The 72,089-nt window shown below is 40.9% G+C and overlaps 2 protein-coding genes across 3 annotated transcripts in view; both read left to right on the top strand.

The window, feature by feature from the left end:
* The window catches only part of LOC310804132 (uncharacterized protein), a 9,801-nt gene extending 9,000 nt beyond the window's left edge, over positions 1 to 801 (top strand). For both annotated transcript variants that reach the window (XM_083669239.1, XM_083669238.1), the window contains exons 15-17: positions 1 to 32; positions 154 to 244; positions 352 to 801. The exon at positions 1 to 32 is cut by the window's left edge and continues 129 nt beyond it. In XM_083669239.1, coding sequence (XP_083525365.1) covers positions 1 to 32; positions 154 to 244; positions 352 to 434 — 206 coding nt within the window. In that variant the 3' untranslated portion in view covers positions 435 to 801. The remainder of the gene's footprint in view (positions 33 to 153; positions 245 to 351) is intronic.
* A 22,093-nt stretch (positions 802 to 22,894) lies between these two features.
* vipr1b (vasoactive intestinal peptide receptor 1b) lies at positions 22,895 to 67,077 on the top strand (the record flags this gene model as incomplete). Its single annotated transcript, XM_083665366.1, has 13 exons — positions 22,895 to 22,951; positions 31,886 to 31,976; positions 35,661 to 35,771; positions 50,216 to 50,316; positions 53,908 to 54,008; positions 56,604 to 56,736; positions 61,955 to 62,108; positions 62,260 to 62,320; positions 62,431 to 62,503; positions 64,445 to 64,536; positions 65,190 to 65,319; positions 65,881 to 65,922; positions 66,880 to 67,077. The coding sequence occupies 13 exons, from the start codon at positions 22,895 to 22,897 to the stop codon at positions 67,075 to 67,077; spliced, it is 1,344 nt and encodes a 447-aa protein (XP_083521492.1).
* Between the last annotated feature and the right edge of the window lie 5,012 nt (positions 67,078 to 72,089).

The following is a 72,089-nucleotide window of genomic DNA, read 5'->3' as shown; positions in this document are numbered from 1 at the left end:
AGCCTCTACAGGTGGATCACAGCGCAACATCTGTGAGTGTGCTATCCTACTCCTTATCGGACCTTTTGACTTCGATGATGTGTCAGGTTTACCATGTGATCATGATACACCCCCATAGCTTATCAGAGCTGGTTGCTGTTGATTGTATTTCAGGTTTATAATGTCCTAACGGGCTGTGTGAGTGTGACCATCGATGGCAAAACGTCACATTACAACCCTGGACAAACCTTCATGATCCCGTGTGGTAAGCAGCTTATCTTATACAACTCTCCATGAAGTAATGAAGTCTATAGTTCCTCAATAACTGCATGTTTTGTTCTGGTCCTCATTGTTTTTCTCCCCATACAACAGGACATGCATACGACATTCTCAACCGTACCCGAGAGCCTGCGGTTCTGTTCTTCACCAGGATGCTGTCAGAAAGCCCTAATTGAGGATGGCCCTTTTCAGACCCCCTCCCCCAATTAAATCCTCAAGGATTTGAATTTATTGACGAAAGAATATTTTCTACTTTGCAATGTATGTTTTTAATTGACTCAATCATTTGAGCACTGAAAGGACTTCATTTGACCTCTAGGGGGCATTATACCACAATTTACAAAGCAAGTTGTATCATTCTGGCGAATGGGAGTGCAACTCAATCTTGGCTGTCTAGCAGATGATGCATCAATGCTCCACTGAGGGTGTTAGGATACTCGATGTGATCATATTAACTGGTGGTGCTGATTCAGCACAATTGCATACAGCTGGATGTGTGACATTGTGGATGTTGAAATTCCCAATAAAGAAATGCACCTGAACTATAACATCATTTCTGTGTGTAAGAGTCATATTTCACACTTCCAAAGAATAGTACCATTGTTAGAATAGTTAAGGATAGTACCATTATCAAAACCTTCAAATGGGATGCCATGTACTTCACCATTACTTCATCGCTCCTCCATGAATGTTTGTTTCCTCATAGGGGACCATTGAGTTTTCAATATATAGACGGTTAATGTAGCAGCAGCTTTACTTAGTATAAATGTTACAACCTGTGAAATTCACTTAATCCTGCGTCAGTGTTTGTTAGTGACCTTACGTCACTTGGAGAGTGTGGTCCAGATTTTGCCTGGATACGTGCTTCTGTCCACTGTTTCCTAGTGGGGCCTTGTAATTGATAGTGCTTAAAGTGACCCCACTGTGCTATTATCAGTACGTCAAATAGACAAAACACACATTTGTATGTGAGTCCATTAGTCTAAACGACCATTATCTTGAGGCGGTGGTGGTTCAGTTCCCACACCCACACACACATCATCACTCTAGTGATCAAACATACTCAACACCTCTTGCTTGTCTGACTACTTGCCTTTCAGATTTTCATTCTGTGATTGTTTCTCCAAATGGAGGGAGTGTACAGTACATTCATATCTTTAAAATTACTCTGATATCTCTATTTTCCCTCCCATATTAACTACTTATGCTATGCATGTAGAGTAGTTGCAGGATTTGATTGTCTTTGTCACTAGAACAAATAAGGCCATCATGATAAGACTAGGCTTCATGAACACACACAACCCCACCCATATTGCAGAGATACTCTATTATTTATTCATCATCACTCAGGTTGTATAAAGCTAACTGTCAGATTCCACCAGACAAACCTCAGTGGAACAACAGTCCTGGATAAAATGTTGATGAAGGTGCGACACATGGTTTTGGATGTTACCTAACAAAGTCACCTCACTCAATAGCAGTGGCTGGCTTTAATGGCGAGCTGAGCTTATTATAGACACTTTGTCAATCAGTCTACATATAACTCACTAACAGCTGCAATGGAGGACAAGAGAGTATGGCTTCAGGGCAAGGTGGCTTTACAGGTTCTTCAATGGGAGAGACGCTGCCTCAACCCTCTTAGCAAACACTGGAGGGATCTCCCCACACTTCAATTATACAGCATGCTTTTAACATGCTCAATTATGCTGCTGTAGCACCAACATCTGTGTAGGGAGACAGTTCCAACCGCTGTGCAACATAGACATGTGTCTCCAGTCTGTTCTTATTACAGGAGAGAGCTGTGGTTCCACCAGAGGAGGCTGTTGGAGGTAGACATTGGAGGACGGGCTCAATGTAATACATGGAATGGACTCAGGAATGGTATCAAACATTCCTTATTCCATTCTATGCATTATGAGCCTGTCCTCTGATTTCTGCATCCGCTGCGGTCCACAGAGTAAGGGTTATGACAGTAACGGAAACACGGTATGCCTGTCACCTTGGCTGAGTCAACAGGCTATAAATGTGTGTGTTCTTAAACAAACACTCCTCAAGATAGGTGTAGTGGGTAGTTGGGGTCAAGGTGCTTATTATATTATATTGTTTATTATATAGCAGTTTCACCATGCAAGATTACGTCCCCATGTTTGTTTACTCAAATAGATGGGGAATCACTGTGGAGAAGTAATGTGACTGACTGGTGCTTTGGGAAAGGTTACACAGCATGTTAATCAGAGAAGCCTTTGTCTCCTCCTATCATCCACATACACTTGCATGCAAACATTCAGCACAGTCTCCTAATTGGCTAAAAAGATTCAGAAAAATAGCATTTAGTTAATTTCTTAAGTACTGCAAGGCCATGAATTCTAGTATCAATTAGAATTTATATAAATCTTAGACCTTATACTGTATCATATTATCACATCTGAAGACATCATTACTGTTGCAGCTCAGTTTTGGTATGTGAGCTTGTATGACTGTAATGAACACTAGCCATTTAATACAATCAAGGAAAAACATACTGCAGTACTGAGGGAAGATGACACACAGTGTAGCAAATACCTTGAATAACTAATATCTCTGTGGGAGACACACACAGACACACACACACAGACACACACACACACACACACACACACAAAACAACAACATACATACACTAACCAGAAGCAGATAGCAGGTTGCCTGGAGACCTGAGATCTCTTATCTCTTCTTATTGTCTGTATATGTACTCAGGGACATTGTCTCAGGCCCCTTTTCAGTTTGTTTATCCTTGATATTTCTTGTTATCTTTCATAGATTGCCAGCAGCGTCAAGGTTTAGTAGGTACTGTACAACAATACAAGCATATTAGTTTTGTTTTACTTATGTTATGAACTCCATTAGCCAGCTACCTGTTAACGCTACGCTCGTCTAGTCCAGGGTGCTACAGCTGCCTAGTACAGTAGGACGGTAAACTAGCCTACATGTATGTTTTGACTTGAGCCGTACCAGTATGTGGACCGTGTTGGATGTGTTGTGACCTGAGGAGGCAATTGGCTACAGGATCCAGGGCAAACTCCGGCGAGACTCTGCAGTCGGCCAGCCCAAACGGATGATGGTAGTTCACAGGGTGACAAATGATAATACATAACACACAAAAGAATCCCCAAAGAATATGTCCAATTTAAGATGAGAAAAGAAATGTAGATTTCCCTGACAGCTCCAGCCAACACAAATGCCCACTTCCTCAGGTGTGGAGTGTGAAATGTGATAATGTCTAAACTGTGCTCTACAGTATACCCATCTAGCATCTCCTAACACTTAATAGAGAACAAAACATACTGGATATCTGACCAATACAGATATCTAATGGATATTCAAAATCACCCCTATCTTTCTGAACCGTCTTCAATATCCTGGAAATGAAAAATCAGGTTTTCACTTACTCTTCTAACTACAAACACATTTAAAAACATACAAAGGAGGGGATGAATGGGCTGAGAGATGACTGTCTCCAACTTTTACTTGGTTGTCTAGAGGCAAAGTGCAAATGTACAGTGCCAAGCTTGGCTAAGGTGGCTTAAGTGGTGAGAGGGGGTCATAAACTCTGAGTGTGAATAATGTATACTCAAGTGTCTGCCACCCAGCAAACAAAATCACAGGTCCCACCAAAACACCATGCACATCTCATCCGTCTCTCCCTAGTATCTCCCTCTCTCTTTCCCTCAGTGTCTCTCAAACAGAAATGCTAGAAAGTTACCAGCATAAAAGACCACTCACTCATCTCATTTTCACATTTCCCAGAAGAGATTTATTCGTTTTTTTCTGAGTTTTTATTGATAATGCCAACTGTGACCTATCAAGGATTTATATGTAATAAAATCCTGATGTATGACTCTTGTTCCCTTGAACATCTAGTGACTCATCATGTGTGTTGCTGTCAGTTATTAGCAATAGGATAATCTATGCCCATCAGGACCTTGTCTTTGTCTGCTGCGATCTAATATTTAATAAACTGTAATCATAACACCGAGAGAGACAGGCACACACACACACACACACACACACACACACACACACACACACACACACAGTTATCAAAATAGAATAGGGTATACTAACACAGGATTATAGATATGGCGAGGTTCCTCTCATTCTTGGGCTTTAAAAACTATGAACTGAGGTAAGTGCATTTCAGAAGGTTTCAGTTATTACAGACTGGCTGAGACTCCTGGCAGTGACTTTGTTTATGCTACAGCTATTGTTGGCACCTAGGAGTCATAAATATTATTGAATCAAGTAAAACACATTTTCTAAGCAAGCATTCAGTAAATTTGCATAAATCTATAGTGTCTTGAGCATATAGTGTCTTGAAACATCTTATTTCTTGTTAGGGTTAGGGTTAGTCTAAACACTTGCTTGTCTTTCTGACTGACTTTTGGCACAGCCAGGGCACGAAGCAACACACAACCCCCTACGCCACCACTCAACAACACATGTACTCAGAGTTAAAGGGGAAGTTCCAGGTGAGTCAGGGAATGCTTTCACAAGCAACTATTTAGCACTGAGTTATGAGAGGTAATGTTGCAAGGAGGCCAAGGCTGATTGCTGTAATTACTGTACGCCTCAGTTCTATGAATACGCCCCTGGCATACAGTATGTATTTCCTGTAATTGTTGAAGTTAGCTACAAACTTTTTCTTTGGCCGTGTTTTAATTCTTCCAGCCACCAGTGTATATGAGTCATGAATAAGCCCATTAAAATCATATTAGCTTTACAATGAAGTTGCTCTTTTTTGTTTCCGTGTTTCCCCCCATGTATCAGCTGCAGCCAATCCCGCCATTTTCTTGATTAGAACAAATTGAAGAAAACACAGTATCTAAGTGTTATAGATTGTGTAGATCAGGCCTGATTGGTTGTGATTCACTAAGACAAGCTGATTTGTTGTACCTATTACATCAAGGGGACAGTGGAGCTTTTATTCAGCTGGAAGTGTAATATCCCTACTATACAAAACTAGTTGATAAATATAGACTATACTTTCATAAGTATTCAATAGAACCTTAAAAATGGAGAGAGGAGTGGAACTCTAGAACAGAGCTACGCACAATCTACAGGCTATAAAACAGCTGCTCTCCCCAGTACTAATTAGTTAGAACAGCCTAAACACTGCCCTTTAGAACAGCCTAAACACTGCCCTTTAGAACAGCCTAAACACTGCCCTTTAGAATAGCCTTAAAAAGCAGGTCATACACCAGTTATTAGTGAGGCAACACTCTTGGTAATTTCATTAATTGTGTGTAGATTAATTGGCTGGCGCTGTCATGGGGAATTATCATTTGCTAAAACAGAGTTTGAGGACACTTTTGTCTTTGGGACAAACAGTGACATTTTCAACAATAGGACACAAACTTTGAGGTGTTTGACTCTCAGGCTTTGTTGAAAAAGAGGGAATTCAACCAATACAATTATGAAATGTTGGTCATCTAGAGTAATCATAGTGGAACAAAGCCTAATAAAAACGTTAAAGGTCTCCTATATCTCTGGGCATTTAATTATAATTGCAAACAGCAATGGTTGAGGACAAACTTTTGTTTTTGTTTTGTTTTTGTCCAACCTGCCTGGTTCCATTTCATTGTGTATGTACTTTATATGCTCTTCCCTATTATCATAAACCTATTTTCAGTTATCCAGTGACAATAGAAATGAAATGTGCTTAATAAAATGTCGTAACAACCAATCAACATTGCTGATGATGTAATTTTGTTGATACTCAACCTGTGTAGGGTTACAATCCTTATTTGGCATTTGAGAACCAAGTCCTCTTCTAATCTACTATTTTGTTTTTCTTTTTGAAAAACTCAGCTTTCAACCATCAAACAGCCACTTACAGTGTCATGAAAGCAGCAGGATAAATGTCAGATTCAGAAAAGAAAATCCATAAGGCATAAACAAACCCCCCAAAACAATATTCAATTTTGGCTTATTTTTGTTCCCATTGTTAAGACGGAAGAGTTTATTTGAGATGTCATTCATCATTAGTAGGGAGTGGGCTGACATGCTACGGTGTTCTGTACCCTCACCAGCCTTTTTGTGATCAGCCCGTCAATCCCAGAACCCCTACTCCAGAACTCTCTCGCTCCGCTTGTCATCGACTTTGTACTTCAAATCAAAGCAGACAGAGTTGATTTGAGACAATCTCTCTGTTGTCTCATCCAAATGAGGGTAACTATACTGGGACCTTTTCTGAGTCGTGGAGCTCCAACTGTAGTTACAGACACTGAATGATTGATGCTATCTCTTTATTTAGAGTGTTTTATTATTATGTCCTTGACAGCTCTGTCAAACTTCCACATAATGTTCTCTTGTGTGAATTATCATGTAGAGTCCTCTTCTCTCTCTTGTTCCAAATGTTCAGACTAACCATTTCTAATTCAATGTATACTACCTTTTTTAAGGCATTAGAGTAGCTATTCCATATTTAATCTGATGTATTTATTTTGCTACCGCTACACCCAAAGAAAATGTCAACCATCTTCCTGGACATCTGAATAATCCCTGGGCTCCATCGCAACAATCGATTTCCCATAGTTGCCAACTACAATAGGTACCAGACTCTGATCCGCTTCACACATAATCCAAGTGGAAATGAACCCCTCCTGACCCTACCTCAGTTTCAGAAAAGTGAAATTGTTTGCATTTCCATATTTTCAAATGTCATTCTCCCAATCCCATTTTAAAGCTGTCATCATCTGACTCTTTATTCTACAATTGCTGTGACCACCTAGACAAACAGAGCTGATATTGGCAATCATCTGGCTTTCTCTATGCTGCTTCAGGGGCAATGGAAGTCAAAGGGTCACCATGACAGTACAAAGAGGAACTCTCTTTGCAATAAATGGTAGGCAAAATGAAAATGCAATGATAGAATGCAGAATGAACCAATGAATGACACACAGATGCACTGAGCCTCTTTCTAGGTTCAATGATTCTGTGAGATGAGTTGTGGCTGTTTTTTTTTGCTATTCTGCAACTGTACATTCTACGCAATTCAGTCTGTTGACTGCGAGAAAGAATGAAATAAACTCAAAAATGTATCTGTGCGAGCATAAGTCTAAGTATGTTGGTTGGTTATTTGTTATTTGTCATGCACAAACGTATTGGCTTGTTTCTGTCCATCTCAAGCTACAGTATAACCTGAGACAGAGTGAGGATGCATCAGGTAAGAGGTAAGAATGCCAACACATTCTCAGCTTGACACCTTGAGGCCTTGATAGGAAGAGAAAGTGAAGTTATAATTGACTGGGTGTCCTCCAGAGGCACTCAGAAGCCCTCATTTGGCCTGTCTGTCTGGTCTCTCTGTAGGGGTTTATCGGCCCAGACTCTGTCTGGTGGCACACAAAGCCTTACGTGTGCACAGTGCTGTCTGTGTGGCTCTACCAGCTACAGCACCTCAGGCTGCTCCCATTCATATGCATAGCAGAGCCCCCCCCCCCCCCCCCACACACACACACACACACAAACACACCTCTCTACTCCAGATAATTCCTTGAGTCAGGAGTTCAGTCTTCATAATGGATGCTCTGAGAAACTCTTATTACAGTGACTGACATGTTTTGTTAGTCATCCAGTAGGAGTGAGACTCCTCAAGATCCCTTCACCACCACCATTTATCTACATGTCATTAACTGCGCTGTGAAGTTCCCATGAGAACTTTTTAATTGTCATGTTAATCAAGGCAAGAGGAAGTCTCCGCCATGCTGATGAGAATATTCATGCATGTTTTGGAAGACATAAACTACAATTGTCACACCAAGTCTGCTAATGATCCTATTATACAATGTAACTATAATACTATGGAGTTATATTCCCAGTAACTCCTAGCCTCGAATTTGCCTGTAAATATTGACACTCTTGAAAAACTGTTTGGAGACTCTTAAATGAAAAAAAAAACACTTGACTACTTTTAGTGTGAGTACCGTTGCACCCTGGCTTGTTACACTTACAGTACATGTTTAAAGATTGGATAGGAGTGATTGGATTGGCTTGCTGCCACTCAATGAAATGATGATATATTATGCAGCTCATTCTGTTCTGTTAAAACAGGCTGTCCACTGCCCTCCCAGCTTGATTGTAAACCAAACAATTCATGTGAAAGCCTCAAGGATCCTCACCTTGTCACTGTGACATTTTGTGCCACTGTGTTTAACAGGAGCCATTATAGTGTTGAACGAGTGCCAGCAGAGTGGTTCTCATTTGACTTCTGGAAGTTCAGTCACAAAAGAAAACATCTGTGGTCTAGCTCTCAGGTGTCGACAACACTACCTGCTGGGCTCTACAGTAGAAGAGTATTTGAGAGTATTTGAAAGGCCTAACATGGCCAGGCAGCAAGCAAGTGTTCTGTCTTCAGTATTTTCATGGGCCATGGGATTAACAAAGTCTGGTTTCTAGAGTGAGGCTGATTTTTAGATGTTGGGACTTCATGAAGTCATGAAATGGCTCAGTCATGTAGCTCCAGCATTAGGTCTTGGGTTTTTGCACACACAAGCAAAATGGTTTTGAAGGAGTGGTAATGAGCTGGCCCATTAGAACGCTGTGTGTGTGTGTGTGTGTGTGTGTGTGTGGTGGGGGGGGGTGGGGGGTGGAGGTAGAGAAGTAATCCTATAAATATCCCAGTTGTGTCTTTCTAAAGTTCTGTACTGAATGTATTCTCAGCAGTAATCTAGCAAACAGGCAGAAAGATTGCCATACATCTGTTAAGGAACTCAGGGTGGAACATAAAAATTGCATGATGCTGCTGACTCACTAATATTGAATTTAGGAGTCACTACAGGACACACACTAGAGGCTTTCTCAGGCGTATTGTGACTGAAGGCTGACAAAGTACAAGGCTGAGCCAGATAAATGCTCAGGAAAGCTTTCTTTGACTTAATCCCCCTGCTTTTATGTCCAGCAGATGTGAGCATACTGGGTCTACAAGGGCACCTGAGCAAGTACAGCTTTTCATCTTACCTTGTTTTATTCAACATAATCACAGCGCCAAACTCCACTCCTCTCTACTAGAGCAACTGGTAATTCCATGTGTCAGGAGGTAAGTCTTCAAAATTGACGCTCTGAGAAACTCTCACAATGTGTTTTCTTAGTCGTCCAATAGAGTGAAACTCCTCAAGATCACCCCACCACCATCATCTGTTTATCATTATATATGCTTTAAAGATCAGTTCAGAACTTGTTTTTATTGTAATTGCTTAAATAAAAGGAAGCCAACGTCCCTGTCATGCAAATTAGACAAGGCTTATTAGGGTTTTGTAATAAAATACAAGAAGTTAAAGTTTGTTTTTCATGTGATTACCTATTGCTTAAAGGGATAGTTCACTCTAAAATATATCTTTTGTGATCAACTACATATCCTCCACTTAGCCAATACACCAAGACATTTTTTTTTTTCAACACCAAAACAAAGTAATTTTTCTGGTTATTTACTGGATGGAGTCCACCTGATGCCTTTTAGGTGGATCCCATCCACTTCCATTTCATGGGAAAATGTGGAAGTGCAAGTTGTTACTAACCAAGGTTAGGATTTAAAAATTGTCTTGGTGTATTGTGATGTGGTTGATCAAAGACATGTGAATTTAGAGTGAACCATCCCTTTAACCTCCTTAAGATGACAGGCTGATGCTATGCCCTCACAGCCTCTCGTGTCTACAATGGCCTCCTCATGTCAAAGCCGAAAATTGCTCTGGTGTATGAAAAACACAACTCCCTATTATTTAACAGTTGTCATACAGCGTTTTACCTGTAAGCCCATGTTGTGTCAAACCTGTCCATTTCCTCAGGTAGATTCCCCCTGACACACAAAACACATCAATGATTGCCACAATCAGATATGTGCACTGTCCAGCAGCAGGGGACTGTAAATGCAGGTGCACATCTCCCTGTATCACACATAATTGCTGTGACAGGTAGTTTGAGCAATCCTCCTGCCCCTGGGTTAGGCCTTGGGGGCGGTTACTGGCTGTTATGGCTACCCATGTGACTGAGGAGCATTTTCTCTAGGCACCACAAGCACATGCACCTCAGTTCAGTTTTTCATCTGGGATGCATCCTTTATTCCTGTAAGAGAAAGGGCAACTCTCCAGTTATAATGAATGCTCATAGATGCAACACAGTGCTATGTTGCATTACAGGCACCAACTCGCAAATCGTAATTCACCTACCTAACCCTAACCACTCGAAATTAATGCCTAATACTGCCTAACCGCCATGCATGTCGCATTCGTAGCTTCTCATACAAACCAAGTCGTAACATTTGATACGTGAGGTTTTTATTCAGGGATAAGAGTGCGGAGGTGTGTTTTTATGTTTTCGACTATGTATTTGTGTGATTCCGACTGGAAATCTCTTGACCAAAGGACGTCCTTTCCTCGATGGTGCTCTTCGGCCGCTGCCCCTCAATGCTGGACCTGCCTGACGCAGTGGAGAAGCTCCCGAAGAGATCTACAGCCAGTTTACTTGATCCCGAAGAGATCTACAGCCAGTTTACTTGATCCCGAAGAGATCTACAGCCAGTTTACTTGACAGCCGTTAGAGCTAGCCGTCAACTACGAACTAGACTACCAACAATGAAACTCATACAACGCTCCCTATAGCACTACTATAGGAGTGCTTCTTGCTAAATGTGAGTGTGACTCCAATTGTTGATCAGTATATGCCCTTACCGTTTGTTTGTCGACTGCAGCCGCGAGGGATACACCAAAAGAAGCGGAAAAGCCATCTACAGCCCAGCAGTCGAGTCGAGCCGGATGTCTACCGAGCCAGACCCTGTTACAACGGTTGCTATGGCACTGCTGAAGGGAGGGGAGTGAGTCCCACCTCGTTTACCAGTACAGCCTCTCGGGTCACTTTTTGTGTTCCCCGCCAGAGCTGTCAGGGGACAACGTCCCACGCCAACGTCAACACGCAACGGACCGCATGAACGACGAACCCAGCGCATTGACCGAATTTTGGAATGGATTAAGTTGCCTTTGGACTGAACTGGCTTAGTGGTAAGGTGGTTGATACTCGAACAAATACATTTAGACGTACGTTTTAATTGTAATAAAGACATATTCTTGATTGTACCTACCTGCCTCTGTGATTGTGTTTGTCATGGGATCCATCATCAAAACCCACGCAGTTTGCGACAAGTGTGTGTTAATTTCATATTTCATATAGGCTTCGCTTGGCGCTGATTAGAAGCAATTTTACACATGGCAGGGATCAATGGTTTTTCTAATTAACATGCTGGCGTCCTCTCTAATCTCTGCTATGTATAGTAATAATATCAGACAAATTAAGCATGATAATAATACAATAATAGGTACTTTTTTCTCCCAAGTTTAATTTATTTTCAATTATATGACAGGAATTAAACAAAAAAGATTTCCTAGCAAAAAAAGATTGTAAAACACTCACTGAATGCACACACATTACTTTATAAGGTCTAGTGTCTCTGATGTAAATATCTGTGCACCATTTGAGTTCAATGAATTAAAACATAATAATACTCCATTCTTTGGTTTTAGAAGTTGCATGTGCTTGAATGAGAAGATATCACCACACTGTATATCCACATACATAAAAGGTCAATATTTAAGCAGAGAGGACTTGACCTCTATATAAGGTGGCATATTACCATGTATTACACTAACAAAGTTCTGAAGCAATCAGTCTCCTGAAGGATTCTACAGTAGGTAACATTTTATAGTAGTCCCCAAATTACCGTTCTTAATGGGTACTTAAAAACTACATGGCAATAGCGTAATTACATGGTTAGACTTTTCTTGTAAGTACCAGAGGTGTTGTAAAATAAATTGTTACATGATGCTTTAGAGTCAGATGACAACTGTGAGTTATGTAGGTTCGGTTGTAGTTCAGTTTAGTTTAGTTTCCTTATCTTGCTGCATTTACACTAATATAATATAATAATAATAATAATAATTGATGCTTGCCAATTCTACACTGATTTTCTTCCTGCAAAATGTTTTGACCGAAAGAAGAAAGTAAATCACCTCACTGCTTTGGCCTTTTTTTTTTATGTGCAAGCTTAAAGTGTGTCACTTTTTAGCATTAAATTCTGTGTTTGTGGACAAAATTATATATTAACAATCGAGAAACATAACCTTGCGAAAGTATAATGGATACCTCCCCAGAAAGACAATTCACCTAAAAGCTTCCCTTGGCTTTGAATCAAAAGCTACTCTTGTTGTGAATTAAATCCGTTGTACAGAATCGTGGTTGAGTCATTGCGACTGCTACATTTAGGCTCTCTCATTGTGCATTCCTCTCTTCATATAAAACTGTTCTCCAATGCACTTCCAAGTAATGACCTTGTTGTATGTGTTTTCAGATGCTTTTATAAACTTAACTTTGAACAAGCTACAGTAGACTGTAAAACATGGCACAGAACCACTCCACCTTATCACCATACAGGTCAGAACCTCTCTGCTTATTATAATACAGGTTATGTGTATAACCATAGAGTGAAAGGACTGCAGGGACTGGATAGCAGGTTTAGAATTTAAACAACTGAGTGTAGGAAACATTTACCAAGTTAGAATGACAGTAATGAGGATGGGACCAGTCTCTGAACTTGGGGTATCAGAAGGTAGATTTTCAGTTCACTCTAATAATAGTATAGGCCTACTAATAATTAGATCAACTGACAATCAGTTGCTCAAACACTTCCATTAATAACAGACTCACAATCCAATCTATCCAGTCCACCCAGCCACACATCTGTGACAGAACTGGAGCCAACACAGGGGAAATGTTTGCCTTCCACATGGCCACGGTAAGCCTGAAGGTGAATTACCTCTCCACTGCATGCATCATATGGTAAAGCCATGCTTTTGTCCTACTCCTTAGATACTCCTCTGAGTAGTGTTTTTATTAGAAATGCAGATTCCAATACTTCAATACTTCATTCAAATGGAATGTGATGGTTTACAATAAATGTCTCTGGTGAGTGATGAAGACTGTCCTACAGCATAAGGCCAAAGGCATCTTACAAATGCAAACTCAAATGTGTTTCAGTTGGTATTCTTCTTGTTTTAACATTTCTAAGCAAATTATTCTCTCAGATTGGCAGTAATACTCTTGAATGTCAACAATATACCTATGTGAGCAGTGCCACAATTTTGAATCAAATTAATAAACAGATTTTCTATACAGGCACTAGGCAATAAACCAATTAAATATGTTGTTTGTGCAGTGGTCTAGACAAGCTCATTTCATCCAGTCCCTCTAATTATCCACTCAAATAAGTTTAGTCACAATCCATGGTGGATGGATGCCAATTCAATAAACTTGTTGTCGGAGAGAGACATCAAATACAATGCATCAAAACAATTCTTCAACCCCGGACCGACTTGATGACTGATCTATAAAGAAATGTGGGGGCTATTGCTCATTGTTCCATGTGATTTAAGTCATATCTAGCAGATGTCATGCTGTGAGACAATTACTATTATTATACAACTATTGTTTAAGCAATAACACACAAGAGGGTGCGCTATATCGCTATATCAGAACGGCTATCCTAGATATAGCAGACCCTTGAAGGTGTAATTACTTTTATAAAACGAGTTTACACCAACAAAAGCTAGCTGGCCAGTTCGGTTTTTGATAAGTGTAGTCATAAGGATGACAAAAACAATCATGAATTATCTATTACTGTCAGAATCCTTCCATTGTTCCAGCAACGTTTTCATAATTGGCGTATTGGCGTGTTTTAAAAAAGCTACAATATCCTGAAGAGTGTTTATGGCGTGTGTATACATTTTGCAAGTCAAAGTGAAGAGATAGCCGTGCTGTCCCTTTGTATATACTGTGTTGTCTATGAGGCTAAGTTAGAGGAAAATTGATAGGTTAATTAGGCTACTCAATTGGAAACATGGGCCTGTCAAGTCTATAAAAACAACTTGTTCAAGAAGTTAATTACAGTAGGTGAATTATGGAGTGCCAAACTTTACAGACTATGAGGCTATACCCATAATTAGTCAACTATCTATTTTAAGTACCAATTTGAGCATCCAACGTCATGGTTTTGTTGTTTTGTTAATTTGTGTCTTGTCTTGGAGTAAGGTTGTCACATGCTTTGTTTTGCCTTGTGTCATACTTTAATGTTCTTTATTTCTTGTGCAATAAATAAAATAATGTTACACTAATTTGATCACATAGCCTACTAATACTGTGGAATAGCCGTCATGTTGTCACCAACATGTTTTCAAGCCCTGCAGTCAGAATTGCACTTCATTGTCCAACTTGAGACTGCTGCCTGTTCTCGCCTAGCCTAGCCTGAATTCTAGTTGGATTAAAAAAACAAGCCAATTGCCTGCAGTAAAACGCCTGATTGATTTGACAGAGCAATCATGTTTAACTACCTGACAGGTGTAGCGTAAACTAAGCAAATCGGGGATTTTGGGGAACGTGCTCAAAGCACAGATAAAGGATGGAGGATCCTGGAGATGATTTTCTGTGAGGACTGGGGACAGACAGTGGCTCTGCTTTGGTTGCCAATGCTAGATGGCTGACAGCATCACACAGGCCAACACAATGCTACAGAGTTCATATCCAGTTCATTCCCCACTTTCACTTCAAGTACAACACATCTCTTCACTGGGCCCTTGGCTTTTCCGAGTTCAAGTTCCAACTGTTTTCTGTTTTGGCAGATAGGATATAAATGCCTGCAGTCTGAACTATAAATATTCCCTTGCTCGGATGGGCCGCTTTGACCTACTATGCTTAACAGTGATGCAATTATACCAGACAATCTCTTAATTTTGTGCATCATATGTCATTTGACAAAGCTAAACAAGGAAGTCATATTTTGTCATAATATTTGTTATGGTCAAGTAGGCATATCACAATGGCCAGTCCCTACAGTACAATCCAAGAAAGTAAATGATCATTCAAAGTATTGTAAGGCGGAGGGTTGTCCAATGGTCCCAGGAGGAAAGAATCAGCAGACAATGGAACATCAGTGATGTGACATCAAAGTCATGCTTCACTGGATAGGTAACTTTAGAAAGGGATAAAATAAATAAAAATAGGGAAGTGGGGAATATGACACCTCCATGCTACATCATGCCAGGAAGACTGCCTCTTCTACCCAACAGCCCATGCTCTTGATACCAGAACCAAGCATTTCTCCAAATACAGTAAAGTGCCACAATCACAAGATGCCCATGCTCCTGAAGCAGTATTGCTTCCTCTTCATTTAACATTTCTTGTGGGAACAAAACACTTTAGCAGATATGTAGTTATTTTTCCTGTGGTGCGAAAAACAACCAATCCTAGATTATGGCATGTTATCAAGATTTTGAATTTGGATAACATTTCTGCAGAGAAAGTATGGTGCCTAAATTAGAGAACCCACTGTGCAGGAAAAGTGAGTTTGTTGTGGCTTGTGTTGGAGGCGCTGACCGTAATTCTTAGTGATCAGGATCACTTTGGGTTTCAGCTCGTCAACGTGTCTGGAAGGACTCTCATGCAGCCATAGCCCAAATCACTAACAGTAACTTTGTTAAAAACTGGACAATGACTCAGATGTTCACTGGCTATCTGTGCTATAGAGAGTCATGCAGTTCTATAAATGCTATCATTGTATTCCACCAACAATTGTCAATGTAACATTCTGCAACACTCTATTGTTAATATATCACATTACCTCTGTGGAATCGATCATTTGCTCTCTGGCAAGTAATTTCTGTGAATGACATGATTGTCCATTGACGGTGAACACAGTTTATCAGTGGGTGTGGGTGCAGTTCTAGAATCATTACATGCCATCTTGGCCCCACTTACTAATTACATCTGATTGGTTGACTCTTTTGTATATTGGAGTAACTACCCTATAAGGTTTATTTTTTTCCCACCTGTATTCCATTTTGTTACCACCATAATTACCCCTTTAGTTCTCAAAGAGCTAACTTTTTGTCCACATGCTGTGAATCAGACAGGAGTTATATGTCACCTAGCACAGATTTCCAAGTATCTAAAAACAGTATAACATAATTGATTGAGGTGGTCACAAAATACCTATAGCACACAAGATACCTGTGACCTAAAGCTTTGTCTGAGAGTGGTCAATCTTCAGGTATCACACGTGTCAGGGGTTCAGGACTTATATAATTGATTTTGTCAGTTCAGATCCTTTAACTCCTATATTTTACAACCATTCCCTCAACAGCCATTTCTCTTTCTCCTTTCAGGTCATCCTGGCTGAAAACTTGAATTTTGTGAAGTGCTATTCCCAGTGGGCCAAACCACCGCAGACTGTCCTTACTTAAAGAGATACACAACACTGTCTAATTGGGTGTATGCCTTTTTACATTTTGAAGCTGAAGTGGATCTGAGGCTTTTCCCTCAGTAGTGTAAAACTAACCAGCTTTTCCCCCCCTGAATTGTCAATTAAGAATTAAGAATGTGCACACATTTTCTTTTACAACTTTTTCTGGAACCATACACTTTATGTCCCTATATCCTTGTTTAAGGCTCTGCTCATCTAGAACCATTCTGTCTGTAGAAGATCTAACAAATCAAAGTTAATTTTGTAGCTATCGAATACGAGGCAGTAAAGTTGATTGAATTGGTATGTCGCTGGCATATGCAGGTGCTTAGGGAAATTAGAGGCAGGTGGTGGAACATAACTGCAGGCTATTTTAACCTCCACACATATTGGGGTTAAGCACAGCCTTGAGAACAGGGAGAAGGCTTTCACCAAAACACCCCTGCATCACAATGGCCTGTGGGTTTCACTTGACGTATAAACAGGCAATTTCAGCATGATCCCCATGACTGCTTCATGCTGTCCTTGTATAGTACCTCAACCTTCCCCAGGTATCAATAGGGCAAATGCTGCCATGGGATCCACAAGACAGAATTAGAAAAAGATGGATAGAGCTTATAGATCAAGACGTTATAGTCAAGACATTTCAGCCAGGTTCAGCCAGGTCCCTTCAGTTTAACACCAAGTGTAGGGATAATGTTCTGGGAAATCTTGATATCTACTGTGACATTATGACCTCTCCATAAAGGCATGACTGTATGCAGCCATGTCTGACCTTAGCTAAAAGCCCTTTCCTCAACGATTAATCTCATATGTCATATGAGCAACACGTATTTCTATATTCTTGTTTTATACATGCAAGTGGTGACAAGCATTAACAGGCTATGGGAACATATTGCATTTCCCAGAAGTGTGACAGCATGGTAGGAAAAACAAAGCCTCAACATAATGACAATGTCAAAGTGTCACTAACTAGAACATTGAAGCTCTAGTAGGCAAAAGTGTGGAGTTCCTAAGCAATATGTTAGTGGGGCATGTCATCTTGGGCCGCAGATTCTCCTTCAAGACATTTAATCCTGACTTTGGCATCTCAGGGTGAGGTGTCTGCGACATCACACTTGACAATCTCCTGCAGGAAGGTGTGAGTGAGTGCCAACACTCTGTCAACTAGTGTTAAGTCTCTGAGATGGAGGAATGGTGACACTGAATTTATCTTTTACAACAAGGATGGACCAAGGACCAAGTTGGAACAAGTCTCTTGACACCATAGCTCTCCTCCCATAGTGTCTCTGCTCAGGATCAGATTAGATGCAGAGCCTTATCAAGTCCAGACATGTTGAGCTATTGTTAAATACACATTGAGAACAAAACTAGACATACAGTACACAGATGGACTACCCACATCAGCACACTGGTGGGAAAGGCAAGGCAACGCCTGTTCCATCTCAGGCAGCTGAGGAAATTTAAAGTCTCCTGGAGGATCCTTCAGTCCTTCTACTCTGGAGCTGTGGAGAGCATCCTGTCTGGTAACATCACCGTCTGGTTCGGTAACAGCACGGCCCAGGACAGGCGAGCTCTGCAGAGGGTGGTACACCTTGCAGGAAGGACAATGGGAGCTCCAACCCCCCCTCTCCATGTCCTGTACACCAGGAGGTGTAGGACCAGAGCCTGCAGGATAATGAAGGACCCTCACCACCCAAAAAATGGACTGTTCCAGCTGCTGCGGTCAGGCAAACGCCTTCACTGTCATGTAGCAAGAACAGAGCGGCTAAGACAGAGTTCCCCTTCCCCTCATTCCATTGTGTACATTGCTTACATTGCTGTTTATACTGCTGTTTATATTCTATTTATTTTAAAATGTATTGTTGCACTCCTCTGTGGCACTGTCACTTTTGCATTTCACTGCATACTTGTATGCATGTGACAAATAAAGAATCTTGAATCTTGAATCTTGAATCATTTTGATGCACTGAAGACACCTTTATTGCATACAAACATACTTACAGTAATGCAGTAAAATACAGTATTGTCAGACATCAGACACACGTATATTGTGACGATTTTTTGGTCTCTATGCAAACATTGTGATGGCTCACATGATATATTTTTGTCAGAGGACAGTAACCTATATCAGGCATTCTACCAATGTCAACATTAGCTCAGTAATGACAGAGAGAGAGAGGGGGGGGGGTAATTCTTTCCAGCTCCTGGTTCTGTGTGTGTTTGGCTATGATGACTCATGTGGCCCCCGTGTGCCTGTCCCCACGTGTAAATAAACACACCTTATTATGGTTACTTGATTGCCCACTAAGCTCCAAATTGTATGCTCCCATTGCAAATGAAGTAGCTGCCCTAAATAAGCATGTTGTTAGTCCTTGAAGAGGTGCAGAAGTATGTTCCAGTTGTTCCACTATGGCTAAAATTGCTCACCAGGGCTTGTAGATTGTGTTAGTGTGGATCTGTCTCTTTGATGGTCAAATGTTTGGACTGCTTCTGAACTGGGCAGTGACCATGTCAGTATGGTGAGTGGCCAGTTGGGGAGCAAACAGATACAACTGGAGTGGACACAGGCAGACACACAAACCAGAATGAGCTGTACAGACACATGGTTGTGTGCTGTACATAGATTGGGTACCAAAGGAAAGATATTTTAACTCAAAATGAAGCCAACTTGGCATTCTTTTGTGAACATAGTTCTAAGTGTTATTGTACTGCCTATGCTTTTCTGTGTCTAATCGGGGTACATTGTATATGTCACTGTTTCCAGAACATTTGTAGCAGGATGAGAAAACACTTCCCTACCATTCCCACTCCCCACCATTATCATTGCCTGTGGCTAACCCAATCTGCAGACCACCCTTAAGTCACAGGACTTAGTGGCGAGCTGCCAGCATACAGTATAATGAACATCTGAGATTAAGGTTTGGCACCTAGATATAAACAGACACTACCATTATAGATGTTCTGTAGAGCTTCTCCTCTAAACAATGTTCTGCAAATTAGTTGAACACAGAAAGCTCAACAAACCAGCCACCTCTTGATTTGGCCGAAGCCCTGCACTGTTCGCTACTGTGATCCTCAATATGGAATATACTGTATATGCAGTTTATGAAAGCGATAATGGATGAGTCATTCCTTTAATTTTCCCTGTGACTCAACTGTCCTTTCCAATATGTATCACAGTAATAGCAATGTTGAGCCAACATGAGCCACTGCTACAGTCTTTTCTTTTATATTGGAAAGGCTAGGACCCAGTCAAACTGGCACACAGTCACTGTTTTTGTAAGATGCTCCTATTCTGCTCATATCAGAATATTCAATAGTACACAAGCCAATCCCAGCTGAGAATGTCCATTGGTGCTAAATGATGTCCTCAAGAGCCAGGATCCTCTGGTAATTGTTATATAAATTGATTCATTAACATCATAAGCAGGATGAAAGAGTCTCTTCAGCTGCTTGTCACGGTGTTAATCAGCTTCTGATTGTAAGCTAACAGTGATGACAAGATACATTCTCTGGCTTCTCAGAATTAAGATTCTGCAGCAGAGCTTTTGTTCCCCCTACAGACAAATTGACAATAATGTGAGAAACAAACTTATTCATTCATCTAAAGCCTGAGGCCTCTTGTCTGTTATGATATCTCCCCTCTTCATCCTTGAGTCAGGCCTCTAACTCCCCCGTTCATGGCAGTGTCTACAATACAATCTGAATTAGAGGAATGAAAATAATATTGAAAGGGATGGGGGTGTGAGTGGCAGGAAGCAACAGTCATCACAGAAATGGAACAACTATTGAAAAAGATGAATGTCTCCTCTGCTGGTATAGAATGACAATGAATGAAAATAAACATTTTTCTTAACAGTATGTATAATGGAAGAATTTGATTTGATTCCATAATGTATTCATCATATGCATTGTTAATAGAAAAGATAGTGTTGTTTATGCAAATAGCTATTGTATGGTGCTAAACACAGGTGTAAAAACTGACACTAAATTTTCCCTCAGACCTCTCTACATTGTGGCCATGCTATTCGCTATTTCTGCTGAGACTCAGGTTGTTAACCTCTACCTTATGTGGTTGAATCAAAAGGTGAGTGATGGGGAAGCATACAAATAGTCTCTCCTTCGCATCCAGGCCGTAAGCCTAAGGTACCATTTAAATGCAGGGGAGATAATGAGGGGGAACATGCAGCTGAATGTCAAGCTTAACAAGGACCACAAAAATGGATGGAAGGACCATCACCGATACACCAGGTCTGCATAATGATGTTGCGTCAAGATAATGACCTTGGGAAAAGGGTTGGGTAGAATCCTGACAGGTCTTTATGCTTGAGATTTCAGTTCAGGGCAATGTCTGTTATAACAGTGACTGTCGAGTAAAAGTGTTTTCTTACACAGGCTGTAGCCTCCTGTTTATTGCAGTTACTCATGGTCTATGTTTGGGTTGACAGAGCCCTCAGCAGGGATGTATGCATGCAGCGAGGTATGACATATAAATGTGTGGCTGCAGCACACTGTGAATGTTATTGGATGCCTGCTGTTGGCTGTTGGTGGACTGGGCTACATTTCCCCCAACATCACCTGTTTCCTAATAGGCTACGTCATGTTCATCGAGAGCCAATCACCTTGACAGACGAGCTGGTTGACATAGCAGTATGCATGTCAGGAGTGACATAAAGGGAATGCAGGGTAGGTGGGTGTACTGTAGATCAGAAATTGAGTTTGATATCTAAATGATTTGTCTTAATTGAGTTCAATGTCCTAATTGTTATCAATATTTAAGTAATTGTTATTGGAATAAAGAATTTGATCACAGCAAAACGATCTACTCTTTCCTCTCTGTTTGGTATGGAATTGGAATGATAGCAGGTTCTCGGCTCCTCCTACCAATTTCTGTGTCATTATGGTTTGAGCTTAATTCAATAGAGAAACACACTTGACCTTATCCAGACAGAAATCCACTGAGAGGGCTTCAGCAACACGTCATGTACATCTAAACGTTATGCTCTCTTGTTCGGCATTATTCAACCGTTCCTCACAGTTGAAGAGTAAAGGTCATGTCTGGTATAAATGCAAACGCAGTGGTGAGGGACTGGGTGAGGCAGATACATAGGTGGAAATATCTACTGGTGAATACAGATACATAGATAGAAGTATCTACTGGTGAATACAGATACATAGATAGAAGTATCTATTGGTGAATACATAGGTGGAAATGTCTACTGGTGAATACAGATACATAGATAGAAGTATCTACTGGTGAATACAGATACATAGATAGAAGTATCTATTGATGAATACATAGGTGGAAATGTCTACTGGTGAATACAGATACATAGATAGAAGTATCTACTGGTGAATACAGATACATAGATAGAAGTATCTATTGGTGAATACATAGGTGGAAATGTCTACTGGTGAATACAGATACATAGATAGAAGTATCTACTGGTGAATACAGATACATAGATAGAAGTATCTATTGGTGAATACATAGGTGGAAATGTCTACTGGTGAATACAGACACATAGATAGAAGTATCTATTGGTGAATACATAGGTGGAAATATCTACTGGTGAATACAGACACATTACATGATGTTGTATTGCCTTGTGTTGCTCTTACATTGCATGTGTCACTATACTAATTTAACAAATCAAATTTTAAATGTTTCACTATAACTCGGTCTACAGTACTTACACCTTATTACGTGTTGTAGCATAATGAGGGGAAACCAAGGTACGTAATCTTGCTTTTGAACCCATGAAGCTCGCTCATCTGTCAATTGATGCGCCAAATAATAAAAAAAAAGGCTACACAATGCTACACAATCCCTAAACAATAATTAATTAGGATACAGTGTGTAGAGTTCTCTGACTAGCCATACCATACCATACCATACCATACCATACCATACCATACCATACCATACCATACCATACCACCATACATCCCCTTCAAAGTCTCGGCTGTGTGTGTGCTTAGCGTGAGAAGTGTGCGTTGACCACGGGAGATGCTGATTGGTTGTTATGTTATCATTATGGGCAAGCCCACCAGAATAATTCTGAACGGGGAAGGCGGCTACCGTTTAACTGATGCGAAGGGAAAGCGGAGCTGGCGTGCGCGCGAGGTGCACAGGCAAAGCGAAGGAGTTTCACTCTTCTGAATACACACACTCCTGCGCTGAAGGTCTGATGAAGCAAAACTTTTCGGAGGTGTCTTCAAGTTGCTCAGACGAGTTTTGAGACGTCCAGGAATTTATTTTAGTTATAGTATATGAACGAAATTCAAAAAAGAGTCTCATGCCACAACCCAAATTACATGATGGATGCTTCAAAGTACTTGTTTTTTATATCAACTCTCAACTGTTTGCTCTCCACGGTAAGTAGACTAGACTATCCCACCTATGCTTTCTAAATTCATTTCTGAAACCATGACTTCAAATAATTAAATGCCATAGCTTTTTCTTTTTGGTTATTCAGATGTTACCGATGTCGATTGAATTATGTGATTCTGAGTTTTGCGTGAGATGATTATTATATTTGATTTGTGGCTACAATAAAAATGTGTTCAGTCTGCAATAGGCTACCGGGGAAATGTTGGGACCAAGCGCGCGCAATAGCCGATGCGCATTTGGTACGTCGGAATGATGAGTTTTCTTTGTTGAAACGGGCTTTGTTGCAATGTTAAGGTATATGCTGTTCAAATAATAATCCAAGCCAAGCCAAGCTTCTCATTTTGTTATCATCTCAGTCAGAACTCAGAACCCGATGGCTTCACTGAGTCTCTCCTATATGCTCGTTATAACCACAGATTACTACAGGGACTACACTGGTAACATTTTATAATCTGTTACTATCGACTTCTCTATCGAATAGACAACCTGTTCTCTTTAGCATTTTTGAGTAGCTTTCGACCTATAACTCCTTTTGCACTCCTACTAACCCACCACAGGTGGTATAATCTTGTTCATATATTAATAACTGGACTGGTGTGGCTCAATACGGTATGTGGATTCGCACATATACATACTGAACATATTAACCTCAAGTAACCCCATATGATTTACAGTACTGCCTCTAAAGTACAATAAGGGCAATAACACTGATGATTGATAAAAGATACAATTGTGTAGTTTCATTTAGTGTTATTCAGTTATTCCATCTCTATGAGGTTTATCATTGAAATTGACTGGTTAAAAAGCTAAGAAAAAAAATGCAACATTTCATTCAGAGAGGTAAACGAGTTGAGTTCTTTGATTAGGTTAAGTCGTCACTTAGATACAATTGTTCTCTCTTGAAATACCATCATCCCAACTACCACTCTGGAGTTTCCATAGAAGCGAAAAATGTCTAGTGAATATGTTTCAGTCTACGAATGATGTATTCAGTTTGAATGCTTGAGTTCATTGAGATCATGCGTGGCGTATACTACCACAGTGCCCTGCATATGTGCTCTGCTTGATTAGGTGTTTGAAGCACAGAGGTTTAAGGTGTCTGTGCTGTGCTGGGCTGTCAGTTTGAAATCTTAAGACCATAACAAAGTGGTCAAAAGCTTTGAAAGTCTAACATTCACCTATCTTTTAGAAGGGACTGTTAATCAAAGCAGTCAACATCAATAACTAATCCTGCCTCTGAGAGATGATTGATATTCCTTTTCAAAATATTATGGAAAAAGACTCTTGAGTGTCTTGAGCAAAAAGTGTCTTTAATTAAAGCTTTTTTTTTTTAAATATGTTTTTAGGGCATTTCTGCTTTATTGGGATAGAGACAGTAGAGGTTGACAGGAAGGATGGGAGAAAGAGGAGGGATGACATGCAAGATAGGTCGAGGGTCGGAATCGAACCAGGAACCTTGCGATTACGTGGTAAGCGCACTAGTGTGCTACGCCACTAAGCGCCCCCTTAATTAAAGCTTTGACTGAGTTACTCTTGTCATCTGTGATGCCGTCCTTTAAAGAATCTCTGGGACTCACCAGATGTCCTCCTGAAGCAGTGAGAAACTCGGCATGCTATTTGGAGTATTAAGGGTCCTTACAGTACCATAGACTGGCACCCAATTATTGCTAATGAAACACATCCACTTCTTAAGTCACTGATTCTCTATGGGTCCACAGACTAATTACCTCAAAGATGCCGTCTTCCAGTGGAATGGAATGAGGAATGGTATCAAACACGATTAATACCATTCCTTATTCCATTACATCTTTTACAATGAGCCTATCCTCTGATTTCTGCCTCCACCAGCCTCCTCTGTGCTGTACATATAGTAAAATGACCAAACAAGGTTATAAAGTGTGACTATCATTCCCCCATTTCCTATTATATTGGTCATGTGTCATCTTTACTCAAATTATTATTATAATTATTTTTTAGCCTTAGTGAAGGATATCTGTTGAAACTTAATGAAGCCTTCATAACCTCTATAAGGCCTACATATATAAGCCTTATGCCACCCCTAGTATGACATTTGCTTGTGAATGATTTCTGAAACATCTATATAGGCCATTGATAATGGGTAAGCAATGCTTCATTTTCCTTTGGTTAAAGTGAGACCTGATTTCCTGTTCCATGCATGCTGTGTAAGATAAATTGACTTTCTGCTCTTGCTCAATATGTTGAAGTTGAGGGTCTTCTTCAAGGATCCATCTGTGTTGTTAATGGGGTCTACACCCCTTCACATAATAATCCCTAATCGCTAAAATCCATCTCCCTAACTACAACACTACCTCATCGTCCTGTACTGAAGAGCCCTGTCTCAGCCACCACCACCCAGAGTGCTGCAAATGAACAGAACATGAGTGGCATATTATGAATGAATTGCTGCTCAGCTTGGCTATATTTCAGATGTGCATGTATTACACAAAGCAGTGTGACAAAGCTTTGAATAATACATTTCCTTATTCAAGAACATTTTGTTCTTCTTTGGTTTGAGAACACTTTTTGTCAGATAACTGTTGTTCACATTTGCATCATATGTCTTCTAGGGGAAAATGGATAGTTTTCTAAATGCACAGCATTTTGCAAGGCTGGTCTATCATTGTATTTTACCATGCGTCTCATGCATAAAATGTACCAACTGAAGTCCTTTAGAATGCAATGCAGGGTGTTCTTTGTCACAGTCTTCCTGTGCTACTGTGCATTTCATGCTTTTAGACAGGCATTTGATATCTGTTATGACTCAATCATCGATATTAAACAACTGTTTGGCGTTTACTTTCCATAAAACATTTCAGATTAAATGAGCAAGATGGAGAAGCTAATGGGGATAATGTAAAATTAGCCTCTCTGCAGTGTTGCCTAATGCTGGTCCTGTTGGTTCCTTGCACATGCTGGATTTCACTCCAATTGGAATAGTGTAATTAGTGGTTTCCTACAGTATGGACTAGCACACCACAAATAGTATATCTCTTTAAAATATTTGTTTCACGATTCAATCAAGATCGATTTATTGGGTGATTTATAGATTATAATGAAAACCTACCTACCTATGTAATACACATTTAACCAATACCTAATTGTAACCATAACATACAATCACAACTTCCAGAAAGGTAAGAATGACAACCAGCCAAATAAGGTGCACATAAAGGATGAAGGCGTTGGTGGCCAATGAAAACCTAGAATAATTTATGGTTGTAGCCTGTAGAGTGGTGTTGTGTAATGTAAGCTTTTTGATGTCAAGATACTGCTCCATCAGCGTTTTCTCAAGGATCACATCCTGTCTCACTGTTTTTCACAATCATGTTCTTCTCTAACCCCACTGGTTTCCTCTAAAACAATCACCCATGGCAGTCAATTCACAGAGCACCATGACAACCCTCACTCTTATATTGATATATTATCTTATGTTGTTCATGTATATAACTGTTCTGTCTATAGCTGTTCTGTACTCTGTCATGTTTTTTATGTTTTATGTGGACCCCAGGAAGAGGAGCAGATGCATATACAGCAGCTAATGGAGATCCTGATAAACCTTTAGTGGCTAGCATCCGATTCATCTTTAGTGACAATATTGGAAATCATACGTCTATGGTTGAATAAAGCTGTAATTCATGTCTAAGTGATGCTTAGTGGAGAAACTCTCTGGCTTTGTTACCAGACCTGTTTGCCCTCTAACAGCATTCTCTATAACTTCATTGTAACACAAACATGACAAGAAAGAACGGGGTTTGACAAAGTCATCTGAGGAGAAATGTTTTGAAGGTGATTGTTCCATAGGACAGCCAAAGAAATATAATTGAAAGAAATATCTTCGTAATGATAGCTGAAAATAGAAAAAGCAGATGATTGCGTATCACTCGGCATGAAAAATGTTATCCCTGTCACGGTATTGACCGCGAGAAAAGGCAATCCAAATATTTGTTCATTTCCAGAATAAATATGAGTGTTATAATACATGATAGAAATGCACACAAAAGCAAAGCCAAGTACAGGAAAGACCCAAGCTTTGTGAAGCTTTTTAAAAGTGATTCTAAATGTGCAGGTTTCTGATGAGAATTATATTATTTGGTGATTTTAGCAATTCAGCCCATAGCAGAGCACAGTCACAATTTGAAGGTGCCTGTCAGACCAGCTTTTGTCCCCCCCCACAGCTCTCAGATGTCTGATCCACCATGGGCACACCACCTTTCTGCCTGGGTCAGCTCTCGTTGACATATTTTCAGTGGCTATTACAGGCATTTGTGTGAAAGACTTTTAAGCATCTGACCTGTGTGCTCTCAAAACATCTGTGCTCCGCAGCCTCCCTTCCCCCCAAGCAGCTTCACAATAACACACCCTGACATGTTTTGTGATGTAGCGAGTGAGACTGCTTAGTGTTGTGGAGTCAACAGAACATCCCAAAAGTGCCTGAAATGCGTGAGGGATGGCGGTTAGATGTCAGAGTTATTTGTGTGACACAGTGCAGATGGGACAGGAGGAGAAAGCTGGAGAGCCTGGTCCAGGGTGGTCGATAATGATGCTCTCTTGGCTTCTCAGAAACATGCATCCAAGCCTGGCCAGGAGCCAAAATCAACTTCTGCTAAATATTTTTGGATACTTTGAATGCAGAGACTGCTGTGACCCTTTATCCACATAAACATTTTTTTGCCATGAAGTGCCAGACACATTTCCTATATTTATCTTCTGTAGTCAGTAAAAATGTCCTGTCTTAAATATCTGACACTCCCGTATGTTTACTTGCAAATTAGACCTGACAGCCTTTGCGCAAAGATGTCACAGGAGGCATGCATGATTTAGAATTTGCTGTCCTGTGTCCACTGAACTATACTGTATGATGAGAAGGAACTCTTTACCTGAGCTCACACAGTAATCAGGTTTTACTGTTTTTTTCCTCTTCTCTGTATTTCCTGTGGTTTATTAAATTGTTATTTTATGACTAGATACACAGGCGTTGAAATGACAACACTCGTCAAAGATTTAACAGCATCCTGGCAACTATCATGACAAGATCTGCTCTAACAAACCATCAACTTGGCAGGTGTCCATGCATTGTGTGTGTGTGTGTGTGTGTGTGTGTGTGTGTGTGTGTGTGTGTGTGTGTGTGTGTGTGTGTGTGTGTGTGTCTTCATCCTAGAGAGGGGGATTTAGAAACATGATTGATAGCATTATTGTCACGTTGATGCATTGTTTAACACAACACTCTGTAGCTGAGTTGAGTTGTGTTTATGGTGTAAACACAAGCATTATTTCAGTGTCTCCACTGTCAGCGCTGGCGGCCAGTGATCGACCAGATCAATTCCATCTCCTGCACACACCCAGCTGGACAGCAGGCCATGCACCCCTGTTGTAGCCACCTCCCAAATCATATCCCTCTGGCAAGCCAACACTGTGTTGTTGTGAGTCTAGTTTCTGTGTGCTCTGGCCGCCATCTCTATGGAAAGGATGATGCTGTAGTGTAAATGAACTATTAAACCCCATGCGATCAAGAAAGAACGCTTAATCCTCACAGTCCACAGCCCAAAGCTCAGTTACAATGCTTGTTATAAAGTCTGTTTTCCCTACTGATGAGGAAATCTTGTTAGTTTCTTCCAGTATTACCATAGCCTTAGGGCTGACCAGATGACTCATGTGTTGGCCCTGGGTGGGGTTTCTCAGGAGAGATAAGAAATCACTCCAGTTGAGTTCAAGCACGTTCTTCCGTGCCACATGTTTAATAAAATAAGATTCAATTAATTCCCTAATGTATTTGATTTAGTTCCAGTAGTAAGGCAACATGATGTGGTTAATTAAGTGTACAAGTGTACAACATTTCCCCAACCTTTGGGGGCTTTTTCAGATCTTGAGGCCCAAATCCCTCTTGTGAGGCCCCTGACCAGGTATTACTATCCAATAAATGTCATGCTTGTCAAAACAAAGCTATAAATGGGCCTGGCCACCATGCATCTTCTTGCATGGCTTTGATGCAGCACGCTATATCACCCAGCTTTGGACAGATAAAGTTAGCAGATGTGTCCCTCACCTCCCAGGCAGGAGGTTGTTATTGCTATAGGATGTGTGGGATTCTCCAGTCTAATTGGTTACAGACAGCAGCTCCTGTGTACAGGGATCTAGGGATGATGACTGTATTAGGGCCTGCTCATCCATAGAGGCCTGTAGGGATGGTGACTCAGACCCAGATAAGGCAGACAGTGGGATATGTGGAGGTAAACACAGGGGCATGGGGGTTACATGAGTGTTACATGTCAGTCAGTGGTGGTTGGTCTGAGCTGTTTTTTCCATTAGTGCAGACACCAACAACTTCACAGTACAGCGCATTCGTTATATTGGTTGATAAACATAATTGCTTCTCAGGGTTATACTGCCTGTGGTCAACCAAGAGGAAGTGAAAATAAGGTTGACATGTAGCCCTGTCTGTCTAGAATAGAAAACATCACTTGACACTTGGCTTTTTCATGTAAGAAGCATCTTTGTTCCTCATGAGCTCCAACTCATACAATATACTATATCTCTCCCCCCTTTGTATGTATGGATTTATGCCCACTTAAGTCAATTGCTGCCTCATCTGAAGTGATGAGATGTCTTCGTATGCAGAGCCTGGAGAGAGAGAGAGAGAGAGAGAGAGAGAGAGAGAGAGAGAGGATTTGAGATGAATGATGTGGCCTCATTCTCCTGATTGCCTTCATGGCTGGGACTAGAAGAACGCCTGATGACTGGCAACTTTTCAAGCCGTGCCTCAACCTGATACTACACAGCTGTGAACATTAGACTTGTCTTTTGTTGCAGAAAATACTATGTATACTGGCTATATTAAGCATAGAGACGTTTTACAGTATCCTTATTAATTTATTTAATCGACTCATAATAGTCCTGTCCTTGCATTCTATAAATTGTACTGATTTTTATTTGTTCTTACATTCAATTAACCTTTCAGATGTTTCTCAAAGAGTCTTTTAATTTGAGTGTACAGTACAACAGCATTCTTTGCTTTGTACCTGCCTGGACATGCTTTAGAAAATACAGCGCACAAAGATGCACCTAGTTTACAGTGCATTCATTCTGGTTCAGAGTTGTGCATTGCATACTTATGACAAAGTCATTACACAGTAATGAGCCTGATGTTTTAAAGCTGTGGAATGCATTAAGAATTAACCCTGGCGATCACCTGGGGAGGTGCTCTTTGCTGTGATGGCATGGTAATGATGTTATAGTCTGTTCTGGGGTGAGGAGTGCTGGTGTTTACAGTATAGGGTCAGACCCTCAGGGAACTATATCCCTGACCTAGCAAAGCATTCATGAACAGATTTAGAAGTACACTTTCACTTTGTGTGTGATTTCACAGTATTAGGTGGCGGAGATCAGAGTCAAAGTTCACAGTGAATAAGTAAGTACAGTATAAGTAGGTACAGTATACTGCAGAGACATGTCGGTCATTATAGTGACAATGTGATAACTAACATGTGGTAACTGTGATTCAATCCTTTATATCATTACGATGCATGGAATGATGAATGAGGAATGGTATCAAACATGTATACCATTCTTTAATTCAGTTCCATACATTACAATGAGCCCGTCCTCCGATTTCTACCTCCACCATGCAGAAGCTCTGCCATATGCAGACTAGGCTGCTCTGCTCCCTGCCCTTAATCCCTTCCCTTGACATGAACAGTGCGAGTGTGGTGGGCTTGTGCTCACCCCTCTGTCTCTCTGTCTTTCGGTCTCTCTCTCTCTCTCTCTTTATATATATATATACTGTATATATATATATATATATATATATATATATATATATATATATATATATAATTTTTAATTTTTAATTTAACCTTTATTTCACCAGGGGGACCCATTGAGAACAAAGGTTACAAAGCATTTTTGAAACAAAACAAAAACATCACACATCAATACAAATTCAATACAAAAACATCACACATTCACACATTAAAACTGATAAACATTATGGCAACATCCTTTAAAAACATGCACAGACCTCGACCTCAACTTCACTTATCATGTTTTTGAACTTGCCCAAAGAGACTAAGGCATCCAATTTGATGGTCTCTTTACACTCATTCCAAGTTCTAGGGGCACAGTTCGGGCTCAGTTCTGACTTGAGGGACCTCAAGAACTAACCTATCCTGAGATCTTGTTTGGTGATGACTAGAACGCCATGTGATGAGGGATGTCAGGTAGCTGTTAGCTTTTGTAAGATTACTTTATAAACATACAGGAGCCAATGCTGCGTTCTAGCGGCCAGGGATGGCCAGCCCACTGCCTGATATAGATTACAACAATGATGCGTTCTAAAATGATCACCAGTAATAAAACGTGCTGAATGATAAACAGTGTCATATATATGTGTGTGTGTGTGTGTGTGTGTGTGTGTGTAGGTGTGTGTGTGTGTGTGTGTGTGTGTGTGTGTGTGTGAATCTGTCTTTTCTTTACTCTCTCTCTCTCTCTCTCTTTCTTTCTCCCCTTCTCTCTGCCAAGCGCTCCATCTCCACTGACCTTCTCAAGCTGCTCCGCGGTCTTACACATTTTCATTGACCCACTGGCTCTCAGCCAGCGACTGTCAGCTTGTGTTTGTCAGTGTCCATTGACACAGATGAACAATCACACTATTACTCATTGGCCCAATCTCCACTTCCTGATTTACTGGCCTGATATTATCCGTATGCTTGGAAGTGGGAAGGGCTGAGGAGCCATGCTTGAGACATACGGAACTGTTCTGGACATGTGTGTTCTTGGTCAAAGCTTCCATTGCATTGGAAAATACCATTTAAAAAGTTACTTTTAAACAGATTGCTTTTTAGTGTGGAATATGAAACTGCTACTGATTACCAAACTTCTTTTCTGTGTTTTTCCCCCTGCAGGTGTTGTGTGTGCAGATGTGTGACGTGGTGAATGAGATAGAGCTGGAGAGAGAGCACTGCGAGAACACAACCTCTGCCAATGTCACCTCAGGTAATTTACCCAGAATACATTATTTGCTACTCCAATAGTGTCTATGGTTTTCAGAGGGCTATTTTCAGAAAATGAGAAACAGTGTGCGTAAATAAAGTGCCAGGTATTATGGTTTGAGTAAGGCTCGGCGTTCATATTGGACCCTCGATAATAATATGCCAAAATAAGCTTCTAGAAAATGCAATGCATCACAATCTCACTCCATGACACCAATCTCACACCATGTCACTCCATGACAACCCAACAATCTTAAGTGTGCACCAGAGTGGTATTGCTATTACTGTATGTTGTAAATGTATCGAATAAAATAATGTTGGAATTTATTTTCCACCATAGGTTGGGTTCAGTGGTGTCTTATGAACTACAGAGGTACCTGCCCTGTGTTCATACATGAGATTTTGCGTAAGAACCAGTCAAGAATTAAATAGGTTGTTCTAGTTGATTCATCCTTCCAAATGGCAAGGTGAATCAACAAATAAAAAGGGACAAATACCAATTCTTTGAAGTTGTTGGGGGCTGTAAAAGTCCAGCCTACGTCACAGAGATCTTGTTAATTCCAATGACATTCCACTCATGTGTTTGAAGTGAAGGCCACACATGTTCTATGCATTTTGTACCAACACATCCCTTTGAATCACAAAGAAGTCCATCACGGGCCACTCTCTGAAAGGTGAGTATCACAATAATCAAATGAACACTGTTGGCTCCCTTAGAAATCTGAGAAAGGAAAAGAATAAATAAATAAACAAATGATAATGAATGATAATTAGAATAATTTGCATGTAAATATTAGAAATAATTTATGGCAGTTACCTCTTATCTTAAGAGGTATCTTATCTTACCTCACATCTGTTCTGCATCTTTTCAAAGTTTAGGTATTTTAAAGTAGTCCCAACAGGCAACAGTGTACAATACCAGTATGCTCTGCCAATAAATATACAGCATGTTAGATTACACAAGCTGTCAAAGGAGATCCATCATCTTTATAGATTTTCATCATATTGTATAGATTATTCAGAGGAAGCCAAGGAAGCTCAGGAGAGCTGTATGAATGACATACAGCTGCAAGCTATAAATGTCACAATGTCCATCCAATTGTTGTATATGAAAATATGACCTTTACAACTGTTGAGGAAGTAGATAAAGTATGGGAATTAGGTAAATGGCACTTAATGAGATGATAAGGAACACTGTGGTTATACAGTACATGTATCCTCTTCATATTTATTCTATAGTAGCATATTTTACTTCTCTGTCAATACTTTCCCATTGGACATGAGACTTTCCCTTTGTAAATAATAACTTCTACTAACGTTTGGGCATTTCCTGAACCATTTTAAATGGGCAATCTGGGATTCAAACAACAACAAAGCAGTCACCCTGACACTTCTATTAGGTAAACAGCTGAGGGATGGGGTTGGTGAAATGTAACCACTCAAATTCATAGACAAATATGGATGCAAGGACTGACCATCCGTGAGATCAAAATGATAATTTTAACCATATTTTGGAGCTATTTTTTTTATCCATTTATAAGTTATATTCTTGAAGAATCAATGGGTTTTATCAATTTAAAAGTGAAAAAATGTAGGTACCAATCCCAGTTGTCTCTTTAAAGAAACCATGCCCTGTCCATGGAAATAACTGATGTGCCCTTGAAGTTTTCTTACCATCAGATACTGTACATTATAAGAACAGAAACTTACAGGATTTCCCTGTTGAAAGTTATGAGGAACTTTCTGTTTTGTTTTTGCTTTGGTGACTACTCTATATCATCATATATCATGTACTGTATGTTCAGTACAGCAGGTCTTGGAAGGTGTTACGGTTGAATCTCATTTGCAGGAATGAGCAACAGCAGGTACGATCAATCAATAGGTTTATTACATGCGAGGGAACAAGATGCAGCATCAGAGCAGAAACATTGGAAGGACGCAGTTTATATATCCTAGAATCAGTTAGAGACTGTGTTTGTTTGCGCATGTAATTACCTGTCCATGATTCGCTCCATTCGCCAATTACTATCAACCGATTAACACAGAACATACAGATACAACAGAGACATCATATATACATGACATTCGGTGGAGGCTGGTGCATGTAGAAATCGGAGGACAGGCTCATTGTAATGCATGGAATGGAATGAGGAATGGTACCATACACAAGCCCGTCCTCCGATGTCTACGTCCACCAGCCTCCACTGATGGCATTTCACATAATCAGGCCCTGTGGCACCAGGGACATTCTGAACTATCAGCTGATCAGCTAGAGATTCATCAATAGGAATATTCATAGAGCTAAAAATGATTCAGTCATTTGATTAGCTATATAATCATATAATACACTAAAACTCACAAGATGGTTATACAAGTCTAAACATAAACATACACAAACATCTCTAAATTCCCCTAAAATGGCCCCAGGCAAAGAGGATCTGAGGTCACATCTCAGGAGAGGACAGTGTAGGGTTTGCACAAAAGCATATTCAATTATGAATTCAGTTCATGATCATATGCCAGAGACTTTTATGTGGACAGTCACAGTTGAGGATGGTCTCTTCCTGGTTGCTGGTCTTTTAACATTCAACCCCAAACCAACCAGTTACAGTGGATAGTCCTGGTTCATGGCATATCAAATAATATATCATATTTAAATTCAGTTTAATCTTCATGCTACCCCAGACTATATTATTCCATTAGTCAGAAACCGATATATTCTCATTACTCATAATCTATATGCTTAAACGTATACTTGGCTTTTTCATCTCTGAAAACGATTCTCAAGAAGGTCTTATATGGGGTTTCCAATATGCTTGAAGTCTAAATTGAATGGATTAAACTACTTGGGAGCTTGTAGAACTTAATAAAAACATATGGGGTCTTTCCCTGTCATAAATATTTTAGTTACATTAATGTATGCTCTGTCACTGTCCTGATGGATCGTGGTATGCTAGTTGCATTGTATTGTATTGTAACACACCACTGTGAATGCAAGTGCATTAACTATCCTCAAAGTTCAGTCAGAGCAAAGTTATTACAGTTGTTTGTAGTGTTTCTTCATATGCTGACAGTTAATTTATTTGTTGTATATGTTTGTTTGTTGTATATGTTTGTTTGTTTGTTGAAATGCTGTAAGTTGATGAGGGACAATTAGTTGGAGCACATTTCCAACACTGATATTATTAACTGAAGTAAAACTCTGCTCTTATCACAATGATACATATTGTTTAACATTCTCCCATTTGGGGTCTAGGTTAAATTAGCATTTTAATTGACCTAGCTCGCCATCTGAAATATTCATGAGGAATGACCTTTACTGTTTGGTTACTGAGGGACATATTCTATTCAAACAGGTAATTGGAGTTCTGGGATTAGATAAACTTACTTCAAGTAGACTTTATAATAATTCATGTTGCCTTATACTGGAAACCTGGTTAATGGTGCAATCACAGTCCTCACTTTAATAGGATCACAATGCATGCACGCACGCACGCACACACGCACGCATGCACACACATGTTAGACAACCAAGCCATTCATGATCATTGCTGTATGCTAAGTCATGAGTACATGTTCCTGTACTCATAACTTATATGTTAGAGATGTGTCTGACGACTGTATGTGTGTCTGGAAGGATGTGTGACTGTACAACAGTAATACTAATGGATTTATTTCCTCTCGGCAGGTTGCCAAGGGATGTGGGATAGCATTGCTTGTTGGCCATCTGCCAAAGTTGGAGATGTGGTGACAATAATATGCCCGAAATACTTCAGTTACTTCAGTGATCAGCATAAAGGTAAATAAAGAGCATTTTTTCTTTTTCTGTGTTCTCCCAAATAAACATTGTGGAAATGATTTGCCATCATTGCAGGGCCAACTAACGGCCAGTTTATGGTCCCATATTGTCCTCAAAATCACACAGAATAGTTCTTATACCAATGTATATTCTTTATTCTAAGGTTCTTTAGCAGAGGTCCTACAGTACTCATGAGGCAAACTTAAGAGAGATTGTTTTTGTTATTTAGGCCTGGATGAACTCACAGAACGTGTTAAAGCTTGTTAAATATATTCTTTGTATGAGGAAAGTGTGGAAGGACTCTCCTGTGAGATTCTATGGAACAACTATGTCCATCTCACCCTGTAATCACTACCTGAACTTTAGAATTGTGACTGCTGATGGCACTTGTTCTTATGAGAGATTTTACTGACGATGACTGATGTATAGTTGATTCACTTACTTAGACAAATGTACTTATTCTAAGTCGATTTGGATAAAAGCGTCTGCTAAATGACTTAAATGTTAAATGTTAATCACTTGCCATTAATTATCATTAGATGATAGAATACTTTCATAATGTGACTGTAGGTGTAGAGACATGTCCTTGCATTGTCTCGCTATTTATTTTGTTTTCCCCCAGGACCAGCATCTAGTAATTATGTTATTTATGTTTAAAGCACTAACCACAGATTCAATCAGACACAAATTCAGACATAATATTTAGCCAGAGGAATATTTTACCAACAGTGTGGAGGTTTGTGAGTTCAAACATCAGCTTGTTATCTTAAATGTCATAGAAAAAGGACATACTGTTGTAAGGAGAAGTGGTGTCATAAATCCTGGTAGTCAAAACCCGAAAGACCATTCCTGCTTATGTACACATGACACATGAGTTTGTAACAGTATTGTAAAACCCAAGGTCCAATAACTCTTACCTACACTTACCTAATACATAGTACTGTAGGTGTTGATCGTAATATAGAGCAGATTGGTTTAGTGGTTAATCATAAGAAGTACAATAGTTCACATATTGATTGAATGGAGACACAGGCGTGCAATTAATGATTAGGCTTTGCGTCTTGATTTGATGATCTTATACTCTTAAGAGTGTTTCCAGCATTTCCCACAGGAACTAATTCCTTTATTGATTGTATGCTACACACAAATAAATCAAATGCAAACACAGTAGTTCCTCAATATGGCAGTCTATGGTGGTGGTGGATAAGCTGTATTTGTTTGTGTTTTATTGTGACATTGTGATATAAATCCTGTATACATAACAAAGGGACAAAGTCTGCCAAGGATATAGCTTGTATGTGTTAATAAGCCAGACCACATATGAGAGAGAGAGAGAGTTTTTCATATTTCAGGGAAATGGCTTCTGGTACACTGGGCTCTTTAAGTCAATTCATGTTGCTCATGCTGATCATTTTAATGTTTGCGGACGGTTTCCTCATCCTCCGTGGATGTTGCAAAGGGATATTTGGTAATATGTGGGTTTTGTTTTGATCCAGTAATTTTGACATCCCCAGATGGAACCACTTGACCACCTACACTACAGCACACACACACACATACAGCCACCCACACTTTGGTAGGAATAAAGAGAACAGAGAGAAGAGCAGGTTATCTATGGTGAAGGATATAAGACTCACTCCTCACTAAAAGACACCTCACACAGTACCAGATGGTGGGCTGTGTTTGTCACAATAGATGGATTACAGGACTCAGTCAGACAGGATGGGCTCAGGGTGCCAGAAGCAGCTCTCATCTAGTGAACAACAAATACATCACAAGGTTGAGCTTATATATCTTCTTTAATTAAATTCATTCATCGCCCATTTGCAGAAATAATCCTGTCATCGTCGGTTGTGTATTTATTCATAATTTGAGATTACATTTTTAAATGTGTCAATGGGAAAAAACATGTAATGTTAAAGATTCACCCAGCTGTATGTCCTATCTTGGCATCATTGTCTTAGGACAGGTGGTGTCATTCCTACAACACTTCGACTGACAGACTCTCGACTGTCAGTCACACAATCTACAGAGACGATGATCTTGGCATATAATGTGCCTTTGCATGTTTGGCAACATTTAAATGATCATGTCACTTCTATGCTACTGTTGACAGTAGCTCTGGGATGGCCACTAGATGAGGTGCACTCACAGTCATTATCGCTCTGAAGTCAAGAGGCATATTAGCAGGTTCACTAGGAAGCATGTCACTCCAGAGGTGGAGGAGGTGGCTCAACGCATTCCTAACACCACATGGGTTGACTTGACAGGCGAGTGGTTGAGCTAAAAGATGAGGTACAATTCTGTGTGGTTAGAGAGATCCTTCAACAGGAGTGGGAGGTGGAGCAACCAAAGGCACTGCTATACACTTACTGGATGTGGACGTACAGTATGCACCTAAACATGTTAATGTTCCTCTCTATTTTTTTACCAAAATATAATTTTGTTGCTCCAGACATATATGATGAGTTACATGAAATACAACACATTTATATTGATGTTCTTATAGTGTCTGCCCTATTTGTTAATATGATTTAGTAAATTGGAGTCATTGCAATAATGGAAGCTATGTTAGGAGCATAGAAAATTATTAATATTAGATGCCCCAGTTTAGTTTAATTTGCAGATGTTACTTCTAATTTACATTTAGCATTTCAGATCATTGAGTTTATATAAAAAATGCGGTCTCTGGTGAGATCGAAATTATATTTAATGAAATTGAGTCATGAACTCAATTGGAAAATATCAACGGGTGTTGGACAAATTTCTACCACTGATTCAGATACAATGACATGTCTAATTGTGGCCTTCGATTTGAATTAGTTTTCATGTTCAGGTTATTTCATCTACATTTTCATTTTTGGCATTTAGCAGACGCCTTTATCCAAAGTGACTTACAACAAATACATTTGTCTAAGTAAGTGAATCATCTATCCATCAGTCATCATAAGAAAAAGTAATCTATGCTAGGACCAGGGGCTATTGGCAGTCACAATGCTAGAAGAAGGAAGGAATTACCTTTTTTATTTTATTATTATTAATTATTAATTTATTTACAGTAGAGAAACTGTACAGGGGGGTAGTGGGGATGAGGAGGTCTTTAGGAGGGACAGTTAAGATGTAGCCTGAAGAGATGGGTCTTCAATCTACGGTGGAAGATAGGTAGTGACTCTGCAGTCCTGACAGCAGTGGGAAGCTCATTCCACCAGCGGGGCGCCAGGACAGTGAAAAGCCATGACCGAGTGGCACAACTGCTGCATCCACGTAGAGGCGGTGGTGCCAGACGGCCAGCCGAGGTGGAAGCGTGGAGTGATCGGGCAGGGGTTTGAGGGCTGACCATTGCTTGCAAGTAGGAAGGGGCTGTTCCCTTTGCTGCCCGGTAGGCAAGCACCAGGGTCTGATGCGACCTGCTACTGGGAGCCAGTGAAGGGTGCGAAGGAGGGGGGTGACATGGGAGAATTTGGGGTGATTGAACACCAGATGGGCGGCAGCATTCTGGATGAACTGCAAAGGTCTGATGGTGGAGGCGGGGAGCCCGGCCAAGAGTGCATTGCAGTAGTCAAGGCGAGAGATCACAAGTGTCTGGACCAAGAGTTGTGCTGCTTCTCTGGTGAGGCATGGGCATATCCTTCTGATGTTGTAGAGGAAGAATCTACAGGAGCATGCTGTCGCTGTGATGTTCGCCGCACATGATAAGTGGCTTGGAGAGGGCAGGCTTTCCCCGGGAGGAAGAGCAGCTCAGTCTTGTTAAGGTTGATCTTGAGGTGGTGGGCTGACATCCAAGCAGAAATGTCTGCAAGACACGTGTTGCCACCTTGAGGTCAGAGGACAGAGAGAGTCAAAGGATGAGGAAACAGTGGACAGGAGGGTGGAGGAGGCTGCATCAGTGGATAGAAGGGAGAAGGATTCAACAAGGGAAGAACATTATGTGACCACTTAGGTGAGATGAGGAGTCCTGTGCCTCCCCCTCGACCAGAGAGTCTAGGGGAATGAGAAAAGGAGTAGGCATCAGAGATGTGCTGGAGTAGCTGTGTTTTCCGGTGTAATCCATGTCTCTGTGAGGGCAAGGAAGTGGAGGGACATGAAGTAGGCGTAAGCTGAGATAGCCTCTGCTTTCCGGACCGCTGACTGGCAGTTCCAAAGTCCTCCCGTGACAGTGAGGTCTTGGTCAGTTGAGCATGGTGGGTAGATTAGATTCGGATGGTTGCGAGGGGAGGTGTAGCGTCGATGTGTCCTCCTGAGGGATGAAATAACAGGAATGGGGAGAAAACACTTTGTGATATTTGCCGGTATAGAGATAGAGGGTTTGTGGGCAATACAAGATGTAGGTAGCACTCAATACACTCAGAGTAGTGAAAAAATAAACTAACAGAATAAAAATACTTAGTAGTTTGGCCTTCCTCTCAGGCCTTCCTCGATGGATTCCACAGATTGACTCATTCATCTTCATGTCAGGAGGCTTCGTGTCAGGATATAAATGCAGATTCTATAATTGCTGATTACTAACAGGGTTGCAGCCCCTTCCACCTAATGATCAGTTAATGACCAGACAGGTTTCACCACTCAATCCAAATGTATTTAGTCCTAGTCCAAGTTGAGTAGGAGTTAAATACCTTAAGGCCCTCCCACTGGAGATTGACAGCAATTGGCTTCAAACAGGTAACTTTCAACAGAAACTAGGTCCCAGAGCTTCAGGCAGGATAGCCACAGCAAAGCACAGCAAAACTACCAACTACACATTGACTTTAAAAGATTAAATTAATTTACTTAGTCTAGAGAACAGGCTTCACCACTCAATCCAAATGTATTTAGAATGTATTCATCTCACTTCTGTCAGCGCGTGTGTGTTCGTGTGTGTGTGTGTGTGTGTGTGTGTGTGTGTGTGTGTGTGCGTGCGCGTGCGCGTGCGTCTGTTTGTGTGTGTGTTTGCGTCCATGGACACATTAATGAATGTGTAAGAACATTCTGCTGCTGCTAGTGTTAATAACCAGCCTTGAAGAAATGTGTTGACCTCCGACTTTGAATAAACAGTATCTACCATTGCAAAGGATTGCCTCTATGAGGCTAATTACAGTGCTGTTCTGAATCTCTGCATGTTTTATAATCACATAATGGTGTCATTTAATTTCATTACCTTTTTTGTCCTGAAATTATTGACAAATGAAACCCTTACTGCAGGTGCTTGCTGGCAGCAAGCCAAGCGGAAGCCTTAAGCTGGCCTAAACTAAACTTTTGGTTCACTTTCATGGAGAATTATCCTGCCACACCGACTTAACCACACGAAGGAATGAGAAGCAGTGAGCATGATGATACAGCAGAAAACATTGCAGAAAGCATCCAAGGAGAAATCCTCCAATACCAGGACCTAGTGAGCCCTCCAGTAACAAATAATGTCAGAACTACTCTGAACTACTCTGTCTCCCTGTGAGGCTTCAGTCTGATTGGAGACATTCCTCCCACGGTCGCCCGTTCAAAACATATTCATCAGGAAGATTGATTCAGACATCAGAGGACCTACCCACTCTCAAATACAGACAGTACATTGACTCTGGGAAAGAGAATCAAACACCTAGGTGGTAAACTGCCGTGTGTCCTGATGTGTACAGTGTGTACAAAGACCCTCAGCCACTGTGGACTACTCTATAGCCCTTTGAGGTCAGTCTTGAGAATGGATTGCCCTTGGGTCCAGTTGAAACCATTTTAATGAGGTTGGCTGATTCAGAGTGATATGGCTCTTATCTTCCTCCAAGTACTCTGTGATAAAGCTGCTTGGATATTGCTGAAAATGTAATGGCAGCTCTAAGGGAACTTTATTCGATTTTAGTTTTTGCCTGCAGTCCCATTTACAGATTATACCATGAGACAACGTATGAGTAACCAATGAGGTAATTTAGCTTTGTGTCTATATTAATATCTCAATGTACTGTATGTAGCCAGAGGATCCAAGTCTCCTTTGCAATAACATTCTTACTAGTTTTGTAAAACAATGTCAAGTGAATTAAGTTTTCGGCAACATGACCACTGCCAGTCAGCCTTTTCAACCTGCTCTTCTGCTCAGCAGTTAGTTTGAATTCTCTGATACACCATGCCATGCCAATTGGAAACAAATCCAAATCCAGGCCCTCTTTCTTTCACACTTCACAGCGCCATGGTTGAATCGACTGGGTAAAATGACCTCGGCCAGTTTAGAGACTGCTACTGCCCCTGGGGAGATGAGCAGAGCTGCTGCTGCTGCTGCTGCTACCGTGGCTGCTTTGGCTCAGGAGCCCTGTTCCACACCACTGACTTGCCCACCCACCCATCCACCTACACTCACACCACCCGCACACACACACACACACACACACACACACACACAGACACACACACACACACACACACACACACACACACACACACACACACACACACACACACACACACACACACCCCAAATGGCCACACCCACACACACACAGACACGCATATATGCACACTCACATTTCAGCTTACTCTTCAGCTTATTTAATGTTTAGTGTTAGTTAGGAGGAACAATGTATCTATCTTTGTCACACTACAAAGCTGTAGATCCGGAACAATAGATCTGTCTTTCAGCTAATTATATGTTGCAAAGAAGAGCCTGGAATGAGCATTGTTCTACATTGATTGATTGAAGTGGTGTTATCTGCATGTTATGTCGGTAGGTGAAAGTAATATATTGTATTACAGTTGATGGTAATGCTGCCCCTGCAAAAGGAAATAAAGTGAATAATGTTCAAGGAGATGTGCATAATGAGTAGGATGGCTGCATTCCCCATTGGTTGATGAGATGACACTGAACACCAATACTACTGAAGACAGTCTTCCCAGGCGTAGACATTGCACACATGCTTCAGGATTGTTAAATATTTACTTGTGTGCGTCCATCTTGAGGGATTTCTTTTTAAAGCCAAAAAGCTGCATGTTTTTAAAGATGTACCTGTGGCTTTCACCATCCTTGAAATTAACCTCTCAGGGAAAGGTGGTCATAAAGCAACTACTTGAAAGAATCTTGAAGGAAAGATGTTTAACTAAGTAAATCCTTCTCACATGCTTGAAAGAGACTTCTGTCTCCACATCTTTTGTTGTCTCAACCATTTCAATGGTATTTTTAACCAGTCTTTAGTCACCCATCCCCAGACCCTTCTTTTGGACTGATAACCCCCACTGCTGCTGATGACTGAGCTTTCACATGTGACAGAAAGAGGAGTGGTGGTCAATCATCAAACAGAGGAGCTGGACGGCCATCCCCAACACTAGAGCACAGTGTAGTTATTGTACCAGCTTTTGGAGAAATGGAGAAAAAAAACAACACTTGATGACCAATTCCCATTGAAGATGACCAAGATTGTTTTGAGCCAGATTATACTGTATACAATAAGAGATACAACTTGTTATCTGGTTCAATCAGTCTCACAGTGAGGACGTCTATTATAAAACCCCAAACTGCACAAACCATATCATCAGACATATTGTTGTGCAGCTCTATGGTACTAGCCTTATGCCTTATATTTTGCTGTCTTGTACATTTGTTTAGTATATATTGTATATTCTTTAGTATTGTATATTTTACATTGGTTGGCATTCTGCGGACAACAAAGCAAGAATTTCGTTGTACAGGGAAACATGTTTTCTACTGTGCATATGATAATAAACACTTTGAATCTTGAATCTTACAGTTACAAATATAACTCTTGTCACGCTAGGAGAGTTTGAAACCCTTTGATTGTGAGAGCCCCCTGATTAGTCATGGCTCCCAGTCACTCTGTCCATAGAGGATTTTAGGTAAACAAAACAGTACATGTATAGTCTGGGTTGATTCCAAGTCTCTTCTGAAGCTCTCACTCCTCATACTTCCCACTGACCTTTCTCTCTGTGGCGTCAGTTGAATAAATGCCTAAACTGTACCCCTGCTGCCATTGTTACTTTTCTATAAGTGCATTTCAATTGGATCTTCCTCCACTTCATAATGGATGGTTAAGATCCTTGACTGTGAGTAATGATCTTGGCCTTTTTGCATAGACATCCTGTCTCTCGCTGGAAACCCCAATAAGAGGTGCTCTCAATGTGGAGAAGATGGTGGCTCTGGCCGGTCCTGTGCAAGTTTGTTTACCATAAGGGACGTGACCGTTGACAGCCTATGAAGTATAAAAAGATACGGGGAGCGCCTGTGCCCAACTAATCCTCCACTCTCAACCTGTGGCATATAATGCCTTCACAACCAACACTTATATATCTTATTATGAAACGTTCCAACTGAATGAGAATGGGCAGATTATGCTATTAGGGGTGATAAAAGGCTGTTCAATAGCAGGGATTAGCATGGCGCTGCGCTTTGAAGGTTCTCTGAGGCTTTTGACAGCAAATGTGGCCCAGAAAAAATGGTTTCTGGAGGGTGCAGTTATTGTACAGGAGTGGGTGTGTGCCTGCGCATGAAACTGTCAGGCTGTTTGAGTCAATATTATAAGGGTGTGAGACAAAGCACTAACTGTTGATAAAAACACTTGCAGCATATGCAAGACAGGAGGTCCATAAGAAAATATGGAGTATTTGTTGTATGGCTTATCGCTCCATTTACCAAGTTACATAATAAAAACATTTATTTACCATTAAAACTTTGCCTCTGTAATAGTCAAGTGTAAATGGTATTGAAGGTATTATGTTTGAGAATTGGTGAGTTTGGGTTGGCTAGAGGAAGAATGATCAAGTGAGCATAAATCAAATGAGACTTTAATAACATTGTAAGTGAATACATCTATTACAAGGCAATACATCATAAAGAAATGTTACATTCTACTCTTGTAAATGAGAGAAAGAACAGAAAGCGAAAGAGAGAGAGAGAGAGAGAGATGGAGCGTGAGAGAGAGAGAGAGAGAGAGAGAGAACACTCTCTCACAGTGAACCCAATGGTCATCAGGGGACTGTGTGATACGTCTATAGGCACCTTATCCAATACAGTTTATCAGAACCATGAGCTCTGTTGTACTCAACTCTGAATTCCGCAAGATAACAAAATAGGGGTTGTCAGCCATTACCTAAATCCCAACATTTTGACTCTGTGTTGTCACGGTTCCATCTGGACACTAGGGGGCGGCGGAGACCGCCCTGTGAACATTCAGGCACACAGGTGCTTCTTATTATTTCTTTAGGACATTTCTATTTAAGTTGTACGTTTCTGTTTCCTGTATGGTTGACTCTCGCCAGTGGTATGTTCTCTTGTGGTCCTCTAGAATGTTCTCGATATATAACTCTCTAGTTGTTTAATTAAGCATTCCCTCGTCTGGTCTCCTCTCTGTGCCTGGGTCCTACCCCACACATCCTCACAGGTGTGGCCACTTCTTTGGCAATAGTCACAGCGGGTTGTTCTATGTTGAGAATATACATCCTGTCTGAAGTGTGCAGGAATACTGCCTCTGCCTACGTCCCAACATCTTGTCACTCTGTGACCCTGTCTGTTACAGTAGCAACAGTGTCTGACGTGGTTTTGGGGGTTGGTCTATAGGCCTCCTGGTGATAAAGTGACTCACTACTACATGACAAAATGTCAATGTCTTAATGACAGAGACATGCATGGTAGTACTTGGGTACAGGTTTACAGAGATACGCCTCCGGAGTGCAGCTTGGAGTGTATTCAGAGAGGCAGCTGGGAGTGTGGCACTGACAACTGTAAGCTAATACAACTATCAGTGTTGAAAACGTCATGCTCTAGCGAGTTACTGTACTGCATTAAATGCTTAACATTTAGCATACAATGCATACTATAATATTAATAATCAGACTCCATTTCATTTATTTAACACTATCTGCAAAGAATTGCCTAGAACAAGTGAGAATAAATCAAATGAGACTTTAATAACATTGAAAGTGAATACATAAGTACAGTATTACAAAGCAAAGACATCATAACGAAATCTAACATTCTACCCTCAAGGTAAAAGAGAAAAAGAGCAGAGAGAGAGATAGACAGAGAGAGAGAGAGAGAGAGAGAGACAGAGAGACATAGAGAGAACAGACCACATGGTCTGCAAACTCAAGGATCCACAAAAGGAAGAAAAAGAGAAAGAACTGCTCCCTACATTCTTTTTTATTAACCACCTTTCCAACATCAGTGTTCAAATCAGAGTTGTTGTAAGGTTAAACCAATCAGACATCATCTTATCATCTTATTACAGAGTCAGATGACACTCAGTCATTCAAACAGTTGAGAGAGAATGCAACCACATGCTGGCAGTAAACAACAGTTAACTCAACCTCAAAATGAGACAATCCTCATTGGGGGGAAGGGATCCAAGGAAGGGGGCAGACTTTTCTACCTTCACTGATGTGTTTTGAATAATGTATAAGTAGTGCACTGAATAACAGTGGTAGATGCTACAGTATTTATTATAAGTTCAGGGGTCTAAATTGTTTGTGATATAGTTTCCGGCTATGACTATGTAAAAAAAATAAAAAATAAAATATGTCAAAGAGTAAATTGGATTTTGCGATGTTGACAGTCTCCAAATTGCCTCAGATAGTGTCATCCCATATTGAGTTGTTAATTTGTTCCTGTCTGACACATGTTATGTAAGCTTATACTTTAATATTGCAAAACATTGCTCTGCTTTAACAATATGGACTTTGCCTTTTGCTTTGGTCTTTAAGTTTCATCTACCACAAAATGAAAAGTTCCACTTTTAAGAAAATCACTTTGCGGTAAATAATCATGTCTTTTTTGGTCTTGTGTTGTGTGTGTGTGTGCACATACTCTTCATCTACTTGTTATTGTTTTATTGTGATGGTAAACCCATCTGGACCACATTGAATGTCAATAATGGCACCATTTAAATGTACCACGGAACGGAGGATCAAGCTGTGATAACCTGCATTGATTATTGAATTCTCCTTTCTTGCCAAGTGGTCGATAAACATGCAGACTCATTGAAAGATGTTACGGATGGGGGTCGCACTCCCCAGTGCGGTGCCTAGGTGTCTCCCTCCAGAATCTTTAACATGATTCAAATTTTCTTTTTCATTATGTGTTAGAGGTGATTTAAAAAAAAAATATGCTATTAGGATTACAACATTTTGATACATGATCAACTCATTTTCTTATGGAATTTTCTAAACAATTAACCCTGAGATTAGATCCCCATAATTTCTTCTCTAAATTACAGTTGTTACTGTACAAAACCTTAACTTAGTAATGGATGGAATGTCACATTCCTCTAAATACTGATCCTCTTGAATTTAGAAAATATCCCATTTGTCACAAATTTATTTGCATTCTAATCGCTGTTACGGTAGTGATATCATGGGTGCAGTTGTGACAACAGTGCATGCAATATGGTAATATTGTTTATCATATAAAGATGTGGTTAAATGCACAGCTGATATAGCTGCTGATATAGTGGCGATCCTTGGAGAAGCAGTAGTGAAGAAGTAGAGTATATGCAAATTACATATAAAGTGTGTTACATCATAACAGAGCTCGAACCTGTGCTTTAGTGTGGTATTTGCGTATAAATGATCAGTGGGGCATCAGACTGCCTATTCAGACTCCATTTAGTTCGGTTTATTTCATATAATTTCAATTTGTTTGAAAATGATCTATTGTTCAGACAAAATTATGAAGTGCACTTGGTGCATTTTGTAATGTTCTGTGGGATGTTCAAAACATTTCTATGGTTTGGCTTTGATCACTGCTCTGTATAAAAGTCTTGAGTAGAGACCTAAAGTGCAGTTGCTTTGTTAGGGTTACTTTGCTCTGCTCATATTGTTTGTTGCCCCCTCCCTCCCTCCATCCTTCCATTATTCTCTGGGACACTGCTGATTCAGACGGATTGCCCGCAGTCGCTGTTCACTCCATGACTTAGATGTCTGCTTCTATTTGGCTCTAAGTGGGAATGCAAGTTCAAGGTAGAGCTAGTTGCACTCCTGCACCCTCCTCTAAACACTGTCTTTAAAGGACCCCTCTCCCAGCTCAAGTCTCCAGTAAAGGGATAGGTGATGTTGCAGTGTCTGGCACAGCTGAGATGCGGCCACTTAGCCTGAACCGATATATACAGTGGGGGAAATAATTATTTGATCCCCTGCTGATTTTGTTAGTTTGCCCGATTACAAAGAAATGAGCGGTCTATACTTTTTATGGTACTTTTAGTTGAACAAATAGAGACAGAATATCAACAAAGAAGTCCAGAAAAAACACATTATATAAAGTTATAAATTAATTTGCATTTGATCGAAGGAAATAAGTATTTGATCCCCTACAAACCAGCAAGAATTCTGGCTCATACAGACCGGTTATATGCCCATGAGGCACACAGATTAGTCCTGTCACTTTAGGAAAAGTACTCCTAATCTCTGCTTGTTATGGGTATAAAAGACACCTGTCAATAGAATCAATCTCTTCCATTCCAACCTCTCCACCACCATGGGCAAGACCAAAGAACATTCAAAGGACATCAGGGTAAGAGTTGTAGACCTGCACAAGGCTGGAATGGGCTACAAAACCATCAGCAAGAAGCTTGGTGAGAAGGAGACAACTGTCAATTGTTGCAATTATTAGAAAATGGAAGAAATACAAAATAACCATCAATCGCCCTCGGCCTGGAGCTCCATGTAAGATCTTGCCTCGTGGGGTAAGGATGATCATGAGAAGGGTGAGGGATCAGCCCAGAACTACACGGGAGGAGCTTGGTAATGATCTCAAGGCAGCTGGGACCACAGTCACCAAGAAAACTATTGGTAACACACTACACCGTAACGGATTGAAATCCTGCAGTGCCCGCAAGGTCCCCCTGCTCAAGAAGGCACATGTACAGGCCCATCTGAAGTTTGCCAATGAACACCTAAATGATTCAGAGAAGGCTTGGGAGAAGGTGATGTGGTCAGATGAGACCAAAATTTAACTCTTTGGCATAAATTCGACTCTTCGTGTTTGGAGGGAGAGAAATGCTGAATGCTACAATCCCAAGAACACCATCCCCACCGTCAAACACGGAGGTGGAAACATTATGCTTTGGGGTTGTTTCTCTGCTAAGGGTACAGGACGACTTCACTGCATTGAGGGGCCAATGGACGGGGCCATGTACCATAAGATCTTGGACGAGAACCTCCTTCCCTCAGCCAGAGCACTGAGGATGGGTCGTGGATGGGTCTTCCAGCATGACAATGACCCAAAACATACAGCCAAGGCAACAAAGGAGTGGCTCAAGAAGAAGCACACTAAGGTCATGAAGTGGCCTAGCTAGTCTCCAGACCTTAATCCTATCGAAAATTTGTGGAGGGAGCTGAAGCTTCGAGTTGCCAAGCAAAAGCCTTGAAACCTTCAGGATTTGGAGAGGATCTGTAAAGAGGAGTGGACCAAAATCCCTCCTGAGATGTGTGCAAACCTGGTGACCAACTATAAGAAACGTCTGACTTCTGTGCTTGCCAGCAAGGGTTTCTCCACCAAGTACTAAGTCATGTTTTGCTTGGGGATCAAATACTTATTTCCTTCGATCAAATGCAAATTAATTTATAACTTTATATAATGTGTTTTTTCTCATTTCTTTGTAATCGGGCAAACTAACAAAATCAGCAGGGGATCAAACAATTATTTCCCCCACTGTATATATATATATATATATATATATATATATATATATATATATATATTGTTATCAATGGTCTAGATAAGTTGACCAGTCAGACAGCAGGACAGGTGTGAACCAGTTAGACATGGGTTAGTCATTGGTGGTAAGGTCAGTGATATACATGTAACTCATCTGTCACATACTGTACTGTATGTCTCCTCTATGTTATTGAGACAGACTTTATTTATCGGAGAGAGAGAGAGCAAGAGAGCATGAGAGAGAGAGAGAGAGAGAGAGAGAGAGAGAGAGAGAGAGAGAAAGATTACGGATAGCCCCAGCAGGATGCTGCTGCAGTGTCAACAGGGTGAAATATTTCCTTTTAATTGTATGCACAAGCCTTCCATCACAGACTGTATTACAGTCTGAGTCATTGACTCTAAATAGCAGAAATCATGTCAACTCTACAGATGGCACATAGATAACAATACGTTCATTTGCATCTGATTTTGTATGAAAATGAGAAGATCGGGATAATAAAGTCAATAGATGTAAGAGTCAATTTCATTGCTGTCAATGAGATAACACTAATGAAGTCAATAAGGACACAGTTCATCATATGGAGAATTTCATGCATTGCAAAAGCTGATGTCTGGCAGTGGCTGGAGAGTTGATTCAGTGTTTACAATTTTGTATATGAGTTACTGATCAGTAGTTTGACTAAGCTGACATCTGGATGACTGGATACAATGTGGGGTTTGGAGGTGCTGACTGCAGGGGAATTGTGTTGGCTTTGGCTACTAGTTTGTGACCTTTCCATACCCCCCCCCCCCCCTCTCTCTTTCTCTCTCACTCTTTCTCTCTCTCCCTCAGGCAATCTCTCCAAAAACTGCTCAGCAGAAGGCTGGACTGAGATGCACCCTGTGGACATTGCCAGGATCTGTGGCTATAGTCTTAACAGCACTGGTGATGACGTGAGTAGTGCAAAAAAAACAAATACATCAACAGGGGTATGTGTGTATGTGTGTTGTCTCCCCTTGGAGATCAATAAAGTACCTGTGTTCTTCTTCTACTGTTGCCTCTCAGTCGTCATCATTGATTCAATTCGTGGCACAGATCACAGGGATGAATATAATTATTCTATTAACTCCAGAGTACCATTTTAGGGTTAGGGTTAGGGTTAGGGTTAGGGCTAGGGTTAGGGTTAGTACAGTGGCTTTGATTATGCATAGGCCTGCGCCCTACAGAAGGAAAATTACATTTTGATAATGGAATACTGGTTGATTCTTTTCTTTTTTATGTCATGGACCTCTTCAGGAATATCAGAATAGGTCAAAACAGAGGACCTTTATATTGAATATGTATGTAAATGTTCACTTTAACCCCACTGAATTTGATCAATCACTGATGAAGTATTAATGGCTTGAACAAGCCATGGAAAATACTCTGAATGACATGAATACCACAGTCTACCAGTACCTCAGCATCCATTACTGTTTGCTGAAGCAGAACACTTTCAATCCAAATCGACAAGATGAGGTTAGTTTATTTTATTATCACTACACCCATTGTCATTCTTTTCAGGCACCAATGAGTCAATAAAATCGACAGGCACAATGCACACACATCAAAAGCATTTGTGAAGCTTTGGAGGCTTTGCATGGAGTATGAGAGGTATGAGAGAGCTAATTTGTCCAGTGCTGACAACAGTGCAGCTCACTGAAGAGTGAATGTCCTCTACAGGGTGGTAAAAGCTTTCTCAGTGGGCGCTCTTGTCTCCAGGTCTCTGGCTGCTTTATTAGTATGCCTCACAGTCGTCTCCAGGGAGATTTGGCCAGTGAGCGACTTTAAAAGGAATTTGATGTCCGACTCTACTTGTGTGACACCTCCTCAGTTTCATTATGTAGTGTTTTTAACCCAGAAGTCACTCATCAAACATGTGCAGCCTTTGCAGTTATAATGTGAAAACAGCTCTGAAAGCTCCTAGGAGAACGCCATATGTTAGAGTGGAAAAGGGTGTGCTGTGCTACTGTACTGTATGTGCTGTAGCATATTCCCTCAGAGCACCTCTTTCAGGTGCACCTTCAAGCTGTGAATCTCCCGTTCTACCACATCCCAAAGGTGTTCTATTGGATTCAGATCCGGTGACTGGGAAGGCCACTGAAGAACACTGAACTCATTGTCATGTTCATGAAACCAGTTTGAGATGACTTTTGCTTTGTAACATGGTGCATTATCATGTTGGAAGTAGCCATTAGAAGATGGGTAAATTGTGGCCATGAAGGGATGCACATGGTCAGCAACAATACTCAAATAGGCTGAGGCATTCAAGCGATGATTGATTGGTATTAATGGGCCCAAAGTGTGCCAAGAAAACATTGCCCACACCATTATACCACCTCCACCATGAGAAGGTGTACAGGTGTTCCTAAATATTTAGAGCACAGTAATGACCATTGGAGTGTGTTATTCTGCCTGCTGAAAGAGAGCGACCTTGAGAATTCTTATTAAATTCTCTAAAGGACAATAACTCTGAATATTGGCTCAGCTGTGAATCATGGACACCTCTGCAATCTTTAAAGCTAAAGTCATAAATTGAGCTTTTCTAGTGTGACGGGTAAACCCTGTGTGACCCTGCCCTCATCCATGGCAGTGGCAGAGCAACAGCAGTAAAACATATCTGTGATAGATTTAGAGATGCTCTTCAGTTAGACCCATCTTGTTCTTGGTCTGAGAGAGAAAGACACAGACTGTGGCTTTAAATATTTGATAAAAAAAAGACAATTACTACAATTTCAAATGTTCACATTGCTTCTCTTTCACTCTGAGGTAAGGGACTGATCGTTATTTATGATGGGGGTACATGGGGAAAATCGGACCTCTAAAATATGAAAATTGATAACCCTCCATCAAGCAAAATATGTGTTCCCATAGGCCTCCCTGAACGCTCGGAAAAAAAAAGTGATCCTCTACCCACAAAAAAATGATGTCTATGTCAGCAAGTCCAGTCTCCCGGGCATATATTTTAATTTTGTGTAAGCATTTAGGCACTGTTGAGCACATTTATTAACGTAGGTCTAAATGTTAATATGTAAATATTTGATTAAAACATGAATTGGCCTATATTTCAGAGCGCCGACTGCTCTCTCTCCCTCTGCTCTAGTCAGTGAGAGATGCACATCAGCAGCACCTGTTCAATTACTTCAAAGTTGTTGTTCAGTTTTCGTTTAATTTGCTTTTTGAGCGTTTCGTTCTCTCTCTGTTTCTGTTTGTCCTAATTACTGATATTCCTATTAGTGTTTAAAGTCTGTGATCAATTTTGCTAATGTGCCTCTGCTCTTCACCTGCACCTGATCAGGGCTGTCAGATCAATAGCTAGATAGCATAACAAACTCCGCTGTGTGAAGCCTTCTCTCATGGAGCGCTAGATATGCACTTGAGATGGCATCAATGCTGACACATTACAAACACACAAAACAGACAACAACAGCAAGATATAGCTAGTTTCTGGCACTATATATATATAGTCATCTATAAAGACATCTATAAAGTCATCTATAAAGACATCTATAAAGACAGGTGCAGTAGCCTAAATAGAGTTGTGACTACGGTGAATTTTCCAGCCTCTCTCTCTCAACTCTTCTCGTCACTCCTCGGCACTTACATGTTTGTGAATGGATAAAGGTACATGTTTGTGAATGGATAAAGGTACATGTTTGTGAATGGATAAAGGTACAGACGTTTTCTACAATTCAGGCTTTTTTTCCGGACTCACTCTCATAAATATCTGTGATGTCGGGCTCGGGCTGGGCTCGGGCTGGGCTCGGGCTGGGCTCGGGCTGGGCTCGGGCCTAATCTCAACAGGCCTGCGGTTGGGTCAGGCTTACATTTTAAGGCAGACCGAAACTCTAGTCCCAAATCCAGTCTCTTGCGGATCAACTATACGCACACACAGACAGATCAACGAGGACCCAATACTAGTGGCATTTAACAGGCTATCTAGCTATCTATATATTCAAAAAGCAAAATGTAGGCTATTGTTTTTTGAATAAATCAGTAAAACGGATTTCAGTAACAATGTTGTACAATGCTGTAACGTTTTATCAGCAAATCAACACCCACTCTGACTGAGCGTTCATAAACAGTAGCCTATGGCAATAGGCACATTTGGGATTAACTTATTATACACAGACAGGCTCTTGGTTGGCATTCAGTAGGGCCCGATTAATGAAAACACCAGCCACCCGGGAGCAGGCTTTGCTTTGCCACCCTTTTACATGCCTGATCATGTCAGATGGACTGAGGAGTAAACCAATTGCAAATTGCATTGACATTCCCCTCAACTGTATTTAAAAACACATCACCCTCCCCTGGGATGAAATTAGAAATGCATGACCCTCCCCCAAATCTCTCCATGTACAGTGCCCTTCATCATAAATAAAGATCACTCACTAATTGTTTTTTTTGCCAAAGTTTTTTTATTTTTTTATTCTTTTGATAATTCAAAGTTAATTCCATTTGAAAACCTGTCATCCTCAGTTATTGTTTGTGTTGTTGTTTTTCAGCCGGGAAAGTTCTTTATGCAAGTGAAGATTGGCTACACCATCGGCCACAGTGTTTCTCTTATCTCCCTCATCACTGCCATTGTGATTCTATGCATCTTCAGGTAAGGCTGCAAGCAACTTTCAAGTGTCATCTGAAAATAGAGGATTGTCGTTTTGTCAAAAGATGTTTTTTTAGATCCTATATTTGTGTTTGGTTCAAACAAAAATCTTCATGAATAGGTTGAAAATGTCCTTCAGCAGTTACTACTGTACATAAGCACTTCAACACCTCTCTGTATACCCTCAGTGTCCACTGATACAAACAGGATTTATAAATCTCTCATGAATAAATCTGATGGACCAATTGTTTTCCGACAACAGTTGAATCATCTTTGATTGAGAAGCAATAAACAGCTTTCCTGGACTCACAGAGTAGACAATTAGTGTACAACTATAATGCATGTTGACCTCCAGTGTGATCATCCACAGGGGAACCTGCTGGCTCATATGAAGAGGAATGTCAAACAAGTAAAAGCCTTTCAATTAGGTTTTACAAGCTTTGATTGATGCAGCTAGATACACAAGGGACTTTCAAAGGCAAAAAAAGAAAAGAAAAAAGAAACAAACCACAAAATGAATTGTGTCTCATTCATGTGCAGTGCCTCAGACCCTGGCCTGTGGATGGTGTGTTCCTACAGATTGTATTGCACATGGAGATCACAGGAGCATTCAGGGATTAAATGGACAGCAGCAATATGGCTCTCGCTTGACGCTCCAGTGATTGATTGCATGCTTCGTAAATAGAATGACATGCAAATATCAAGGATGACTGCACTCTCACACTTGCGGTAAAGTCCACTCATCAAAAATGGATTCAGGTGTTCACACAATAGGGCAATGAACAGTCAGCCTATTGGTATATGACCCAGTGCTGTCAGAGAGAAGGCTCTTCTTGACCTCTACTGTTCTCATGTAAAAATGTAATGCTCAGGAATGTTCTAGATTTTTCATGAGCCTAAAACATGTAAGTGGACCATAGACAAATGTCTAAATATTTGTTTCTACTGTATATATCTCATACTCTATCCCTATATTTTAAGGGAACCATTACTTTCCAGATTCTACAGTATTGAATGGAGGTAGTGTTAGTGTTTTCCTCACCTTTCGTGTAGCGTTAAATGTGTTTCATTTACATCATTTGGCCTTGAACTTATCCTCACTCTGTAATAAGGATTTTTGGAATCCAGTTTGCATCTCTACCACAGCATAAACTCTGGGAAACTGTGAAGGTGTGAAAACCCGCCAAGCAGGGGTGTTGAACCAGTATGAGGGGGTAGGATTCCTTAAGGAGATCACAGGTATTGAGCGGCAGGACAGCCACACATTATGTTTGACCTTTCAATGAAACAGCATTTGAGGAATAGGAAACATTCCGTTGAAACAAGTAACCATCCACAAGATATTCAGTTCATTTGTTACAGTTTTTTCTGAAGAGACTATGGAAAAGACTGTCGGATGGATGATAAAGAGAACAGTTCATCTGAGGACTTCACAATGAGAACAAAACATTGTGTATTCAATGGTTATGAAACCCATCAATATATTGGTTGAATCCAGGGACAGTATCTGCCACACTGTGCCAAAGCAGAAATTACATCTTTGGCGTTTTTCCTGACCGGCCAAAGAATAGCTATGTATGATTTATTAAACCTTAAACATGTTAGCTCTGTCATATTGCAGCCCTATTCCACACACTACAGAGTTTTAGTTCTAGAGGAACCGACTTATAATTAAACTCTCAGATATGGAAATGCAGACGATACAGGACAGAATGGTGCCAGAGAGTTTGATATAATCATTAATACGTGGTGCCCATTTTAGAAAAGAAATGCTAAAATTAATAGCATTTTTAACATCACCTTTGGAAAGTTTGGAAGTTAGGGACTTTTGGGAGAAACTGTTACCCTCAGCTCCCTAAAGATAATAGATTTAATTCGGGAACCAGCACTTTGTCATGGATTAAGTGGATCTGTCACTGTCATCCCATTTAGAACATCCTGCTACCCAAAAACAAATACCCAGTGTTTAAACAAGTGCAACATCAAACTATTCTGCAACGGAGAGACAGAGGCTAAGTAAACTAATTGTATTTTAGTTGTATGTTGCAATGAGACAGCTGCACACTTCACAAACCCACAAAACAGGCCTCTTGAAGGCACAGGCACAAGATGTTGGGAGGAATGGTGTTTGTTTGAGCACTAACTCGTCTGTAGACGCCAAGATCACTCATCACTAAGAAAGGTAGTAAGTGACTGTAATGACTGCAGATGTTAAATATTGGTCTAAAAAACAAAACAAAACTGCAAAAAACTCATTTTCACTTGCATGAGTATCACAAATTGTTTTAGATTAGCCTTTTGGAAGTGCTTCCCATTTTGGTCGTATTTGAGGAATGTGACAAATGCTTGGTGCTCCATATCCAGCCACAGAGAGGAATCAAAAGGCTCAATTAGGATTGAAATCACCCTGTAATTAGCAGTGATTTTTTTCCCACTCATTAATTCCAAGGGCGTTAGATGATTAGTCTTATCCCTTTATCAAGTTTGTATGTGTGTGTGTGTATGTGTGTGTGTGTGTGTGTGTGTGTGTGTCTGTGTGCGCGTGCGTGCATGTGTGTGTGTGTATGTCTATGTGTGTATGTATATCTGTCCCCCCAGGAAGCTTCACTGCACGAGGAACTACATCCACATGCATCTGTTTGTGTCGTTCATCCTGAAGGCCATTGCTGTGTTCATTAAGGATGTGGTCCTGTACGAGGTTGGGGAGGTGGACAACTGCTCCTCTGGATCCGTAAGTACAATCCATGGGGAAGGTACAAGGGTTACTACAAAGGATATGGACATTTGAGGCAAGGTGGCGGCATCATTTCAGGCTGATGGAGGTAGACGGTTTGGGGAGATGGGATATTTGGGGTCTTGGTTTCACTAGAGATGAGCACAGCATGCCACACTGTTTAGGCAGGTGCACAAAAAGGGTCATTTAGGTAGCTAATTACCACATTAAGGCATCCCATGAGAGGCCTCTTACACAGCTAATTTGTCTTTGATGGCTTTGTGTCTGTCCATTAAAAAGGGAGCCTTTACACTGGTATAAATATTTTCAAAATTCTTCATATACTTTTTATAGATTTTATATAGATTTTCATATATTAACCACATCTAGACATACTGTAAATGATTTCAACAAACCTCATGAGAATGGAGACCTCATGAGAGAGGGAGGTCCTTGAGAATAAACAGTGATGTACTGTTATTCATCAAGACAAAAAAGTTACATTTTAAGGCCTTATGGGTATACTTATACAGTGGTCTGTGGTATGTATAATGTGTAGTATGATCCCCAGCTGAACATAATCAGACTTAGTGGAAAAATAGTACATTGTCTATGGAGGTTAAAAAGCACATGCAGTGCATTCGGGAAGTATTCAGAACCCTTCACCGCAATACGTTATGTTACAGCCTTATTCTAAAATGGATTATCCTCATCAATCTACACACAATACCCAATAATGACAAAGCAAAAACAGGTTTAGAAATTGTTGCTAATTTATTAAAAATAAAAAACTAAATATCACATTTACAAGTATTGAGACCCTTTACTCAGTACTTTGTTGAAGCACATTTGGCAGCGATTACAGCCTCACGTCTTCTTGGGTATGACGCTACAAGCTTGGCACACGTGTATTTGGGGAGTTTCTCCCATTCTTCTCTGCAGATCCTCTCAAGCTCTGTCAGGTTGGATGGGGAGCGTCAGTGCACAGCCATTTTCAGGTCTCTCCAGAGACGTTCAATCGGGTTCAAGTCCGGGCACTGGCTGGGCCACTCAAGGACATTCAGATACTTGTCCCGAAGCTACTCCTGCGTTGTCTTGGCTGTGTGCTTAGGGTCGTTGTCCTGTTGGAAGGTGAACCTTCGCCCCAGTCTGAGGTCCTGAGCACTCTGGAGCAGGTTTTCATCAAGGATCTCTCTGTACTTTTCATCTTTCCCTCGATCCTGACTAGTCTCCCAGTCCCAGCCGCTGAAAAACATCCCCACAGCATGATGCTGCCACCACCATGCTCCACCGTAGGGATGGTATTGGCCAGGTGATGAGCGGTGCCTGGTTTCCTCCAGATGTGATGCTTGGCATTCAGGCCAAAGAGTTCAAGCTTGATTTCATCAGACCAGAGAAGCTTCTGGAAGGTTCTCCCATCTCCACAGAGGAACTCTGGATCTCTGTCAGAGTGACCATTGGGTTCTTGGTCACCTCCCTGACGATGGCCCTTCTCCCCCTATTGCTCAATTTGTCTGGGCGGCCAGCTCTTGGAAGAGTCTTGGCGGCTCCAAACTTCTTCCATTTAAGAATGATGGAGGCTACTGTGTTCTTGGGGACCTTCAATACTGCAGAAATGTTTTTGTACCCTTCCCAGATCTGTGCCTCGACACAATCCTGTCTCTGAGGTCTACGGACAATTCCTTCGACCTCATGGCCTGGTTTTTGCTCTGACATGCACTGTCAACTGTGGGACCTTATATATACAGGTGTGTGCCGTTCCAAATCATGTAAAATCAGTTGAATTTACCACAGGTGGACTCCAATCAAGCTGTAGAAACATCTCACAGATGATCAATGGAAACAGGATGCACCTGAACTCAATTTAGAGTGTCATAGCAAAAGGTCTAAATACTTAAAGGTGTAAAGGTGATATTCAGTTTTTTTTTATTTTATAAATTAGCAAACATTTCTAAAAACCTGTTTTCACTTTGTCATTATGGGGTATTGTGTGTAGATTGATGAGGGAAAAAAATAATTTAATCCATTTTAGAATAAGGCTGTAACATAACAAAATGTGGAATAAGTGGAGGGGTCTGAATACTTTCTGAATGCACTGTATCAAGGCTGCTAAAAGCTCACATTATTTTAATATGTGTGGTATTACTCAGTCACAAGCTATGATATTGTTGTAACAAATAAAAGGCTATTGTGAAATTGTGGCCTCTCCCTGGCCATTTTTGTTTCTCGTTTTGTGTCAGGGTTAGGGTCATTGTCAGTCTTACATCAAGCTACAAAACAAGGTTGAATAATATTTATATTTGAACACACTCCCCTCAGCTCTCTCCCATCCCCAGCTATAAACACTCCATTACAAAACCACTGACATGATTCAGGTCAGGGATCATACAGAGCAGAGTTGGGGCTGTAAAGAACAGCTGTTTAGTGAGTGGCTACAGCACCAGAGACACATGCAGGCAGGCCTTGTGTTTGTGTATTCGCTCCTACATTCTCTGGGTTGTTGGGGGGAGGCAGGGGAGAGAGGGCTGAGGAGAGGCAGCTGTTAAGGGGCTGCTAGATGCTGTAACACTCACCAATCAGATCTGGCCCAGCCCATTGTCATGGAAACACCTGCCCCCCCTTAATGCTGATTTAATCAGCTTAAGACTTGGGGATGTGAAACTAGTCAGGATTTGGGAATCTACAGTAAATCATATAATTTAAAGAAGTCTGTTTGCCCCACCTCCCAAAAAAATCCATTAGCTATTGATGATTTATTAGGGTATGTGTCAGAGTGTTACTTTGACTGTTACTATGTGTGTACGTGTGTGTGTGTGTGTGTGTGTGTGTGTGTGTGTGTGTGTGTGTGTTTGTGTGTGTGTGTTAATCAATTTCATTCACTGCAGCGATGGCAACAGGTTTTTGTAGGTAGAGGTCTACTGAGAAATGTGCACTAATTTGTACGCATTAGAACTGTGGAAAGATCCCGTCATCCAATCCAGGCCTAGTGTACTGCCTTCAGCACACAAAGCGGAAAACAATTTCTGCACCACCAAATCTCAGAAAAATGCCAGATTTGAAGCTCACTCATCTATCAGGAGACAATTAGATAAGCATCATGCAGTCTTGTACTGTTATGTGTGCGTGTGTGTGTGTGTGTGTGTGTGTGTGTGTGTGTGTGTGTGTGTGTGTGTGTGTGTGTGTGTGTGTGTGTGTGTGTGTGTGTGTGTGTACGTGTGTGTGTGTGTGTGTGCATAATCTCTGGTAATTTTATGGCAATGCTGGTTTGATGCCTTGAGGGGGAATTTCAGATGTGACGTAGGCCTAGTATTTGGTTAATGATTAATACTACAAGGCCAGTATGAGCAAATGGTGACATTCAACTTAAAGTGGGGAAGCGTTTGCCCTAAAAAAGAATAGTTTTTGCCTTAAGATATGTTCAGGTTATCAAAAGGACAGGACCACACCCTGGGTTTCAGACATTACATTTTTGTTAATATTTAATGTGAAAACTTTCAGAATCATTAATGATTCATAGCACTGATGTTTGGGCAGGAGGCATGGCATTTTCACAATGACATCATGTCTTTGCCACAGCTAGTTTGCCCTTGATTTTTTGGTTTGTCTGTTTCCACTTGAGTGGCCATAGCTTCAACTGTGTCTGACAAAGTTATTTGTTTACAGCCCTCCCTCTTTTCTTCCCTTCTTTGCAGCCCTCCCTCCTTTCCTACCTCCTTTCCTCCTCTCTCCTGCGTTTGCGGTCTCCCCATCACAGCCAATCAACATGCTGCTCTGCTGTGTTTCGCCACCTTCCCGTCTCCTTCGCTCTCTATCTTCTTCTCTTTCTTTTCACTCTGTCCCCCTCTCATTCCAGTCTCTCTCTCTGTCTCTGTCTCCTTTTCTCTTTTTTTTTCACTCTGTCCCCCTCTCATTCCATGTTTTTTGTCTCCCTCATCTCCTTTCCCTCTCTCTCTCATTGTTTCTATCTTCCTGTCTCTCTCTCTTTATCCCCCCAACCTCTCTCTCTCTCTCTCTCTCTGTGTGTGTGCTCTGCCCTGGTACTAGAGCAGAACGAAGGCAGCATTAGCCTTATTACCAGAGAGCTGTGTGCTGTAAACCTTGCCTGAGGATTATTAGTAAATGGGGACAGTGTACTGAGTTGTTTGGGCTCTGTGGGCTCCCTTCAAACTGCCCTGAGGTGACCCATCCAAAAACATCCTGAAGCACTTGACTTCATGTTCTATTAGTGTCCACTGCTGCATTATGAATGGGTGCTTTAGCTCCAGTAGCTCTGAGTGAACACAGTGAGAGAGAGAGCATGTCATTCATTAGCTCAGGGCTCTGACACCATTAGTGCAATTAACCTCTGACGTGTTTACAGCAGCCTCTCCATTGGCCCTCATTCTGAGCACATTGAACATTTTGGGGTGGTTAGAGATCTCATGGAAATGCCACGTTCTGAACCCAGCAATCCTGAATGAAGCTGATGTTGTTATCCTGCACGACTGTCTCTGTCCTCAATGCTCCCCTCCTCTAAAAGATAGAAAGATAAAAGATAAGAAGATAAAAAGACAGGTCTGTGTGTTCAGGCAGCATCTCAGTTACTGGACTCCTGCTGGTAGAGATATGATAGTAGCTCTTTGCCACAGTACTTCGGATGAGGGCTGTCAGTCGATTCACATTTGTCATGTTTTGCCAGTTTTAATTTAAGACTGCAACATTTATTTCAAAAGGTTGATGGCAATTATCAGGCTGTTTCTACTTGAGGGTTCCTATAATTGCTTTTTGGCCACTCTCTCATCTTCCAATAAGGTTATTAGTTCTGACTCACTTAAGGTTTAGAATGTGTCTTATGTCCTTAAACCTACACACCCTGTGACTAATGAAATAGCTGCAGAACATCATTCCCCCAAAATGTATAGTCACTCCATGACACTTGTTTTTCTCCTAAATAAAACATGAATTGCAGACTGTCAAAATGTCATGAGACGGTGTTACATGCAATTAACAATTCCAGAACACAGTGTGAGTTCTGAGTGTGAGCTCGGAGAGTATTTAATGAGGACAAGCTCACACTAAAGTATGTAAGAACCAAATGTCTACTACTGTAGGCCACCACATTATCTTGTTCCTCAGTGGCCAAATAAATCACGCCATATGACTCCTCCATTGTTAAACCGTTAATCTACATGTATCCATTCTGTGCCTGGAGACATCATTATATGGATGTGTTTGTGTATCCTGTATCCATTGTCAGGTCGGCTGCAAGGCGGTGATTGTCTTCTTCCAGTACTGTATAATGGCCAGCTTCTTCTGGCTCCTGGTGGAGGGCCTCTATCTCCACGCGTTATTGGCTGTCTCTTTCTTCTCCGAGAGGAAATACTTCTGGTGTTACATTCTGATTGGCTGGGGTAAGTGTGTGAGGCTTTGTGTTCCTCCCCTGTCTTGGCATGGAATGTCATACACACTGTGTGTTTAGGGAGCACTAAGTGGGTGTGACAGTGGCTAGTGTCCAGGCGGGGTATTGATTGTATTGTGTGCTTTTATCTGATTTGTCTGCAGGAGGACCGACGATTTTCATCACGGCTTGGAGTGTTGCCAAGGCTAACTATAATGATATTGGGTAAAAAAAGAATGGCCTCATCCCTCCCTGGCTAGACTAACACATAACTCCTCTCATGTTTATGTCTCATGCAGTCTATTGAAATATTTGTCATGCAACATATTTACCAGGTGCTGGGATATCATTGAGAACACTGACACGTACTGGTGGATCATCAAAACTCCCATATTGGCATCCATCCTGGTAAGTGACCCCCCCCCACACCCCCCCCCCCCTCTCCTCCACCTATACACCTGTAAGTGGGACTCAAATTCCTTCCCTCAGTTTTGATGCACTATATGATATGATATGATATGATATGAAAAGTCTAATTTCCCCAAATACAGATTCTCCCTGATTTATCTGTCAAGCAGAGAGAGGGAGTCCATCTGTGTCAGTGATCATCAGTTCATCTGGCAAATGGGAAAATGTAATTTGGATGAGGAATTTGTCTGTTGTACCTACAATTGTGTAGGTCAAGATAACCTTTAAATGATTGAGCAAAATGATGATGATTGAGCAAAAATGACTATTACTGTACAATAGTAATTATCGTTACATGGACATTGAAATGGAAAATGATCATGAGATAAAATTGCAGCCTGGGTAATTAGCCTGGGTTTAGGTGGATGTTTCTGTATTTTGGGGTCATGGAGCCCCTTGGGGTGTCCAGTTGAGACTGACCCAGAGAAAACTGTGAGCCACTTGTCCTCCCTCATGTAGGAAAGATGCGTTTCTCTCTCCAGGTCGCATGACAGAAAATAACACAAAATATCAATAAATAGCAACTACGGTGAGAAGAACTGTCACTGCAGCTCAGGCCCAAAGCAGGCTTTTATTTACAGAGCAAGTGGGATGAGAGACACAGTGCCTTTGGAAAGTACTATAACACAACAAAATGTGGGAAAAGTGAAGGGGTCTGAATACTTTCCAAAGGCACTGTATGTTGGTAGAGAGATTGAGTGGGAGAGGTGTGTGTGTGTGTGTGTGTGTGTGTGTGTGTGTGTGTGTGTGTGTGTGTGTGTGTGTGTGTGTGTGTGTGTGTGTGTGTGTGTGTGTGTGTGTGTGTGTGTGTGTGTACGGGAGAGAGTGAAGTGGGGAAGGAGCAAAAAAGAGAGAACCCCGAAAGGTTGAGGTATAGAGAAAGAGGGAGTGGGAGATAAATAAGCAAGGAATTGAATGGCAGTTGGGAAGTTAGAAAATGTTCATCTGAAGTCAAACATTTTTTGGCTTTTCATGACGGCTGGGATCCACTGAACACTGAAGTAGGGGCTGATAGTGAGAGTAAGAGTGTGGAGCATGGTACAAAGGAAGCAGTTCAGTAGGTCGTCCCCTCCTTCATTATTGATGTATTGATGTCCTGATAGTGTTTTTTTACTGCCAGCGCCCGGTTTTATTACTTGGCAGCAAAATGTTGACAAAACAGTTTTTTTTAGGGTTATTTCTTGTTTACGCTATCGGAGACTGGCACCATTAAGTATGCTGTTAGTTTTTCCTGGCCTGTGGTTGTGCTACTACAGCACTTACTGATGATCCAGCAGGGGGAGGCTGGTGTAAGCAGAAATCAGACGACAGGTTCATTACAATGCATGGAACGGAATGAGGAATGGTATCAAACACTATTCCTCATTCCGTCCAATGCATTACAATGAACCCCTCCTCCAGCCTCCCCTGTGATCCAAGATATCTAGCAGCTCAGTTCCACTGCTCTGTCTGACCTGGCTGATCTATTATAATACCACTGTGAGCCCAGAGGCGAGAGGCCCGCAGGGAAGCTCACAGCTATTCAATTGACATATCACTAATTTAATGTTATATGTTTGTAATTCTTCCCTCGTGTCCACTGGACGATTCACTTAATTAGAGTGAACATCCGCTGTTAAATGGAATTGCAAAATGGTTGTAGTATGATGAAAAGTGGCAAAGTCACAAGAACAATGGATACAGTAATCTAGTTTTTCAGAATAAGATATCAGATACTGTATGTTTGTGTGGGCAGTAGTGTAGTGTTTACAGTGCGGTTAACAAAGCATAGCACAAACCATAAACATAAAATCTGTGATATGATGGTCCTAAAAGCTTGTTCCACCTCTACTTCTACAGTATCTGCCTGATTATGGCTCTAACACTCTCTATCTCCAACAGATGAACTTCATCCTTTTCATCTGCATCATCCGAATACTTCGCCAGAAGATCAACTGCCCAGATATAGGAAGAAACGAGTCCAACCAATACTCGTGAGTGTATGATCTGATGTGTTGTTTTCCTGTCATAGAGCCCAGTATATTTCTGCTGTTTGGATTATTCCTACTAGTCTAGATTTTGTGTTCTCAGCATTCTGTTGATGCTAAATCAACACGCGTTAGCTCATTACGCCCTGGGAGCTATGGCTAAGAAACAGATCTGAACCCCCTGTTCTCCATTGAGGGCAAATCTACAGCATTTATGACAGCGGGAAACACTCCTACCTTTTCATACGTCACCTTGTAACCATACTTAAGTTGAGGCTTTGCTCCGAGCAACCAATGTACAGTGAGCCTTCCCACTCGACTACCAATGGACTACTCATCATTGCACAAATCATCACACTGTTTTGAAACTTCAGCTGCAGACTTCTTATTACACTCTTTGATTTAGTGCTCTGTGTGTTTAAGTGCCTTTCCGTGATGGAGGGCACTCATAAGCCAGTCATAATGCTTTAGCACCAGCTATTTCCCCCCCGCCACGTCTAATGGTGTTTCTGCCACATTTGGCCCCCTGTGTCAGACTATATAATGATATGGGGTGGTTTGTAGGAGCCTTTCCTCACTGGTGTTGTGGTGTGGGTATGTCGAAAAAGGCAAGTCATAAGTAAAGCTTGATCTGTGTTCTTTGTTTTTTTCCTGTGCAGGAGATTAGCTAAATCCACGCTGCTCTTAATTCCTTTGTTCGGGATCAACTTCATCGTATTTGCATTTATTCCAGAGCAAGTAAAAACAGAGCTACGCATGGTGTTTGACCTCATTCTAGGGTCCTTTCAGGTATGTGAGGAGGTACTCTGATTGTAATTAACCAGTTTGAACAGTTTATGTTCAATCAAAGCAATTGTTTATTATAAGCATTTTCACAAACAGTAATGTAAGTACACTACTGTTCTCTATGGGAAACATATTTGCTTGGATGCATACGTATATCCAACAAATTAATGAGAGTGACACTGAAACCATTTTCTTGTACCATAAAAGTCCCAGGAAGTTCATTCAAGGACCAAAGTAATCATTTAGCATCTGATGTCAACAGTGTGATGGGAGTGTTTCTATTTAAAATACCTTGGCAGGACTCCAGGCATTTGCTAGTTAATTCACCTCGTGTTTCTGTTTTAAACCCTGGCGTTCTTTTGGTCCATCACGTAATCAAAGAAAATGTGCTATGAATAAGATATTCCAAACGGAATTCCAAATGCATGCAATTAATATTCATCATACTCATGTATTTATGTATCTTAGAGAATATCCATTTCTAGGCTTATTGTAGACACAGAAGATAGCCCTGTTCACAGATAGACATGTTCACAACACTTTCTCTCCTTTTCTTCCCTTCAGGGTTTTGTGGTGGCTGTTCTGTACTGCTTCTTAAACGGAGAGGTAGGAACCACCCACTACAAAGTAAACACTGTGTATGTAAAACACATAGCTGAAACCCCTACTTTCCCACTAGGATTGACAGCAGGGTGCTCTGGTGTTTTTCACTCTGGACGTGGTTTGACTGTGAACCCCCCGGCAGGGATTCCTAGCACACACACACCGGGTAACCGGCAGGGTTTGAACCTGGGACCTTTCGCATCGATGCCACAGACCTAAACCATTATACCAAGAAGACAACCTTGTGGTCCGAGGGCTACACCTGGACTAAGAAGGCAGGGCTACCTCAGGCAGGGTTACCTCACCACAAGAGTGTGATTCCAAATCACCTCCGCTACACATACGCAGGAGATAGGAAGGGGTCTAAACAGAATGAGTCACCTCTCCTTCTCCTCCCTCCCTCCCTCTCTCACCCTCCCTTGCTGATATTGGCCCCAGTATATATTCTCCTCCTCACGTCCTGCAAGGTGGGAAGGCTGTAAAAGGTGCTGCTTCCTTGGCAGTCTTTTACTCTGATATGTGTGGCGAGGTTTACTGTGGAGAGCTAAGTTATGTGACCAGTGCTGGGCCAGATTTAATCACAGAGACGCGCTGTGGGGTGTGGCAGGAGTGTGTGCTACCTGAATTTTAATCCACTGTGATTTAATGAGATTCCTCAGGGATTCATTTTATCTTATAGATTGCTTGAAAGTGCTTGGAAATAACTTTGGAAGCTCGATACCTTTAAAGCATCCTATGGACCTAGAAAGTCAAGAACCTAAGATGTATAGTTGTTTTAAAGAAACAATTTAGCATTAGGAATGGATGGGACCATTAGCAATAGCATGTATCAATCAACTTCAATCCAGATACTACTGTGAAAACATCCTAAAAATCTCAATCATCAGAAGCGTTTTCTGTTACATGTAACACCATACTGCTTTGGTGATAGTCCATCCCTCTATCCCTTCTCTGTCCCAGGTCCAGGCTGAGATCAAGCGGAAGTGGAGAAGGTGGCACCTGCAGAGGTACATGGGCTCTTCTGACACCAAGTACCAGCACCCGTCAATGGGCAGCAACGGCACCAACTTCAGCACCCAGATCTCCATGTTGACGCGTTGCAGCCCCAAAACACGCCGCGCCTCCTCCTCCTGCCAAGATGACTCCTCCATGATCTGATCAAATACACACACACACACACACACACACACACACACACACACACACACACACACACACACACACACACACACACACACACACACACACACACACACACACACACACACACATCCTCATCGCCATGCTCTCCCAGCTAATGTTCCTAGGACATTGGGGAATGTTGAAGTGCTGGTTCAAGTTCAGTTGTGAAATAATGTTCGAGGCTGAACTGAATGTTCCGTGACACAAGGAGCATGTGTTCTATGTGCCATAGATATGAAAACATTCCTGGACTGTTGCTGGAATGTGTTGTGGGGATAGAGTTCTTGGAACACTTAAAGAAACATGACAAGTTTATAGGAAAAGTTCTTGGAACCTAAACTTAGCTGATTTCTTTGAGGTGCTGTGGGACTGGGATGTTGCCCCTGGTGCTCCTGGACAGAGGACATTGAAGGACTGGTCAAGCCTAGGAGGGGTCATAGAACAGGAGCATTGAGGCCTCAGGACAGAACCTGTCTGGAAGGATATTCATCTGTGAAATTCATCTTTAGCTTAAAAAAAACAAAACATGCTTTAATGAATTTAGAGCACCGCTGCTAACTCAAATATGAAACTTTAAGCACACTCCCTAGACCTCCATTGTGCTTCTTTCTCTTGCTGTTTCATGTCACTGTCGGGTCCTATGTGACCTCCCCTGGCCCCTTTACTTACAGTACACAGTAGTATACTTTACATAGGCACTGGAGATATAAGACATGAGATATAGAACATCCTGACATGAGATATAAAACATTTACAGACTCAAGCACTGTTGTAAAACATGACATGATATGGGTCATTATTTTACAATAGGTAGCAAATCTCTTTCACTGCTTAATGAACTGGTCATTATTGTTGTGGGGTAACATGGTGTGGAGGAGGAAGGATACCCACCATTAGGGAAAACCAATAATCATTCTTATATGATTTGGTTAAATCAGCAGCTGACTTGTCGATTACCCTTCTTGATCCCCAAAAATGGATCAGTCCAATGCCAAGGCCACAGGAGGTTTTCACCATTTGTGATTCACATCTCATAATCATAGACTAGTACACAGTACCAGTACAGTTGAAGAAAAGTAACAAAAAGACCTGTACAGGTAATTTCTGGGCAATGTCTTGAAAATAAGTTTGTAAGTAACCAAAAAAAGGTAAGTAAACAAAACAGAACTACTAATAGATACCAGTAGTCTGTGGGAAGAGAAAAAATTATCTGAGAGTACCTGCTCTCCAGCTGGACACTTCATTTATATACATGTTTTATGGATGAGGCTTCAGACCAGCCAGTGTGATACTGAAATGGAGATGGGTTTGGAGTACAAATGCCCTTTTCTGCACTATCATTGTCACAAGGGACCATTGTCCTTGCCTTCTCTGTCGTCATATTCATGCTTTCTGTACAGTGATTGTGTGTCTGTATTATTTCTGCTTCTCTGGATGCCGCCACGCTACGCTCCGTGACATTCTCACTGATGAGTGCCTGGTTTCAGTGGGTTATGACATGTTTTACTCAAAACACTGTCAGGAGCAAAAGATGCCTTTAGAGTAGTCATTGTCCTTGGAGGTTTACGTTGTGGGAGGTGAGATTTAACAATCAATGGGCTACTTGGACAGCATCATTGAAAGTAATATGTCTGAGTAATACGACTCAACTGATACCAAGGCTTATCAATAATGCCTAATCACAATTGCTGATATGTCCAGTTAATGACAATGCTTTCTTCAAACATATACCCTGCTCCCATTGTATAGTCAGTGCAATTGCACATTCTTGTGCCTGTGTTGTTTTCTTCAATGTACAGAAGTGCAGCTGAAATGTGTACAACACAGTCTCTATCTGGCACATTTGAGCACTGCTAAGCAGAATGCTTCGTCAGTTCCATAATGAGTCAAACATGTTCAGATACTCTGTTCAGATATGTCTTTCAGACTCTTTCATGTTGGTGCTAAAGCGCTGTGGCAGTACATCTATTTTTTACTGAGGAGGAGTTAGCTGTTTAACCTGCCGAGTCAGGAGAGACTGTTGGGGTTATGTAAAGCAGAGCGAAGCGATAAGGGTGAGCAACCCTGTCAGAGAGATGTTCTTGTTGTGCTCTTCAGCTTACAAGGTTAGACTTGCCGCCAACTCATAGTTGTTCCTAGATAGAAGGTTGAGTAAAATCTCTGCTATGAAATAACAATCATCTCAATCCAAAGCCTCTTGGGTTAGAAGGGTTGGACCTGCCAGGACATTGTGCACGTCTAAAAGGACAATCCACTCTGCTTGAGCTTCGTTAGATAAAGATAGTTGACAACGTGTTTACATTCCAATTAACACATTCCAGTTACATTGCATTTGAATCATTTGAACAATTTCTTATTGGTGATTTTGATGATGAAAAAAGCTTGAGGCCTCAAATCATTGTCCCCTCACTGTTTTGTGTTTGTCTGCTGTTGTGTGATTGTACATGTGAATCAGCCAAAGTACCTCTCATACTGTTTAATGATGAAGAATGTACAATCTTACAGAGCTCAAACTTACTATGTTGTACATTTTATTAGTGTTTTATAATAATATTTGTGACTTCTGGCATGGTTATTGTGTATCATGTGAAATTATATTGTGAATAGTCCAAGAGGACATTAGGTTAACGTCTATTTTAATTGTGCAGTGAGATGTCCAGTATTAAATACTGTATGTATTCACATGTGTTGATTTACAAAGTTCAAATGATTGTGTTGGAACTGGATGTTGTGCAATTGAATTGTACATTTATATATTGTCTCTTTGATGTTGATTCTGTTTAGTGCTAAATGCATGCAGCACAAGTAAAATGATGTAACTGTATTTATTTGTACATACCACACTGATGTAATCACTAAAATTGAAAGTGCACCATGAGTGGTTATGAACTTGCTAAGTTTATGTATCACAAAATCACCCTTTATTTTTATATTTTATGCACAATGCACTCTCACCAAACACTTTATTAGGAACACTATACGAATACTGGGTTACCTCCCTTTGCTCTCAAAACAGCCACAATTCTTCGTGGCATTGATTCCACAAGTGATGTTAAGATACCTTTGAGACTCTGGTCCATGACGACATGATTGCATGACACAGTTCCTGCAGATTTTTCAGATACACTTTCAAGCTGTGAATCTCCTATTCTACCACATTGCAAAGGTGTTCTATTGGATTCAGATCCGGTGACTGGGAAGACCACTGAAGAACACTGAACTCATTGTCATGTTCATGAAACCAGTTTGAGACAACTTTTGCTTTGTGACATGGTGCATTATCATGCTGGAAGTAGCCATTAGAAGATGGGTAAATTGTGGCCATGAAGGGATGCTCATGGTCAGCAACAATACTCAAATAGGCTGTGGCATCCAAGTGATGATTGATTGGTATTAACGGGCCCAAAGTGTGCCAAGAAAACATTCCCCACACCTCCCCACACCATTATACCACCTCCACCATGATAAGGTGTACAGGTGTTCCTAATAAAGTGTCCAGTGAGTGTATGTAAATAGTTGGCAGTATATTGGCAGACAACTGCATTTTCCATGAGGGTTTTACATTGTTCACCACTCAAACCATTATAAATAAACTATTTGAAAAACCACACAGGGCTTGTTTTGTTTGTTGTGTGATTGTGCGTGTGGGTGATGCATGGAAAAAGTTAGGGTTAGGAAAAAACACTGAGCAGTGTTAAGAATGTGATTGAAGTGTCCAGATGAAGTACTGCTCTTTGTTCTTCTAAAGTATCAGATAAAGGGGAATAGATAAGGAGAGGATTCCTCATTAGACATTTGAGATTTCCCCAGGATTGCCTTTCACAGTGCTCCATCATGTCTTTATCTTTAATGTGCATATTGGTGGCTTTACAGGTTAGTCCTGTAGTGCTGTGTTGGCCCCAAGTTAAGATGTTCATTAAACTCAGTTAACCTATGATGAACTGAGAATAAGACTGAATAACTGAGAACTTGCTGGATTAATGTGTGCCTTGCAGGGACATTATGCCATGTTATTAGTATGTTTCCTAAGTAATAAATTCTGTATGTACATCAAGCTTAATTCGAGATTGTGTTCAGCAGTGCTTTTTGCTACAGGCTCAACGCTGTCATTCATCTCCATCCCAGCTCCATAGTATCTTGAGATTTGAGGTTTTGATGTAAATGTGTCAGCCTTTTGTCTGTAGATGCAAGCAATCATTGGTGGTTGAGTGTTGCAATACTTTCAAAACAAATAGGTAAAAAAGTATTACATTGTATTTTCTAAATGCATTTTTGCCATTCCACTCATCTCATTATTTTGCGTATCCCCATTGACCCCCATGTAAGCCTTGTCTCTCGTATTGAGTATTTCCCATTGTTTTGACCAGTCATTTTGCTGAAGCTGTTTCAGTCCATTGTGTAACTCTACCAATGTTTAAATCCACAGGGTGTGGTACATAGCTTTATAAGCCTCTCTGTATTGTTTGTTATTCTTTTAGACTTACACCTTATAAATCAATAAAGTCAATGAGTGGCATCATTTAGAGGGCTGCGTATAAATGGTAATGTTCTTCCCCTTTCAGCCTCCAGTTAATATGAAGGGTTTTGATAGGGAAGACCCAATCTTGGTAATCTCATATGGGCCAGTAGTGCTCTGTCCAGTTTAAACAAGCATAATGTGAAGGACACAGTACTTACTGAGTGGTGAGGGTTGTCTTGCCGCAAAAGGCTTCATTGTTTTGATTTCACAAATTCACAGAAGATAGGCTTAGAGCTATCCTCACAGTGGTGTCTGAATGCTAATAGTTGGCCAAGGCCTTATGAATGTGTGACTCTTGTTGACTCTCAGTGTTTACACATCCTTGCAGTCCAGAATAAAGCTATATGTATTCAAGCTGGGTTGACCAAACACTCAGTTAAAGCAAAGTACTGGGTGGAGGTTAGTTCAACTTAACTGTACACATTAATCAAGACAAAACGAGACCAGTTAAGTGGGTTCCAACAACTCC

This window comes from Argentina silus, assembly GCF_951799395.1.
Source record: "Argentina silus genome assembly, chromosome: 1".
Lineage (NCBI taxonomy): Eukaryota > Metazoa > Chordata > Actinopteri > Argentiniformes > Argentinidae > Argentina > Argentina silus.
The sequence above is the reverse complement of the archived record's forward strand: the minus strand, read 5'-3'. Positions and strand labels throughout refer to the sequence as shown.